Below are 60,948 nucleotides of genomic sequence, written 5' to 3'. Positions count from 1 at the left end.
CCAGGTATAGTTAAATGCTCATATCAGCCAGGACAATAAAAAATTTGTATCTGGTGTGACTATGAAAACATAAAGGCATGACAGCAGGCTGAACTAAAGCTTCAAAGAAATTAAAACACGTTTATTCTCAAAATTCAGCATAGAACTCCTTCGTTTCAGAGTTGCAGTAGTGCCTTCGCGAAATGGGCATTTGGGAAAGTGCCCCTGAAAGCATCGCAAAAGAACACCATCAATTCATTCCCCTGAATTGTAGCAATGTGGGGCCTTTCATACAGCCAGGCAGCTTCCACAGTGCTTACCAGTGCCTTTCACAGTGATCAAGGCAATGAAATTACTGGAATCAGAATGGTGATAAGGAGGTGGGCTTTTGTGCAGACACAATACTTGACGGCCAGGTGGGAAAGTACTGAAGTGCTGCCAGCTGCATTAAGCACAACAGCAAATGCCAGCTCAGTTGATAACAAATTTTGCAAGGGCATTTGAAGACAACTTCACACAGCACTGTGCATTTGCTCATCGACGCAATGCCAGAAACCATAAGGAACAGCAAGACAGGAACAGGCATGGCTGAGTTGGCAACAGTGAAAAGTGCTACACGGCAAAACAGCCGAAAACATCCTAAGATCCCCCTGTGCTATATATTCTGCCTGTAAGAGCTTAATTTTCTGACTGACATGAGAGCTGTACATTGTTAAGAGATGAAGAAGAGAATGTGAACTATCAAGTTTAAATGGCCAAGGATTATTTCGTGCACTGACCAAACACCACCAATTGCATAGCTGCTAAAAAGAGCATTTTGCTACTGTAGTTTACTTGTTTTAACACCCGCTAGGTGAGATGCCCCAGACAACTTTTTCATCACCAGCCAAACAAGGTCTCAAGGTCAGCACATGTAGGTAAAAAAAAAACAAGCAAAAGACATTTTACATATCATTATATAAAGGGTCTTGGAAAACAATGCCCTTCCAAAGTTACATGCACTGAAAAAATTCCCCGCTGTACATTACCACTGAAGGCTATGGAAAGGTGCAAAGGAAGTGCAAATACACTGTAGAGAACATCTTCAGCATGAGTTGCTGTTTTTCACGACAATGCCTACTTCGAAGCATGAAGGGCAAGAATAAAAAAACTCGTGCTCAGCAGCAGAGCAACAAATAATGCACAAGACAGTACACCGCAACTTGACATTACTTAATAAGGCACAATATTATATAAAAAAGGGCTCATATCACAGGATACAATGTCAGTCAGGTTATCCAGCTGAAGTAAGCAGAGAATAAAAATAAATGGGTGCAGTTTTCACTGGATATAAACGAATGCATGAGAATGCTTCAAAGAACTGTTCATGAACTCGGAACAGATTGAAAACACAGAGATAACAGTCCCTGATAAGTGTGTTCATTTAACAGAAATGAACACTTACAAAAAAGCTGGCTCATTCGGGTTGCTATGTCATATATATAGGGATATATCTTGTAGAGAAATCATCAGCTAAACTGCATATACTGTGGGGCAAAGGCTTCTCCGAATACTAAGTTCCGAACCTCATGTGAAACACGGCACTGCAGGAGCATTCATGCTTTGGTTGGTCTGTCCAGCGGGCTCAATATTTAAGGCTACGTGTTCCCTTGATGGAGACAGTTGGCAAGTACGTATGTGAATTTTGTACTAAGCTGCCATTGAAGCATGTATGTGTTGACGTGTTGGCAAATGCAAAGAAAAACATGCCTATCGAAACATTTTCTTGCTGAACATGCACAAGACAGTGTACTGGATGCCACTGCCATGTGACAGTGAACATGCACAATAAACAAGACAGTGTGTTAATGATAATGCAACACGCTGCAACCTCAAACAACACTAACTAGGTACCTTGCAATGTGCTGCCAAGTTTCATGACATTTTCAATTTTGTAAAACGCAATAGCAAGTTGGCCACAATCATAAATGGAGATCAGTGAAAAAGTGGATGAGTGAAACTGCAATGAGGAAGATGTGCAACAGACTGGGCAAAGGGTATTTTGCCTTTGTCGAAAAGATCAGCATCATCATTTTTTGCATTTTTCACAAAGCTGTATTCGTGTCTCACATGCTGCATACATATCGTAAAACTGTGCTCAGAATGATATCGCTTTGAAGCACTTTTGACCACTGGTTTTGTAGAAAAAAAGAGGAACAGAGCTGTAGCAATCACTTCATAAAAAGACCTCAAATATGGTAAATATCCATGCCGCAGTCTTTTGGATGTAAAAGACGACTTGCATGTACACTGAAACTTGCTTCAAGAAGTATTATGATGCAGTTCACCGATGAAAAAAGCTCAAAAGCTGAAGAAGTTTAAATTTTTGTTTCCCTGCAAAAGTGGGCCGTGTCGAACTGTACACCCGTGCTTCTAAAAACATAACACCAAGGAGGCCTAAAAGTTAAAAATATGCTGAATGGTTTGTTTCATAGCTCGGTAGTATCCAGCATGCAAAAATATGGTGCACAGGGGCAGCATTTTCCCATTTGACAGCATTTGAAGCAAGTGGGATACAAGTGTCTTACTCAAGAATATTTTCATGCTGTTCCCTCATGGTACTGAAAATGACTAATCACTTTCATGAAGATTAGGCATCTTCACTAAGAATGTGCTCTCTTGTTCCACAAGCACACAAGATGAAACAACGCTTGCTTCGCAAAGCATGCAGAGAGCGATGCCAAATGGAGGGTGCTCGATTCTGAACAAAAAGGGCAGCTCAAACACTTCAGTAATCAATTCTTGACACAACAGCAAGATTTTACTGTCAGCAGCAAACACCTTGAGAATTTTAACAAGTTTGCCGTTACTTGCTTCCAGGTAGCATGAACATGTTCTTTCTGCTTGTTGATAATGGGCGCTGTGTACAGTGAACCCCTTGGCACGAGCTCTAAGGTACTCACTTACGCATGCCTCGGAACCAATGTTTTGCCTCAACAGTATTTGGATGGGTTCTTCATAGACACAAGGTGGCAAAACTGCACCTAAGACACTAGATTTGTGCTGTTTAGAAATTTTACCTGAAATTAGCTCTTGCTGCTTTTTCAAAAATGGAGGAAGAGGTACCAGACGTTTCAAAGAATTTAGAACTCCATTCATAATGAATCTTTCTGATATTTGCCGAGGAACCCCTTTCGCCGCAGACACAAGCTTCAAGATGTCCCCGTTGCCCCCTTCAAATGGGAAGGTTGACGTGGCCCACAGTGGACCTGTCATCCTAACAGATTTCGCCAGATGTAGAAGTTGATGAACATTGAATGTTTGCGCACTTTCATCATAAAATATTTTCACTTCCTCCACAAACTGTTTCAGCAACCTTTCTGCAATAAAAGTGTCACTGCATTCAACACTTTCTCTCAGCAGCATAAAAATGCCTTCTACCAGCAATGAAAAATGCCTAATATATCTATCTGGCAGAATGTGTAGAAGGCATGGCACACTGTAGTATAGCAACCAATACTTCCATTCTGTGGCTTTCCAGAATGCCCTCTCTGAAATTGGCCTTGGCAGTCTCGAGAAGCTTATTGGTGGCCGTGCTTTCAATATACGCTGATTTAGCTCGGCAATTCTATTTCCTACATACCAAGGCTTCCCAGTTGCAGACAGCCAAAGCTCTGTCATTTGTGCAGTCACACCCTCCAGGACACAATGCATATAATCGGGAGGGAAGCCCCAGACCAAGTCCAATGTTCCTAGCTTCGTAACTGGAGATGGCCCCTTCACTCCATCGACAGAGCACTTTCGTGTAACTGCAAGGGACATGGCTGACAGCACAGTGTCGTGGGACCTTTCAACCATGGCACCGCCTTCAAACGTGTACTTTACTGTGCCTACAACAAAAACACAACAAATCATTAAAATCAAAACTCACTTCATGCCGCACAGATCAAAGCAGTAGTAAAGAACAAGTGAAAATAATTAAAAACATGAATATAACACCGGCAAAGTATAAAACATCCAACTAGCCAAGTAGGCTGTTATTCCTTACTTTTACCGCTGGCAACCAATCTGCCATGTAAAACATATGCTGTATATCTGTGTCCTTCATAAGACTGAAGGAAAGCAGGAGTCTCACCGTCAACTAAAGTTCCCTTGTTAAGACACCAAGTGCAGCCGTAGTACCCGTTGTACTGCTTTGCATTGCGCAAAGCAGCTCTGGCCGGTGAGTCCACACAGCAGCATACAATTCTGACTGCAGACTCCACAACTTGATCAGCAAAGGTCCACATCAGGCTGTCAACCTCTTGGAACCTTTCCACAAAGGTTTTCATGAAGAGATGTGCAGGTGGATGCTCCTTGCCGAACCACACTGCTCCAACCAAAATATTCTTCCATCGCAGAGGAACGGGAAGCTCCTTGAGGGCAACTTGTATTGGCCACACAGAACCTTTGCTTGACTTAAATACCGGTGCACCATCAGTATTCATCGTCAAAGTTAGGTCACTCCACTTCATTTTGTGGTCGCTGCGAACTTTCTTGTAGAGCAGGCCATCTGTGATATCGGTGAAAGCCTCTGGGCATGATGAAGCAAGCTGAAGCAGGTTGCTTCCAACTATTTTGCCCATGCGTTTCAGGAGCTGTTGCAGTTACTCGCTTCAAGTTAAGAGTGATGAAAAAGCTCCCCTTCTTCAAAACCTCTCCTAGGCTTGCAACTTCTGAAGAAATTCGGCAACGCCAGTGGCTGGTACCATTGCCATCAATTAAGAACTGGCAAGTCGCGCAGAAGGCATCAATGCTCACCATTTTTGACTGCTGAAGCCTCCACAGTTTTCGAAAACCATATTTGGTTGAAGGAAAAACCTCTTCAGCAAAGAGGCTGTTCAGAAGCTTGAGCAAGCTGTCAACTTGTGTCCATGGTAGCTTAGCTGCCACAACAAATGATAATATCAGGAGCATGGCTTGCAGTCGAGTTGTGGACTGGCCAGGAAGAGTCGTCTTTGAGTTGGCTGCGGTGAAATCAGAAAGATCATCATCTGGGTCGTCAGCTTCCGCATACACATCAGGGTCTCCCTGCTCAGCATTCTGGTTAAAAGAGGCAGCACTTCCTGCTTGTTCAGAGAGCTGAGGTAGTGGCAGCAGACATTCTCCACTCTCAGTTTGTTCGTCTGTAACCTCAGCGTCCCCTCTTGGTATCTCATTTACTGCAGCTAACTGCAAATAATAAACAAAGGAGGAATGCATTAGCTACATCAGACAGTGACGAAAGCCCGAGTTGCATGCTTTGAGAAATCTGGCCGATTAGTGGGTCAGCATCTTATCATGGCATGATGTGAGCCCAATTAATGCTGAATTGTTGCTCCATCCTCACACCGCTTGTTCTTTACCCAGATTGAGCATTTGAGACTATTCCAGCTGACGAAATGGGAATGGATGTGAGAGGGCAGCAGTTGTAATTGCGTCCACTGCACACAACTCTGCCATTCGCTGTGATAAGATGCTGACCAAGTGACCGGCTCCAGCTCTCACAGTGCTATAAAGTGAGCTTCACACACTGACATGAGAAGATTTGTCTGAACCGGTGTTCTGCTGGACAAAGAGAGAGACCTGAGAGATCCGCTATGTTGAGGGCTCAGTGTTTTTACTTTTTGTCATTCTTACTGGTATGCACAGGAATTTTCCATAAAAATTACTACGGGCTTTAAAAAGTATCAGTGCAATCCGTGCTGCTCACAGATGATGTCAGAGCAGAATTGCATGCATACTTCTCGGCATTTGTTGCATACTTAACCAAGTGTTGTCAGTAATCAGAGCTTTATTTCCTCGGATGTCTTTTATGCCATCGCCTAGGATGGTGAGAAATGACAGGTGGTGGCTAATGTACGACACGTAAACTCATGTTTGCCACATCTACATATAGTATGCCGATGTAGTCGACACCTCTCACACATTTATAGTGTTCAGTTGGAGTTCATGTTTGACTGCATTTATGTTGATGAACTGTTCTATACGCAGCATTTTTCATTGGCGCCTGTGCTCAAGTCCCCAAATGATGGCGGCTACATCCAATTTGGCTGCTATTTTGCTGTATTTCAGCCTGGCTATGTTACAAAAGGCCCTCACAACGCAATATTTCGATCCACATTTCACCTCACCAGTCTCCTTCTGCTTCTGTTTCTTGTTCCTCTTAATTCCATGTGCGGAGTGCTTTTTTTCCTGATCATTGTACACCCGCGCTGCCTTGCTCTTCTGCCACAATCTTTGATGCGACAAACTTTTTGCCATGGTTTCATTCATCACATTCATCATTTCCGTTTCCTAGCCCTGTTTCTCATTTCTGCATGCTGCGTTCTGCTATCAGCCGTCTGCATCCATCACAGACAATATTTTGGACGTTGATAGGCCATGTAAGCAATGTAAGCTCCGCCTTTTCAGGAACTCTCTTGAGATGCTTACCGCGCAGGCAAGAGCATGACCACTGCCTGCGGTGGGTGTAAGGACGCTAGGTTCTCGCGATTCCGCAAAAAAAAAAAAAAAAAAATCTGACTTTAGCTTTCTCCCCCCCCCCCCCTTTCACAAAGAAAAAAAGTGTGAGTGGTGGGGGGGGGGGGCAAGTTGAAATACAGAATAAACGAATAGGTCCAAGTTATTCAAAAGGCAACGCTTCAAAGGAGCGCGGCACAGTCTAGCGAAGCAAATCTCCATTACGGTAATGCATGCACAACGCACAGCAGCAGCCGCGCCGTCGTGATCCGTGCCGCCGGTGCTCGGCGTTTCGAGCTGTCCAGCTCCAGCACCCGTTTGCCCTTCTTTGCTGTCCCTACTTCACTCAACTTCTGCAGTGCCTTTTATTTCGCAGCGACCCGTACCTCTTTTCCGCATCCACACCCACAAATATGCACTTGCTCGCCCCGCGTTTTGCTTCAAAAATTCATTGAAAAGCGGGCTTCTCCTCACGGCTCGCAAGCCTAATGGCAAAGATCGCTTTTGCAACATTGCACAGCTCGGAAAAAAAAAACACTTGCGGATTCTTTATGAGTTCATGGAATGTAAAACTTTTCGCCGCAGAAAGTGAATGGGCCCTAGCATATGACGTAAACAAGTCGGTGAATTACCTGCGGTGCTTGAGACGTTGCAGCGGTCTCCTTTTGCAGCCGGCTCCATGTCGTCTGCCGCGGAATTTTCAGTGATAGCGCATTTGGCTCCAAATAGGCGCGGTAGCGTTTTTTGGGAGGCATGTTGGAGCACCTGCTTTGCACGCTTGTAACAGGCTTGTACAAGTAGATGAGGCGTTGGCTTGTATAAGGTGCAAGAACGACACTGAAGACAGATGGAACGTACAACCAAGGAGGCGACTACAGACTGCGCGGGAAATTCCGCGCGCCCGCCTCTCCTTTCCTTTTTTTTATAGCTTCAATGCGTGCCCGCCTCTCCCAGCAAGGCAAATGCTACAATCTAGCCAAAAAGAAAGTGGCGCTTACAAAGTTAACTACTACATTTGCAACATATACAGATAACTCAATCTGTTTCAGAGCAACGGGCTAAAGCAGTCTCATTAGCATGCAATTTTTTGTTTGACAAGACTGCAGCGCCACACACACCATTACGTTGTCCAAACATCATGTAGATAGTTTGTTCCAACCGTTCCAACATCCTTTTTGTTCTATACTGCGCGACATTGGTGACTTGCTCCCGAGTGTGCATCAGTGAAATGGTGTTTTACATATACGTTAAGTTTCTGCTTGACAACGTGAAAAGAGTCACTTCATCGGTTCTTGTGGAAAATTTCCACCCAAAGAGCACGGAAGATTTTACGGCGGGAAATATCTATCAGGTCTATTGGGAGGGGGACGACAAAACAAAGGGCGGATACTACGACGCGGAAATCCTACAGATGACAGGTAAGAACACTTTTATTACTGTCTGAGTACTTTTGTAATTTCTACTTTGCGGCTGCTGTAGCTACCCGTGTATTTCCAGTGCCTTTAATGTACAAGGCGTTGATTGATATTGAAACATAATTCAGCCTCTATGTATGTACCGCTGTGAGCACGCTTAACACAGACGCTCGAGCGATTGTCTTTCACTGACGTTAGTGCCGCTGGGCGTCGGCCGCTGCGTCTGAGACAAAATTAAAGTGGAAGCAGGGCACGAGCTGTCTCCAACGTCCGCAAACATACCGTGCAGTATGGCCTTGGACTCTGCGCCCAGCGCTCAGAGGCTGTAATATCAGTGCAGGACGCGCAAGCGAGCGTTCCTCCAAGCAACCACAGATATCCGTCGGACGTACGAGCTAGATCCAAACGTCCTTTGCCGAGATCGGACGTCCATCGGACGTACGAGCACAATCCGATTTCGGATATCCGTATTCATACATCCGCCGGACGTACAGACAGTATCCGCTTTTGTCTATCCGCATTAGAGACAAGGTGTACGTCCGAGGGATGTACGGTGGAGTATATTCTCCGGATATGAGTATAGAGTTTTTTTATAATTGTTCACACAGAAAAGTCGCGCCGTTCGAGTATGTATACTGTAGAGTTCGCTTTTTTAACCTAGAAAATTTTATTCGCGAAGGAAATATTGTCAGTTTTATTGGCTAGTGTGCGAGAAATTGCGTTAATATCTGCATATCTGCTTTGGAGAAATTATTTCCATGAGCTACACGGTTTGACTTGAGGACTTTTGTAAATTCGCGCATTTTCGTAGTCATATACTTGCAGTGCAAGGGCCACTGCTGAACTAAATTTATTTAAGGGTAGGAGCGAGTGCTACACAAATTTACAGTAAATCAATTACTAATTTACATCTAGAAAACATTTAAAAATCAGTAGCGACATCGTGTCCACCGTGGTAGCCACCCTAGCCGTGGTAAAACGCGATTGAAACCACTTGTAAATTCAAAACTCCCGTTTAACTCCGCTATCATCATCATAAATGCAGCTTGTAGTCAGCCCAATCCAATCCATCAGCCACAGAGTGCAGCGGCGTAATGGCGGCGTTGCTGGCTTGGTGCGAAGTGTGGTGCCCCTTTTGAGCTCTGTTACTAGAATGTGTGGCTTTTTTTAGTCTGCGGACGAAAGTGGTGTGTAACTTGAACAATTCGAAGGATGCGGCAAGTGCCTGAAGCCCTCCTGGAACGCTGGAATATCGTGCTACACCGACTTCGGATGAAAGAAGGCCTAGTGTGATTGCCTACGGCATGTCCTAGGGATGTAAGTGCAGTACACTGCTTGGTAATTACTTTTATGACAGTGGAGCAGGATCTGTAACATTCTCTCGCGGGAGAGTTGGAGTTATGTTATGGCTATACTGTGGTGTGGGCTACGGTTGGGTTGAGACTTGTTGAGAATGGGTTGAGAACACCAATAACAAAGTTGGCAAGCATTTTTGAATTTATCATGGTCTACTGAGATTTGGCGTGGACTTGATTATTAACCTTTTTCTTTTCATTTTTCCAGAAAGCTGTTCGCTTCTGCTTCATCATGGAAGTAGGAAGAGGGATGTGCGCTCGAAGTTTTACGTCTTATTGAGGAGTTACACACTTCACAGTAACTCAGTCCTGTGCTGATGTACAGTCACAATAAAATATTCTCGCTGTACTTTCAGTTGCTTTTTCATTTTATTGCCCCGCGGACACGAAGAAAGTATGCATGTGCCATATATGCAAACATCCGAGAAAGATCCGGGAACGGACGTCCGAAATCGATGTTCGTCCGGAACATCCGAAACGGAAGGCCAACGGCCGGCCGATGGATAGCTGTGGTTGCTTTGTTAAGCGTGCTGACGGCGGTACAGCACTCGAATTTGCTTGTCAGGGCTATAGAAATGTGTTCTTGAGCTTTTCTGCCTTTCGTAACGCGCACCGCTGTTGTGCAGTTCTCGCGTTCAACTTGCAGGTTTGCGAATTCCGTCCTGTTTGCAGCATGTTGCATGTTGATGGATGTAACGAAATTAATCTGGCAGTGTCCGGTAGATGGTAGAGACGCCCAGCTGAAATTACCCGGCACCTCCATCAACTGGGCCCCGTGAATACGTTTTTTTTCTCACTGGCGCCCCTCCAGGCATTCTTCAGTTGTAGTAATGAACTGTCTTATGTACAAGTGATGAGTGGCTGGTCTTCCCAGGGTGAACCCGTTGCTTTTTTTTTTGGGGGGGGGGGGGTGTATCACTTGGGACTAGTTCGGAAGCATAAAATTTATACTTCACTGCTCTTGGTTACAGCTCAGTTGATGACCATGTCCTAGATACATGTATTGAATATTAAACTGTGAAGACCTCTGTAGCCGAGAAAGCTGCCAAATGTGACAGAGGTTCTCACGCCATACTAGGTAGGAAGTGTCGATTCTGCATTGTTTCTTGAAAACTTGACATGAATGCGAAATTCTAGAGGCCACCGTGTACTGTGCGGTCAGTGCACATTAAAGAACCCTAGGAGGTCGAAATTTCTGAAGCCGTTCACTGCGGTATCCCTCATAGCCTGAGTTCCTTTGGGACGTTGAACCCCCATAAACAAAAAAGCCTGGGGCTGCAGTTTCATATTGCAATGTTTGTTACTGCTGCTGAACAGTGGCGAAAATGATTCATTCTTAAAAAAAGGACTGACTACTCAATTGAGCAGCCAGTCTCTGATGAGTGTTGGGGGAATTCTGGCTGATGGCCAGATAGGCACTGTCATTAAATAATTTAGAATAGAAGCTGCTGCAAAAGGCTTGGTGCAGGAAACATTATCTTGCATTTTATCATTACAATCAATGTATGGAAAATTGTGCGAACATACTCCTAAAAGAGATTTCTTCCCAGAATACAAAGAAGAAATGGACCAACATATTTCTGGTCAACGACATCGTGACGCAGTCGCGCGCCCCGCAAAACGCCCAAGAGACCTGGCACGTGATAAAGTATGTATGCGCAATTGAATCCCGAACCTTGTAATGAAATGTGATGTTTAATAGGTTTTCAGTAACGTTGTGTCACATGCAAGCATTTCTGCAGTTTGCGTCCAAAGAAATTTAATTTTTTTTATAATGTTAAAGACAATATGGGTGAATATGTGTTTTGACACTGTGTTAACTACTGCAGGTTCGAAACATCAAAAAGTTGCGGATGCTCGCGCAGCAGGCCGCAACGGACGACCTTAGCACGGAGACAGCAGCAGAGAAAGAGGTGCAGAAGCTGAGAAAAGAAAATGAGGAGCTGCGCCAGCCGAACATCAAGCTGCAGCACCAGCTCTTGCGCTTCCTCTCAGCTGATGGTACACTCCTTATAAGGAGTTTTTTTTCCTGCATTTCCTGCTGGTCAAGCTTATTGATTAAATGTTTTCAGGTCACATAACCTGGAAAAATTTTTGGGTGGTTTAAGAAGGAAGTGTGTGTGTGTGTTGGGGTGGGAGGGAGGGAATAGCTTACGGCGCATATTGAAATCTGCGGACTGAAGAGCAACTTGCTCTCACTTTGAAGGATTTAACCTAGCCATGACTGCCGACAAATCTTTTTCTGTTACTCTTTTACACTCTTCCCTTGCTTTAAAACACCATACCAATAATTGTTGTACCTGCTTCGGTGGCTGAGTGGTCAGGGCACTTGGCTGCTTAGCCAGGACACCCGTGTTCAATCCTGGCCGTGGTGGCGGCGTTTTGAAGGAGGCAGAACACAAAAAGGGTCCGTGTACTCTGCAACGTCTGCATATTAAAAACCCCATGTGGTCAAAGTTATTTCGAAGCCCTCCACTGCGGTGTCCCTCATAGCCTGTGTGTCGCTTCGGGACATGGATTAATTGTAAATTGTGGCTAAGCCATAAATCACAATTTTTTATTTGTTCACAAAGTCAACACGCTAGTAGTTCACTCAGTCATGTTGGCTTGTTGAATAAGACCAAGCTTTCCATTAATGTCAGATCTTAAAATTCATTACTTCAGGTGTTAGAAAAAAAAATTATAAATACCTGACAAAGCCATATCTAAACATGCAGTTTCTTGTGGGACACGAACTGACAGATTTTTTGGCACAGCAGTGAGCCATGCCGCAAAAAATCCCAAGCTATGGGAAGGAATAACGGGGGATAAGGTTGTAGTGGAGCTTATTTTGGAGGCACTTTTCGCACAGATGCATGGCTGATTATGTTAGAATCAGTGTAACATCTACCACAAAACTGCGTCTAAACTTGAGTCGGGCATGAATCTGCAGTCGAATTGTCAACCAGTTCATGCATGAGCGTGTATGAGGGCTGTTTGTGGAGTGCGAGGCGTTTACCATGGGAACAGGCACACAATATTATAAACATACGGGACATGTGCCTCGCGGCCCGCTCCTAACAAAGACTCAAGACTCGTCCTCTGTGGCTTCAACATTTCTCTTTGAAGCACTGAGGCGACCAACTTGCAATGCATTCTTGCAAAGAGCAGTAAACACAGGAGAGGACGCTGTAGCCAGGCAAGGGTTGTACTGCTCCACTCCGCACCGCTGAGGAGCGTTCTTTCAGTGTTGTAGTTTAGAGGCCTTGCACTGGATAAAGCGGGAGTGCTCCACATTGTACTCTTGAGGGTAGCTTAAGTATTGTCTGTTTTCTGCCTCAATACATAAAAAAATTAAGCTGTGCTCAAATTTCGCATTACAAAAAACCATGATCGTTGCTGAAGTTATTTTCATTGGCCTACATCTGTGCCACTCTTTGCAGCACTGTCTGCTGCGTCTGCACCTTCCGCGGCCGTGGTGGCTGCATCTGCCAGTGCTGCACCTGCCCGTGCTGCTTTTGCCTCTGCTGCACCTGCCCGTGCTGCATTTGCCTCTGCTGCATCTGCGCCTGCGGCGTCTGCTTCTGTTCCACCTGCGACATTGGCACCTGCGGCATTGGCACCTGCGGCATTGGCACCTGCGGCACCGGCACCTGCGGCATCAGCAGCTTCGTCACTGATGGCTGCTACATCGGCAGCTGCTACCTGGGCGCCTGCAATAGATGCCCCTTTGGCTGAGGTGTTCCCAGCTCCCTCCTCTCCACCTGCAGCCACCTCTGAGCCCCCACCGAGCCCCATTCCTGGAGCCCTGGTTCATGTGGAGTTCACAGAGGGTGGTTTGGGCAGCCAGGAGGAAGGCCCCACCAGGGAAGGCACACAAGTGTGCACAGTAGCAGAGGATGGGAGGGTATGGTTAAAGATACAGCTTAATAATATTTAATATTAGTAGTAACGTTACCACTTAGTTGTTTCACATAATAGCGAAGGCGAGACAATGAAACTCTTGTGTCTTGTGCCACAGGCACTGGCAAGGTGGCAGAAGCAGAGTACATTCACAAGCAAGAAACTTGCCGGGCAATTACTATTCAGGCAGCTTCATTCCTTCAGTGACAGCCATAACATTAAAGGTACCCTGACCACGTTCAGAGATTACAAACAAACAAGTACTCTGGATAAACTGGGCCACTAGTGGCAACATCTGTACATCGTTTTTTGGTGTTTTCTAGCTGATAAAAGCTCACATTTTGAATGAGAGTGGTCTGTGAGAATATAACGGGATGCATGCCAACTCAAATTTATATTGTGTGTTCCTCTAAATGATAGTGTAGGAATGCAACAAAAAACACACCTGTACTTCCATCTTTTCATGGCTTGCAGTGTATGTGTGCGTCCTTTGATAGTACTGCACTTTTCAGTTGCTGGAACCAAAACAGAAGGCAGCGAAATTTCTTGATTGTGATAGCTATATCTCCAATATTAATTGGTCAACACAGAAAATTTTTGTGGGAGGGCATTTTTTTAAACAGGCCGGAAACCATTGAAGTCAAACAAAAATCCAACCAGATGGTGGTCAGGTGCACTCGGGTGCGACGAGAGCAGTGTGGAATGAAGCACAACTCTTGGTTCGGAATATTCGAGCTGAACAATAGACTTGCATGGGACCTGGGTATTGATTTAGGCAAGATGTGCGGTATATAGCTGGTTTTCTGCCAGTGTGAACGCTTCGACAGCTAGTGAGAGGACACATTCTGAAAATACTTGGGGCTGTGAATTCCTCAGGTTTGTTATTGGAAATCAGTGGCAGAGGCATTTGTGTTGCAGTGGACGTAACATGGCCAATTTTGATAACTGTAATTTCTTGGAAGTGCCTACCTTTTTCTTGTTTTGTTGTTTTATTACTTGGCCAGGGGCCGCAATATTGTCATGAGCTGAGGGCAGATACGAAAGTGACGTAACATTTTTTTTTGTGCTGCATTAACTGCTATATTCCAACCCACACTGAACACAGATTGCCTTGAAGCAGCTGTTTTTATGGGCTGTATGGCTGTGTGTGTTTTTTCACATTATGAAGTGGTGTTGAAAGTAGTTTGGTTTGATTTTATGCAGGTTCACCTGGCCAATGGGGTACATCTCACCAAAGAGGTCTATGACCAATTGCTCACAGTGCCAAAGGACTCACACTTCGTGAAGCGAGCCGCGACTGCCATTTGGTCGACGGAAGTGCTCGCCAAGCGGAGTGTGACGGGCACACTGTCCAACCGCTTCGTGGCCCAAGGCGGAGAGAAGCCGCCTCAACAGCCCCTCACCCCCCACAAAGTTGATGCACTGAAAGGTGAATGCGGTCATCTTGCTCTCTGTTCTGTGATTTAACTGCAGTTTAACTCTCACATTTATTAGTAAGCAGACTAAATTTTTCACTCAATGTGCTCTGTGTCCGCAAAAATTGATAGCTGTTGGTGTTACACATTCTGTGTGATTGATATTGTGCTTCCACCTTCAGCCATAAAATTAAATATTTAAGTGTTTTTAAAAGAAAATACCTAATGCCTGAAAGGTTTATTGTTCACAGTGGGAAAGCAATTGAGGAATTTTGATAGCAGATAATTTGACAGCTAGTGGAAGAAAGGACCATATGTTGTGGCATCATCACAACATCCCCACTGGATTGTGACAAAACTGCCCATCATGGCAGGTAGCAGTTAAATTAATGATTGGTTGTGAGAGGTGGCTGTTAAATAAAGAAAACTGTGAGCCGCAGAGCTTAAATGTCCCCTCAAATTTTTTGGGGTTTGTTTACAGCTGCATTCTAATGTACCGCACCTAAATTAACTAGTGCGGAGATCCAAATGTGCGTCATTCTAACACTCATGGTGCATTTTCTTTTCTACGCAGTGTTTTTCACGCACAACGCATCAAGAAAGGGCTATGGAGAGGAGGACATCGTGAAGGCCTCAAAGAACATTCGGATGTGGCTCTCACAAAAAGCCTGTGAGCTGCGGCGACAGAGGCCTCCAAAATAAACATCTTGCGTAAGCATAGAAAATTGCACGTTTTTTTATCCGAGAAGTGGCATGGGCTTTTTTCCTATGCAACTTTCTCCATATAATGCACCATTACGTCTCACCATACATACCGAATGCAGCAGGGCATATGCCAGGCTCGTGATACGAGCCTGTATGCCTGCATGCATGGAAACGTCGTCTGGTGTCACGGCCTGGTGGATTTTTATGCCCATAAACATCAACCCGGAAACACCAGCCCGGAGACACCAAACCGTATTTTCTGGTGTTAACACCAGGCACATCCTGGTGGGTTTCTCAGCCCGGAAACACCAGCCCGGAAACACCAGCCCGGGAATACCAGAACCGTGTCTGAATTTCCACTCTGGTGTTAACACCACATACGGCCTGGTGGAATTTTCGATTGGGGTTTGCGGCACCTGTGGTGTTTGCTCCAGGGCCTCAGCGTTATGTGGTGCTAATAAAAAGCTATTGCTTGTTGTTATTTCACATTTTTGCAAATAACACTTTTTAACTTTACAAAGTGGTTGAGCTTGCCCAAAATTTCCTTCTGTGCTCATTAAAACTTCTTGTATCGAAACTGCAGTGCTAAACTACTCTACTAATAGCGGAAAAAAATGCATGCATTTCAATGAAAGTAAGAAACAAACAAAAACGTTCATTCCAAACAGGTTTGTGGAGAAAAGAACATATGTGCTCTTTGAAGAAGTGTGGATGTTAGCCGACCATTTTCTCGACGGCATGCCTGCAGATCCTCCCGAAGGCGTTTGATTTCCTTAACTTTTTTTTATAGAGTCTTTGAGGGGCTGTACAGTTGTCAGTTCCTATAAATTGAAAAAAAAACACAAATCATTTACTAAAACAAAATGTTATACACTCCAAAATTTTTACATCAGTGGGTCAGTGTGTGCACATTTCTATATGCAAAATAAGGCACACACACTTCCAAACTTCATTCTTACCTTCATGCTCTCTAATTATCTCTTCGTGAAGGGTAGTGGAAGCCATTGCTTTCTTTTTCTTCACGTCTTTTGGTAGTGGCAAGCACTGCAAATTCAGGGAAGGTAGCATTATTCATTAGTAATCAAATAGAAATAACTCCTTAAAAGAATTTCTGGTTTTTATTAATATGACGAGCTGTTTAATAAAGAAAGACCACAAGCCTAGGCGCACAACGCCATATTGTGCAAGTGACATCAACAGCCGGGGGTTAGCTATCATTGGTTTCCCACGCCAAATTCTTTCAGATGTCACGCAACTACCATGGCCGTGGCCACTCAGCGCGTGCCGGCAGCCGACAGAGGTACGAGAGGGTCCGAGTGGGTAGGGCCGGTGAAAGAGCACCGAAGGAAAGGTGCAAAGAAGTGGACCTTCAAATGTTTGCGGCACATGTATATGTATATGTTATATGCATCACAGTTGTCCTTAAACGCATGAAAAAAAAAATTTCTGGAGGATATTTGTGAAGCAGTGTCCTTTAATATCCCAGACACGACACAATTTTCTTCCGACCTCCATATATTATTTATTCTTTTTCGATAGAAAATAACGGCTTGTGGAAGGGTTAATGCACTGCAGTAATGTGGAATTGCGGCTGCCTTCATATTCATGCACACTTTTGATTGCGCTTTCATTTGCACAAAGAATAGAATTAAGAGCTTTATTTCAACTTTTGCTGCTACTGCATGTCGAGTGTGCAAGAGGCCTATGCCATCACGCTAGCCCGAACAGAGGAAACGGTACTTCTGTCACTCCCAACTGCACATCCTCACAGGCTATGAGGTGCAGGCATGTGATACTCACAGGTTCTCCCCCCCCCCCCCCCTTTTTTTTTTGAGGGATCCAAAGCTTGTTGCACCCAAAGAGCAGTATGTGTTGCTGGTGAAGCAAACTCAATAGCCAGGCAGAAATGTTTCAAGCTTTGTGCGCTTTTGACTACTGTCAGACAGATGTCTTACTATAGGTTGTTACGACAGCACATGCTCCAGCTTGGGTTATCTAGGTCAATTGGCATCCGCTCATAAAATGTAAAACATTATCTGACCCTCTGAAAAGCACCGTTAGTGCCAACTACATTTCACTCTAATTGCCTGCTCGGAGTTCATTATCGGTGTTTCCCTAGTACTTGAAATTTTGCTTTATTGTCCCTTTACTTCTACATAGCTATTGTACTTCATTAAGAGATATGGATTCACGCTGATGCTAGCCAATGGGTGTACAATGCAATGTGGCTCAAAAGCGACAGCGTTGAGAGGTGACGTGTTTCCTTGTAATGTGCAGTGCACTTTGCGAGAAAAAGCGCTCTGGTGTAATTTCAAACCGAGCGAAATGTTTTGCATTCATAGCTGGAACTAAAACTTATGGGTTTCCTGGGAAAAGGGACATGTAGAGAATACTTGCCATTTTTTTGGATGGTCCAGCTTGGCAGTCCTCTACGTTAATTAGGCGAGAGAAGGGCTCCCTCAGGGTTTTTGCTTTCTGTCGCAGCCCCTCTACTTCATCTGAAATGAATGAAAAGCCTTTAACAGCTCTGTGCAGGTGTGTGCCTGTGCAGAAATGCCGACGGATTCCGGTCTGAATGCAGGCAACACGGTGCATTCTGCTAAACGATGGCCTTATGTAGGCATAGAGCCATAATAAAAATAAACGTGGTCATTTCAGGGCAACCTTACCCTACTCGGAAAAGCGCCTTGCTGCAATGCACTCTGGCAGGGTTACCAAAATAAATTGATCTAATTAGTTGGCTTCAGCCTTGTATCTCGCTGCCACTCTTGTGGGTCAGTGAGAGCGCGTCGTCAGAAAAAATAATTACTGGTTTGGTCGGCCAGCCGGATCGAGAGCGATCAGCTTCAATATTTCAATGTTTACTTTGTCGCAGACAAAACTGCTTTTGTGTTAGCACTGCCGCGAGCACAAAACAGGGAGACGAATAAGGCCATGCTGCTCAATGCCATGTGATGCTGCTTTTTCGTTTCGGCGTTTGATATCAGAAGCTACATTTGAAGTAGTGACCAGAGTAACACTGGCAAGGCGCTAACACGCCACGCGCTAGCACTCAAATGACTGATATGTGTTCACACGACCATGTAGTCAAGAATGCACTCTTACGAGATCAGATTCAAGTGCTCACGAGTTCTAAATAACCACAGTAAAACCACTAGCGCAAAAAACATAGCGATCACTACAGGCTGCACTGGAGAAATGCGACAGCATATGCTCCTCATAATTTTTTTTGAAAGTCACTGCGTCATATGACATTCACGACGTCATCAACTTTACTTTATAATGACATATTACACCAATCACTAATTTCTTACTCAATAACATTGCACTCTATACCCACTGAAGCTCGGTGCGCGACATCACAAATGGTACCACCTACGATGGACACATTTTGCCGACAGACGACCTTGAACTGGGCTATATAATGCTTACGCATTAATAAATACGGCAACACAACCTGTACGAAAAAAGACGTACGTACCTGCGAGAGCAATGACGAAGGCCGGATAGTAACCCTCGACCTCTCCATCTTCGTTGCGCCAAAACGCCGGCAGCTTTTGCCCGGGGTTGAAGTCCTCCTCGTGTTTGGGCAAAATCCCCTTATAAGTTTTGCAGGCAAAATTGCCTTGAACTTGTCAAGGTATTTAACATACGCGAACATGACGCACGACGAAAAGCGGAATCGGCATTGGCGGTAGCGCTGTAGCAACAAGTCGGCGGTTAGGCCAGTTTTGCCACACCTTTGCCTGTAAACGACTACTAATGCTCGTTTTTTTCACTGGTGATGATAGTGGTTTTGCTATTGTTTCTGAACGGGCGGTGATGTATCCAAGTCGGGAGTTGCGTTGACGAAAAGTAATATATATATATATATATATATATATATATATATATATATATATATATATATATATATATATATATAGAAGCTGGCCCTTTAACCGTCTTTAGTCAGTAAGGACCTGTATCACATTCTCATTGCCTTGCTGCAGTCGAGCCTGCGGGGACACGGCGTTGGCGCCCTGCGCGGAGCGCGGATCCGAAGCCAATTAAGCGCCCGTGGGAAGGCGCAGGCACGCATTCTGCAGTGGGTGGCTCTTTCCGCGCTTTCTCTTCGCCGAGCAGCGAAGAAAGCTCTCACGTTACAAAATACACCATTATTACTGCATTACACTGAAGCTTTAAGATGTAAAGAAATCGCGCGTTATGTGCAAATGAGAAGTATTTCATGGTAAAATGCGCGTTGGTCATATCAGCTGTACCAGGTGGCGATACTTTGCAATTATGGAACAGACGTAATTTGCATGCTCACAGGGTAATCATCAAACTGCCTTTGTTACGAATGCCGGTATCGATGGCCTGGCCTGCTCCAGACTAACCTCGCTTACAAGCACAACGAAATCATGCAATGAATTAAGGCAATAAGCGAGGTAAGAACAATAACCCCGGCAGTTTATCGGGGGTCTGCTATCACGTTCAGCCCCCATGGACATACTAGCCCCTTTCAGTATAGCTATCACATGTACATATATACGATTCTCGGGGCATCGAACGTGATAGAGCGGCTATCATAGAAGAATTGCTTAAATAGCACAAAGAAAGACCTCTATAGCTACACTCAGTGGTTTACTGTGCTCGCTGAAGAAGCGATCTGTCCATGATCCTCGACGTCCGAATCCAAAACAACTCAACGCGAGTCGAGCAAGCGCAGTAGCAGACGACTCCGTCGGATGCCGCGCGCACTCCTCGGTTGCTGCGGAGGCGCGCGGCTGCGGACGTCTGTCACATCGCGAGACGCGAGGCATTTACTTCTGCACGTGAAAATGAGATGAGGCGCGATCTTTGGACAGAATCACGCTTTTCATCGAGGCCAATTATTCGGTCTCAGCAAAAGTTAGTATATGCCGACCGGCCGGCATGCAAAAAGTGACAATTTTTCTTCTTTTTCAAGATGTGTAGCACCAGCGATCTCTGAGAAAAAAAAAAGGAGTAGTTCTCGGCCGACTCCAGCAAAGAAACTTGAGCAGAAGATAGGAAACGAGATCGCTTGGCTTCAAGGGCACTAAAAACGCGAATTTTCGATTATTTGTACATCCCGCGCTTCAAAAGTGTTCTTTTCTTCGCATGTGTCTCTTAGAACTCTGTATACAGATTTTACTAGTATATCATCAAAGCAGCAATAATATTAGCGCAAACAGGGGAGATTAGACATGCTGATCCTGCATGCATCATACGTGATCAATTAGCGCGAGCAGCTTCCGTTATTTCAGAGCCTTAATTTAAAACCAGAGCGAACAGCGAGGTTTTTGCGCATCGAAAATCCTGAGTAATTGCGTATATTGCTTGCGTTTCTGAGGTACGGTCTACATTAGACAATGCCTGGACCGCCTTCAAGAAAACGGCGCAAGAAGTATTTGGAGCATGGTGAAGCCTTCGACGCACCGGCCTCGACATTTTGCAATCGCCAAAAGGACCACGATACCGCCATCGCCTGTCCTTCGAGAGCCGGCGCCCTAAGACCCCAGCAAAGTGTGAGTAGGTTTCAGCCGGGCGCTTCGTCTGTAGCATGCACCCGCCCACTCTACAATGACGCAACTGCCAACGAGGCGATCTAAAGCAACCGTAGTCATGGTGGTGCGGCGCCCGACACAACGACCGACGAGGAGCCTTCAAGCGACCGCACTGATCATCATATTGATAGAGCGGGGTCCGAGTATGACATATTCAGCGATTCAGCAGGAATCAGCGACAGCTGCTTTCACGACGACATTCCGAGTGCCGACGAACGTGACACATCTGGGAGCGAAGATTACACGCCCTCCTTCATCTCTCAGTTCAGTAACGGAACGTTGCCACACTCTCAGGTTACGAAGGCTGGCGCTATAGCAGCAGTCATGTCATTTGCCATTTCTTATGGGCTAACATGGGCTATATTGGGAGATTTAACAAAAATGATAAATGTCCTTTTCGGAGAGATGTCCTGCCTCCAAGCGCATACACTTTCCGGAAGTTGTGGCGCAAGGAAACCCAGGTTGTGGTGCACTACCACTATGTTTGCGAAACATGCATTGGTGAAACGAAAGTACAAGGAAAATCAGCTGGCTGCCCCAACTGCAAACATACAGAACCCCTTAAAGCTCTCAAAGACAGGGGGTCATTTTTTGTTCTTTTTTATTTACAAAAGAAGCTGCAGTTTCTTATTGAAAACACTAAGGAGGAAATGCACAACTTGCTCAAGCTTCAAGGGCCTGCACTGCACATTTCAGATGTAACCAGTGCTGAATGCCATGCAAGAATGCAGAAGGCTAGAAGTCTTGGCAGGGACGACCTCGCTCTTTCGGTGAACACGGACGGAAGTCCAGTGTGGCAGTCTTCAAAGACGTCCGTGTAGCCTCTGCAGTTTATCGTTAATGAACTGCCGCCACACCTGCGTTTCGAGCATCCGACTCTCTCTGGACTACGGTTCGGCAAAGCCATCCGAATATGCAACTTTTTCTTTCAAAATTTGTGCATGAACTTAACTGCACCAATCAAATCAGGTGGCAGTACCAGACTAGCACACACCTACCCAGACCAGTTGTGTTGTGCTGGTCGGTTGATGCGCCCGCAAGAGCGGCTGCGCAGAACATGGTTACCTTCAATGGTTACTTTGGATGCCCATGGTGCTTCATCCGAGGCGGGCGTATAGAAGGTGAGCATTTTTTTGGCTTTTAGAGAACGAGCAGTGATTTGAAGGTCGTGAGAAAAGAAAGCATTACAGAAGCAGCGTCTCTTCAAGTGCATAAATTTGCATACTTATGTCCCTTACAGACTCTTCTCCTAGGGAGCACGCGATATATCGCACAAGAGCAGCCAGAGGCTTGGACAACGAAGATGGTTGAGCTCGACATGAAATTAGCTAAAAAGCACGATTAAAATATCAATGGCTTCAAAGGGCCATCCGCACTGATGAACCTGAAAGGTAAGCTGTTTTTACCTACACGTCCTCTCCAGTCTTTGAGTGCTTTGCATTACTTTAGCTGCTACTGGTAGACTTGGATATAATAGTGATTATCACAGCTGACTGCAGGTCAGTATTGTAGCACAACACATTTCTTAATCAAGCTTATGTCCATTTCACAGCTAGTGCCATGAACATTTACTTATGTTCTCATGATACAGACCAACAAAGTACTACTTCTAAGTGGAGAGCAGAGAATTGGTAGTGACTTATTACTGGTCGCTGCCACCACTGAGCTGTCAGACTGGTTCGCATATTGTGCACTATTGCTTCCAAGCTGTATTACGGACTGCAAAGCTGTGCCTTTTTCATGCTCACCTGATACGTAACATGTTTAATGGGTGAAAAATTTGAGATGAAGCTGTGTAGCCCTACATCATTATGTTGCTTGGTACTTCATCTGTTTTGTCATACAGAAGCACTGAAAGGGTGTTGATGTTATTGAATAGTAGCAGACACACAGCTCAATAAATATATGTGCAGGACGTTTGCTGTCTTGTCAAAGATCAATGCCACTGAAGCTTCCAAACAGCTACATTTAGAACCATGCCTTGTCAACCATACCTCTTCGTTCCGAGCATTAACAGTGCCAGAGTTGTGACCAGATGCCTATGCACCTCTACATTCCACTGCACATTTTGCACTGATGGAACTTCTTGATTCAAAGTCTTAAAATCGACGTTGGTGTTACGTTACTCGGGTTCCCACTGTATGTGTGCCTTTGCAGCATTATCCACTAGTTGTGTTCAACTGGGTTTAGGTAAATGTATTGTGCAATTTCATCCTATCAGGGCCCCTTCTGCAGTAGCAGAATTAGAAGCGCGACTCTTGATCATGAAGCCTCCGCACTGTGTCACACGGTTGCCACGACCACTCAGAGAGCGAGGCCACTGGAAGGCATCTGAATGGAGGCAGTGGCTGCTATTCTATGCCCTCCCCTGTCTTGATGGCATCCTTCCTGCTGACTACTGGAAACACCTATTAAAACTGTCAGAAGGTGTTCACATACTTTTACAACAGGAGCTCACCCCATCTGCAATTGACAAAGCTGGTAATGCATTACTTCAGTTATTGCAGTGCACTTCATACATACCAAGTCTGTCAACAATAATGTAACCTGCAGGTTTCGAGCAGTTTGTACAGCTGTGAGTTTGTGGAAAGTATATATGAATACAAAATTAACAACTGTAATGAAAAAACTTTTGTGAAAGTCATTTTCATGAAGTGACCTTAATTAAAGTGTGTGAAGCGTACGAACTCGCAACCATACAGATATTGTGAAAGTAAAACCCTTGATTTTCTACACTTCTTTCACTCTTCTTCACGTGCTTGTTCATATTTTATTTTACCTTTATAGTACAAACTTATTTTGTCATTTTGCTCCTTTAATATGCTCTTTTAATAACGTGCAATTTCTCTACAGTATTAAAAATTTCACTCTAAGTGAGTGAAAAAGTGCTTCATATAGGGAAGTTAAAATCTGTTTTCAACAAAGGAATTGCAGAAAAAGTCAAAGGAACTGCCTTGATGGAGTTGCTTTTTGGCTTGGTATTTCACCTAACCATCATTATTGTTTTTATTTTCGCAGTTGCTTCTAGAAAGCTTTGTTGTGCAGAGCAGGAGCCCGTATGGTGTTGCCTTCCTGACGTTTAACGTGCAAGCCGTACTTAACCTGGCTAATTGCGCCCGTGCCCTAGGACCACTTTGGGCACACTCAGCCTTCGTTTTTGAAGGAGGCAATGGAAAGATAGTTCGCCAGGTTTGAGCGGCAAATGGTATTCCCAAGCAAATTGTAGAAAGGATGGTTATGAACCAGCAACTACAAAAATTGATTGAGAGCAGCCAGCTCCCTGCACATAAAAAACAGCTGTGTAGAAAAATGGTTGGCAGAATGCAGAATGTGCAGAATGCTAGGCACGTAGAGAACTTGTGCCTCTTGGGAAGGGGCAGGAGCGTTGCTTTGAGCTCAGAGGAGCAAGATGCTCTGTACCGTCCCTGCGTAATCACAGCATCAGAAGCTGCTGAGTATGAGCGCTTCATTCAGGCAAGGCAGCTGTTCCATAACACAGCATACAACAGGCCATCACGGTCTGACACCACTTTCATTAGGACACTCAGCGCGAGCTAAAAAACTCGTTGAAAGAATTCTTTTCTTGAACGTAGCTAACACTTGCATTCTTTTATGCAGGCCAATAATAATGGCCGATGTGGTTGCAGAACCACCCCACATAAAAGAGTGCTTTATATCTTTTGAGAGAGCACTTCATGTGGTGCTTCCAGCAGAAGTGGCTGACTGCTGCTTGTTCATAGAGTTTCCTGAGGAGGAAAAAAACCTTTATTTGTGATCTTCTTAACACAATTGAGAGGGACTGAATCAAATGAGCATGGTCTATGTCCTACTAAAGATACCCAAACTGGTTTGAACATCTAAAGCTGCATTAAGTTGATTGGCTTATGGGGTTTAACATCCCAAAGCAACTCACACTATGAGGAACACTTTAGACGAATTTGAGAATTTTGGACCACTTGTATTTCATTAACGCGCAATGGCTTCACACACTAGCCGAGCCTCTAGCATTTTACGTTCATCGAAATGCAACCACTATGGCCAGGGTCAACCCATGCCGTTCTGGTCAGGAGCCGAGCATCATAACCATTGAGCCACGGCAGTGGCACAGCTACTTTAAGCAGCGGTAAAATAGGTTATTCTATGTACACAAAGTCAAGGCTCCCAGCGTATCTAGCTGCCGCTGCCTATGCTACACAAGAGGAGACTAGACTGTTGAGCTTTGTTTTTTTTTCTTTGAGATTGTATTCAGGCAGGATTTCAGGATTACGCATTATGATTGCAAATGATGAAAGGGAGCAGCAGCTCTTACTGGGAGTTTAAAAAGCATGGAAGAAAATTCATGCTGGAAATATTTGTACAAGTGAACTGTATTGCATTGACATCCCAACATGGGGCCATTCTTTGGAGCACAATGAAAGTAGCACCGCTGTGGAAACTAGATTGCAAGAGACACTTAGGAAATGTTAGTTCCCCATTTCTGCATCCTTCATTTATACCATGCAGCACTTGTATTTGTATCTGTGAGAGAAACTGAAAATATAGTGTGCAAGCTAAATGTACATAGGTCCTTTTCTTCATAGGATTGCTGAATGTCTGTATTACTGAAATCAGTGTCACAAACTGCATTTTTTGTGTGTACTGAGTAAATTTGAATCCAAGTCTTCATATTTAAGCATGCAGAAAACTACAATGAGATGAGTGATCAGGGCACTGCTTTTTGACATCTACAACCAGGTGCATCAAACTCTGAGTACTATTCTTTCATGCCTCGAGCCATAGTTCTTTTAGATGAACAGCTTAAACATCTGATCTGAACAAGAGGATCGTGAAAGAGTCATGTTTAATAGGTGTACGTTCAAATGCAAAAAAAAAACATAATCCATCAGTGTTATGAAAATAACGGTGTTGCCGAGCCGCGCATAGTGTGGCCCAGAGCTGTGTGTACATCCTTGCGCCAGCGATCGCCGCACGGACGCCAACTCGCAGCTGATGCCGCGGCCGTACAAGGGCGCGCTTAAGCGCCGTTTTAAAATCTTGCAATACATGCCGGGCGCAAGTCTGGGAGCTAGTTATAGGTTCGTACTTCCCACTTTTCATAGCTACGTGCTCGTTTTCTCGTCGCGGCACTACCATCATTTGATAACATGACCGCGCAGGCCTATCGCTAATCGCTCGAATGCCGCTTTGGAGTGCAATGCCATGTCTATGTAGTTCTTGAAAACGTAACGAAAATCTCGCAGACGCGGCTAGTCTGCCGTTATATCTGTAATTATTACAGCTAATGCCCATGCTGTACATATTTACAACAAATGCATACCGCCAATGTCGCCATTAATAACGCTGAACAGAAATATAATTCAGCAGAGTAATAATTTGGGCCTGTTGGTAGTTCATGATGAGGAAGTTAGAGCGCAAAAAAACACAAAGACAAAGTGGAGACGTGGACGGGACAAGCGCTAACTTTCTACAACTGCTTTATTGAAGTCCGGGAAGGGAACCTGCGCTAAACCTCTTGTGTCCCAAAGCAGTTGTTGAAAGTTAGCGCTTGTCCCGTCCACGTCTCCACTTTGTCTTTGTTTTTTTGCGCTCTAACTTCCTCATCAGCTGAACAGAAACGTCGCCAGTTATATACTTCAAAGTATTCACAATTGTCTACCATAGTTCGAACGTCAATTCTGTCGAAATTGTGCCATATCAGAGCTTAATCAATGTTCCTGCAACAGCATGATGACCTATCCAAGAGCTGAACACCATGCACCAGCTTACATTACACCATAAGTTCTCTCTTCGTCAATATGCGTGCCACTACGCACCGTAACACTCCGACTGCCACTTTGGGTTCCACCTAGGAGACAATGTTTTGCACCTTTGCGACCGTGCTTTACACCATGTGCTGCACCATTATCCACCTTTGCCACCATATTTTCCACTGTTGCGACCATATTTTCCACCTTGGCCACCATATTTTGTACTATCTCCGCCAACTTTCGAAAATCCCACAAATGGTGGTATTTTCGATAGGGACTTCCAGCCTCTCGCTGCCAGTTGTGAACTGCTGTTTCTTTGCGAGACTTTTGAACATTACTTTGGTTTTCTGCATGTTAATTCATAGACCCATCATTCTTTCCTTCCTTTCTAACTCAATGATCATGCTTTGCATTTCACCTTCTGAGTTGCTTGGCAAGGTAATGTCACAAGATAATCGCAGATTACTAAGGTTACTCTTATACTACACTGTTATCTCTTATCCTACACTTATCCTAGACTGAGATTACTCTCATCCTACACTGTTCCCAAATCAGGCCTCGAAATTCCTTCTGTAAGCAGCCGGTGGATACGAGTGGTGCACGTTTAAACACATGCAGTTTGTCTTTCACGCAGATTTTGCTTTCCGAAAATGCCTGGCCAGGAAAAAGCTGGAAGAGTTTGCATAGTCGGACGGCGGATGGATCGTTTAGACTTTGAGTTGATAAACTGTGCACGAGCGATAGCATATGCATGAGACGCTGCTTTTGGCACTCTCAGACAGCGCTCCCTGTCGGAGAAACGTAGAGCGATAGTACAAAAAGCATGTAAATCATCCCGACCCTTCCTAAGGAGGCACTGCTCAACCTATGCTTTCCTTCATCATCATCATCAGCCTGACTACACCAACTGCAGGGCAAAGGCCTCTCCCATGTCTCTCCAATTAACCCTGTCCTTTGTCAGCTGCCGCCACTGTATCTCCGCAAACTTCTTAATCTCATCTGTCCAACTAACTTTCTGCCGTCCCCTGCTACGTTTGCTTTCTCTTGGAATCCACTCCGTTACCCTTAAGGACCAGCGATTATCCTGCCTTCGCATTACATGCCCTGCCCAAGCCCATTTTTTCCTCTTGATTTCAACTAAGATGTCATTAACCCGAGTTTGTTCCCTCACCCACTCCGCCCTCTCCGGATCTCTTAACGTTACATCTCATATTTTCCTTTCCATAGCTCGCTGCGTTGTTCTTAACTTAAGCTGAACCCTCTTTGTTAGCCTCCACGTTTCTGCCCCATAGGTGAGTACCGGTAGGATACAGCTGTTGTATACTTTTCTCTTCAGCGATATTGGTAAGCTGCCATTCATGATCTGAGAGAACCTGCCATATGCGCTCTACCCCATTCTTATTCTTCTAGTTATTTCCCTCTCATGATCCGGATCTGCGGTCACTACCTGCCCTAAGTAGACATATTCTCTTACTACTTCCAGCACCTCGCTATCAATTGCGAACTGCTGTTCCCTTGCTAGGCTGTCGAACATTTCTTTGGTTTTCTGCATGTGAATTCTATTGATCATGCTTTGCAGTTCTTGTCCTGAGTGGCTTAGCAAGGCAATGTCATCAGCGAATCGCAAATTAATAAGATATTTTTCATTAACTCTTATCCCCAACTGTTCCCATTCCAGCCCCCGAAATTCCTCCTGCAAGCAGTCAGTGAAGAGCATTGATGAGATCATGTCCCCTTCCTGGCACCTTTCCGTATTGGAATTTTATTGCTGACTTTATTGAGAACTATAGTAGCTGTGCAATCGTTACAAATATCTTCCAGTATTTTCACATAACACTCTTCGACACCCTGATTCCGCGATGCCTGCATGACAGCTGAGGTTGCCACTGAGTCGAACGCTTTCTCATAATCAGTGAAGGCTATACGAGGTCTGTTATAAAAGTATCCGACGTTTGGCCGAAGAAAAAAAAACTGGCATAACTGGAGCGTTGGAAACCTAATCACCTTCAAAGTAGTTAGAAAAGTATCCGACCTTTGGCCGAAGAAAAAAAACTGGCATAACTGGAGCGTTGGAAACCTAATCACCTTCAAAGTAGTCTGTTTAGAACCCAACGTACTTCTCCCAGCTGTGCTGCGATTGTTGGAAGTATTCAGAAAAGGCCCTTTTCAGAATAGAGTTTAGCTCGGCTGTCGTTGCAGCCATAATGTGATCTCTTGTCTGAAATCGCGCTCCTTTCAATGGTCTCTTGATTTTGGGAAACACGAGAAGCCGCAGGGGGCCATATCAGGAGAGCAAGGAGTCTGTTGAACTACAGGAGTCCTGTTTTTCGCGAAAAAGCCCAAATCAAGTGCGAGGAACGTGCAGGAGCAATGTCGTTATGAATACGCCAGTGTCCTGTTGACCTCAAACCCGGTCTCTTGCACCACACAGCACAATGTAGGCGACGAAGGACATCCCTGTAGTACTCTTTGGTCATTGTTTCACCCTGTAGAGTGCGTTCTCGTGGTGTGCCACACAGAAGCAGTCAAAGAAAGCAGTCAACATCACTTTGACATTGCTGCGGTCTTGGCGGGCCTTCTTTGGTCTTGGCGACGTGGAATGCTTCCACTACGACGACTGGGATTTGGTTTCCGGGTCGTACCCGTACACCCAAGGCGCGTCACCAGTGAATATGGTGCTGATGAAGTCGGGATCACTGTTTGTGGAATTCAGCATGTTCTGTGAGACTTCAACACGAAGCTGCTTAAGCTGCTCTTGGTCCACCGTGAGCAGCTTCGGCATGAATTTCACCGCAACTCTCTCCATGGCGAAATCTTCGGTGATAATGGAATGTGCAGAAAAATTGCTGATGTCCATCTCTTCCGCAATTTCTCGGATAGTCACACGATGGTCCCGCATCACCAGAGTTCATTTCGGCAATGACCTGGTCATTTCGGCATGTTGATGGCCGGCCGGAGCGTGGCTCGCTCTCCACCGATGTGCGGCCGTCTTTAAACCAATTGTACCACTGCTTAATCTGTGTGCTGCTCTTAGCATCTTCACTGACAATTCCGAACGGTTTCCACTTGGCTCTCGTCCAGTTTCTGGCAAAATTTGATGCAGTAACGCTGCTCCAGTCGTTCCGCCATTTTCTTTGGAATAAAAAACCGACGAGAGCACTGCGCACTGCCTCACTCAAACGCTGCGTCCAAGCGACTGACGCTATCGGCAGGCGGGAAAATATTCGCGCATGCGCACGAAGGTTCAAGGTCGGCTTATGCAAGCGGGCTTGTTTCATATCGATCATGTGTTCGCAAAAAAAAATAAAGTCGGATACTTTTCTAACAGGCCTCATATATAGTGGTTGGTTATATTCTGCGCATTTCTCTATCACCTGATTGATAGTGTGAATCAGGTCTATTGTCGAGTATCCTTTAGCGTGCCTGATCATTTCGTTAACTGAAGTCCAAGGTTGTCCTGACTCTATTAGCGATTACCTTAGTAAATACCTTGTAGGCAACGGACAATAAGCTGATCGGTCTGCAATTGTTCTAGACCTTGACGTCTCCTTTCTTATGAATTAAGATAATGTTAGCGTTCTTCCCAACTTCTCGTACTCTCGAGGTCACAAGGCATTGCGCATACAGGGTGGCTAGTTTCTGTAGCACAATCCCGCCTCCGTCCTTCAACAAATATGCTGTTACCCGATCCTCACCAGCTGCTTTCTGTCTTTGCGTTGCTCCTAAGGCTTTCTTGACTTCCTCCTTCGTTAATGGCGGGGTGTCCCATTGCTGTGCTCGACTGTCTCCCTCGGTAATTTGGTGATTAGATTCGCTACTCTATAGATTTGTGTAGAACTCTTCGGCTAATTCAACCATCTTATCCATATTGCTTGATATTGCCCTGTTTCTCTTTTAGCGCATACATCTGGTTTTTACCTATGCCCAGTTTTCTCCTCACTGATTTTAGGCTACCTCCGTTCCTTGAAGCGTGCTAGATTTTCTCCATGTTAAACTTTTTTATGTCGGCTACCTTGCGCTTATTTATTAACTTGGATAGCTCTGCTCATTCTATCTTGTCTGTGGAGTTAGACGTCCTCATGGTTTGGCGTTTCTTACATATCTTTAGTCTCCTGAGATAGCTTGCTGGTATCCTGTCGAACCATCCTACCACCTACTTCTGCGGCGCACTCTGTAACGATAGCTGTAAGATTATCATTCATTGTTTCAACACTATAGTCGTCTTCTTCAGTTAAAGCGGAAAATCTGTTCTACAGCGGCATTCTGAATTCCTTTACCTTCCCTCTTAATGCTAACTCGTTAATAGCCTTTCGCTTCACCAGTTTCCTCCGTTCCGTCGTCTAATCTAAGCTAATATGAGACCTTACCATTCTTTGGTCGCTACAACCGACCTGACCGAGGACCTCCACATCCTCTACAATGCCAGGTTGAGCACACAGTATGAAGTCTATTTCATTTTTAGTCTCACTATTGGGGCTCTTCCAAGTCCACTTCTTGTTTTCTCGTTTGCAGAAGAAGGTATTCATAATCCTAAATTATTTCTAGCTGCGAACTCTACTAATAACTCTCCCCTACGGTTCCTAGAACCTATGCCATAGCCACCTACCGCCTTGTCTCCAGCCTGCTTTTTACCTACCTTTGCATTAAAGTCGCCCATCAGTGCAGTATACTGTGATTTTACTTTGGTCATTGCCGATTCCACATCCTCAAAGAAGCTTTCAACTATTTGGTCATCATGGCTTGATGTAGGCGCGTAGGCCTGCACCACCTTCAGCTTGTACCTATTATTAAGCCTAATTACGATAGCTGCCACTCTCTCGTTAATACTGTAAAACTCCTCGATGTTGCCAGCTATCTCCTGATTTATGAAGAATCCCACACCTAGTTCTCGCCTATCTGCTAATCCACGATAGCACAGTACATGCCCACACTTTAGTACTGTATACGCGTCATCTGTCCTCCTAACCTCACTAAGCCCTATGACATCCCATTTAATACCTGCTAATTCCTCCAACAGCACTGCTAAGCTAGCTTCACTTGATAAGGTTCTTGCGTTAAACGTTGCCAGGTTCAGTTTCCAATGGTGGCCTGTCCGGAGCCAGAGATTCTTAGCACCCTCCGCTGCGTCACAGATCTGACCGCCGCCTTGGTCAGTTGCTCCGCAGCCGCTGGGGACTGAGGGCCGAGGGTTAATGCTTTCCATACCACTCACTAATATATATATAGCATTTTTCCTAAGCACCCCGGACTCCACTGCTCTCTACAAGATAGTAACTTCGACAGCCAAACTTCCAGAAAAACACGGCTGCACACAGATATAATCCCAATAAGTGCGCCAATTATGGATCTGCGCTGGCATAAATTAGGCCTCAATTGGCACCAACATTAGTGCTCCTTTATGTCGGTCCTATGTCGGTCAATTCGGCGAATTCACTCTTTTTTCAATCATTTCTCGCCGTTAAGGTGAGGATTGGACAGAAGAACAGCCAGTCTCAATGCCAACAATAGCCACAACGTCATTGCTGTGATATGTTATCAGTTCAAGCATGTGCCTATGACGTAGGACCGTCTCGGCACATGCTATAAAAGCAGAGGCGTCGTGGAATAAAACATATTCGTTCCTGCCCTCGTTCGTGCGTCGTGTCTTCTCTCGGCCACGATAGAACAACTGGCGACGAGGACGGGATGATGCCACGATTCTGAAGCAAGCACCGGCGCAGCGCTGCAGCGGAACGGACGGCCGGCCCACGATAAGAAGGCAAGCGTTTCAAAATGGCACTCCCTGTAGCTTCGCAACGTTTCGGAAGCATGCCAGAGTTTAACCCAAGAAACGACTATATCAAGTCGTATTTCGAGAGGTTTGAGAATTTTGTGGCACTTAACGACGTTCCGGAAACAAAGAAGTTGAGCTTGTTCTTGAACGTAGTAGGCAGTACAGTGTACGGGGAGCTCAAGAAAATTCTAGTCCCTGACAGTCGTACTGACAAGACCTTCGCAGACATAAAGAAGGTACTTGAACAACACTTCAGTTCCGAGTACTCAGTAATAGCCGAACGTTGCAAGTTAAACAAACGCACGCAGCAGGAAGGAGAATGCGTCAAGGAATTCATGACGGAGCTTAAACATCTGGCACGTTATTGTGAGTTCAAGGCGTTTCTGAATGATGCTTTGAGGTATCGCCTGGTGGCAGGATTGCGCGACCAAGAGACTCAGAGGATATTGTTCGCAACGGAAGACTTAACCTTTGAAAAAACTTGCAAGATTGCGCTCGAAAAAGAACTTGCTGCGAAGCAAACAAAGGAGCTGCATTGCCAGGCAGAATGCTCGGCCGACGTAAATGTGGTTCGAGGAAAAGTGGAAACGAAAGCCAGGCTGTCAGGAAGAGGAAAAGAAAAGGTGCAAAATCGGATAGTTTGTTATCGCTGTGGGAAATGGCACGATTCAGACAAGTGCTGGTATCGCAACGCGAAGTGCCGCACATGTGCAAAGACGGGCACCTACAAACGATGTGCCAACAGAGAAAATGTCGTCCGGTGAACTACGCTGAAGCGACGGACGAATAATCTGATGATTCTCAAGCATTTCACGTCGTGCTATGCACGAATGATAAGAAGCGAGGCTACAAGGTTTCCGTGCAGATTGAAGGGAAGACCATTCCTATGCTTTTGGATACGGGCGCAGCTGTCACGTTGATGCCTGAAAGAGTTTTCAAGCAATGGTTTCCGCAGATTAAATGCAAGCCAACCAAAGCAGTTTTAAAAACGTATACATGTGAGCCTGTAAAGCTGCGAGGAAAGGCGACCATGACCGTTGAGCATAACGGCTGCAAGGCTGAACTTCCACTGCATATAGTAGAGGACCAGGGCAAGGCTATGCCTACACTTCTAGGCCGGGATTGGCTTGAAAAGTTGCAACTTGACTGGAAAACCGTCAGTGCTGTCACAGAGAACACTGATGTCGATTCTCTGCGAAAGACATTTCCAGAAGTTTTCCGTACAACACCAGGAATAGTCCGCCATTTCGAAGCCAAAATAGCCATAGACCAGAATTGTACGCCTGTGTTCTGCAAATCTCGGTCTATGCCGTTCGCTACTAAAGAGGCAGTCAGCGAAGAACTTGGTAAGCTGGAAAGTCAAGGCATTTTAAGAAAGGTCGCCAGCAGCAAGTGGGCTACGCCCATCGTACCGGTTCCGAAGCGTGGAGGTGGAATCAGAATTTGCGGAGACTACAAAGTCACAATCAATCCAGTACTCAAGACTTATTGTTGCCCGCTTCCGCTTCCTGAGGATTTGTAATCAATGCTAGCCGGTGGTAAGGTATTTTGTGTGCTGGACTTGTCCTCTGCGTACCAGCAAGTGCCTCTCAGTGAAGATTCCAAGCCACTGCTCACGATAAACACACATCAGGGGTTGTACGAATTCCAAAGGCTCCCATTTGGAATTGCGAGCGCACCAGCTTTATTTCAGGCCATGATGGATAAAGTACTAGAAGGAATTCCTAACGTCGGGTGCTATATAGACGACGTCATCATCACCGGCAACAGAACAGAAGATTGCTACACAACTGCCACAAAAGTTCTGAAAAGACAGCGAACACAACATAACGCTCAAAGGGGAAAAATGCAAGTTTTTTCGTGATTCAGTTGTCTACCTAGGGCACAAGGTTTCGAAGGAGGGCATCTATCCCACCGCTGAAAAGATAAAAGCAGTACGAGACGCCCCGGAGCCCAGCAACATCACAGAACTCAGGGCCTACTTGCGTCTTCTAAACTTTTATGGCAAGTTTTTGCCGAATTTGGCAACTGTGGTAGCTCCTCTTTATCAGCTTCTTCAAAAAAACCACAAGTGGAAATGGGCGAAACAGTGCAAGAAGGCATTCGAAGCAACTAAGGGAATGATTTTGAACAGTGAAGTGTTAGCCTTCTATGACGTCACAAAGCCACTCGGACTTAGTTGCGATTCTTCCGCATACGGCTTGGGAGCTGTGATTTTTCATGAAATGCCAGACGGAACGGAACGGCCTATCGCATTCGCGTCTCGTACTTCAACAAGCAGCGAACGGAACTATGCTCAAGGGGAGAAAGAAGCCCTCGCGCTCATATTCGGCTTGCGACGGTTTCATCGTTATCTGTATGGGCGCAAGTTCAACCTATACACCGACCATCAGCCGCTTATCGGACTTCTTGGGCGTGATAAACCACTGCCATCTTTAGCAGCTGCACAGATGCAGAGATGGGCACCGACGCTAACAGCATATCAGTACGATCTCAAGTTCAGGAACGGCAAGAAAATGGAAGTCGCTGATATACTGTCACGGTTACCGCTGCCGACAGCCTCAGGCAACGACGAGCCGGAGTGTTTGGCTGTTTTTGACGCAACCCCGCTGACAGCTAAAGAAGTCGCTCGAGAAACGAAGCGAGACCCCCTTCTAACACGCGTTTTAAGCTACGTTCTTTTCGGATGGCCAGAGCATTACTCTGAAGAGCTGCGACCGTTTTTCACACGGAAAGATGAACTGTCTGCTGAACAAGGATGCGTAACTTGGAGCAATCGAGTGATTGTGCCGAAAACCCTGCAGGAACATGTGCTCTCTCTGCTGCACGAAGGACATCCAGGGATCACACGTATGAAGATGTTGGCACGGGCATACGTGTGGTGGCCTTTCCTCGACAAAGACACAGAAGAAACCGTTCGGAATTGCCAAGTTTGTCAAAGCACTCGGCCAGCAAAGTCGGCCGGGCCTCTGCAACCATGGAGGTATCCAACAAAAGTTTGGGAAAGGATTCACTCTGACTACGCTGTAAAAGACGGCGTCAATCTGCTAGTAGTAGTCGACGCATATTCTAAATGGATTGAAGTGTTCGGCATGACATCGACAACTACCGCTAGAACATTGGAAAAACTGGACACACTCTTCGCGGCCTACAGCTACCCCGAAGAAGTAGTTACCGACAACGGCCCGCAATTCAGTTCGGATGAATTTGAAGAGTTCATGAGGCACAGGGGTATCAAACACACGAGGACACATCCGTATCATGCAGCTTCAAATGGAGCCGCAGAGAGACTCGTAAGAACCACGAAGGAAGCGCTCCTAAAACAGGTTCTGCACGATAAAAATGAGAGAGTAAAGAATACAGTACAAGACCGCCTGAATAAATTTCTTTTTTGTTATCGAAACACCCCACATTCGATGACTTTGCGGACGCCTGCTGAAGTTTTCCTCAAGCGTCTGCCCCGAATTACTTTGTCTCTTCTCAAACCAAGTTTTGCAGGGGACATGGCGGAGCGTCAGAGACGGGACACGGAACAACGTAACGACAGAAGAGGATGCGCTGAATCCTTCTCCGTGGGCGATGCAGTCTACGTGAAAACTACACGTGGTGAGCCTGTATCGTGGCTTGAAGGTACTGTTGAACAAGTTGTCAGCCCAGTCACGTACATGATTAGGGTTCAAGGCCGACTACAGTTCACTCACGTTGATCACCTGCGGACCAGAAAGACCAGCGTATGGACTGAAGACGCCAATCATACGACAGCACTAACCGGTCAGGAGAAAGATGGGGCGAATGGTCTAGGAGGTTCAGAAGAGCCGCGATGGGTTTCCGAAGATTTGTCTTCTCAAGAAGTCTTTTCCAGGTCCCCGGATCGGACAATCGAAGTGCAGAGCCAACCTTCTCCAAGAAGAGATCCAGCTCGGGTGACCTCTTCAGAGCCAAGGGTGTCCGCCGACCAACAGACCCCTCGGGCCCTGCTACCAAGACCACCACAGGACCCACAAGCGGTGGCAGGAGGAGGGCGTCCAGAGCGCGGCGAGACCAGATCTAACGGCACAGCACATGAGGAGCCTACCCCTACAGGAAACCAGTCATCAGCAGTAGCATTGCGACGAAGCACCCGTGCGCGAAACCCTCCCGAGAGATACACTACAGAAGACTTCAGGAAGAAGAGATAGTAGTAATTAAAATGACTTTTGTTTCACTAAGAAGGGAAGAATGTGATATGTTATCAGTTCAAGCACGTGCCTATGACGTAGGACCGTCTCGGCACATGCTATAAAAGCAGAGGCGTCGTGGAATAAAACACATTCGTTCCTGCCCTCGTTCGTGCGTCGTGTCTTCTCTCGGCCACGATAGAACAATTGCCAACGCATGGTCCAATATGCGCTATAGTGTCTTGTCAGTTATTACCATAGCATGGCTGCGTAAAGGTACTTAGAACATGGCAAGCTATTTTCTTTTCTTACAACACAGGTGGAGAACTATAGGTGTCATTTGTGTTTAGTATACCGTGGGACCTATTGAAGCAAAATGTGTAATTTGTTTGAACTCTCATGAATCTTTAGAGAAAAGTTGCAAGCAGTTTTTTGTCAAACTCATTTTCACTTGCGAACAATTAGGCGATTTAAATAGTCTTTTTCCACGTAGTTTATTCAAACACATTTACTCTCAAGTGTACTGCTGTTCTGATGATTCAGAATGGGCAACGCAGCTTGGCAAGTTGATGTGGCAAGACTAAGTAATTCATAAAGTGCTTCTTCGACAATTGCTCCTGTCCATTGATGAGTCATATCGGAACTACTTATGAGACTTCTATTGGAAGAGAAGTGTTGCACTGTCTGGGAACAAATTCTCACCCAGTTTTTACACGGTGACCATGCAATAAGTCGAGGCTGCAGAAAGATTCATGATAGGATCATCAGCATAAGCATCACAAACGCAGGAAAAAGGCCAAAATTATTAAATAACACTGATTTTTCCGACGCAGCCGGTGGAGGACAATGCTCGCAAAAACTTTACAGAGTAATTTGCAAATGATGCTTAAGAACTACCATCAGAAGAATTGCAAAATGTGTAACCGAATTTTTCAAATGTGTTTTCCGGCGATTCGCCGATTTGTAATCTTAATGAGCCGTGTAACCCCCCAGAAATCCACACATTAAAGTCGCAAAACGAAATATCGTCATGTATTTTTACTAATCGCTGCATTTTACTGCACGATATATTATATGCCCGTCTCCAATTTACAAGTTATCTTTGCTGCCTTTCTATTTCAGCAAAGTTGTGATAGGCGATTGCATCTCATTTTTTCTCTATGAAATAAATTATTCCTCTCAAAGGAGGCTTGCTCAGTTTTCCGAATTACGCTGATCGCAGCAGACTGAGGGAAGCTTTGTTTTAAAAAAACGCAAAGAGTTCATCTACATTGGTTCACATGCATCTCACGTGGGAGACCAAAAACTAAATAAAAAAACGAGAAAATTGGAGAGTACAGTTAAGCTCGGTAACAAGGGTATGACAAAATAGAGCAGTTAGTTAAGCTTTCCGATCTGAGCAGTCTGACACTTTTGAACGCGTTTAAAATTTTTTAATTGTTTCAATTCATTACTCAATAAATTACACAATCGAAACGTTCGGAATTAGTACCATCAAGCTGTGGCGTTTCATGCTGAGCATTTCGACACTTTTATATCCTTCTTCTATATTTTTCATATTAAACTAATCAATTTATTCTAAAGATTTTATTAACCTCTCATAGCCTATCCCACACCAACCAATCATAATCACTGGAACCACAATATGATACGATTTTTTTACGCAGTCACCGATTATAGGCACCGGTTAGAATCCCTGCCTGCAGCTAGTTTCTATATTAGCTAATAAGTTTATTCTGCACGAAACGCTGGACCCTACGACACCAACCCGAACATTCTGCGCGAACATTTGGCATGATATGTTTTTTTTTACGCAGCCCCCGGTACCTTCCGACTCATGGTGCCGACTAGGCCGTAGGCTTTTCCAGCGGTATACGCTGTCGTGTAAAACACTGCTTTCACAGTCCATGACTTCTTAGGCTGGTGACAACTGGGGCCAAAATTTCCTTAACCAGGAAGTCAGCAAGCTAAAGAGAAACGTTATCAAAATGTTCTGTAGTTTGTAATTCCAGTTCCAGAGCAGGCATTTCTCGTTACCGCATTGCACAAACGCCAGACTAGGAAGGTCTCCATGAGGGTAACCTATGCCGGGCCACATAGCATTCAACCCCACTGATTGAAAAGGTGGTCAACATTGGGGGACGTCATTGATCAACAGACAAGAGCAATGTTCTCAACATCCTGGCAGGTTGCCTTTGGGCATGATGTCAAGTCCGACATTTCGCAATGAGAGTTGGCAAACAGAAGTCATCTCTGCTATTGGTCTCTTTTTCTTTTCTTGCCAGAGAGCAATATTTCAGCGTGGAGTGAAAGTAGCAAACACAGGCGGATCCGTATCCATTTCCGAAGGCTGTGAAAAAGAAGCTAGCACTCACATAGGGGATCTTGCAGGCCAGGCTACTCATATCAGCTAGAGCTAGCGTAGCGCATAAGCTTTGGTTTTTTGCTTGCACAGCGTACGAACGGCGTCACCTCGAGCGTGCATGCTATGCAGACGCGTCGGTTGAGCGGCTATTCCCGGCCAGCCCTGCAGCCACAGGCCACACTCGTTGAGAGTCCAAGCTGCGGCACGAGAGTGCATCGCGATGCGCAAGAGCGAGTATGTGGGAGACGAGGAGGCGACGACGGGTTGGAGTGGCTGTCTTTTTTGGAGCTTTTGCAGGAGCAAAGAAAGAGCAGCTGAAAAATCGCCGCAGTAAAATCCAGAGAATGTGGATCAGCCACACCGTGCATAGCTGGATGCTGCGATGGGAACATAGGCTGGAGAAGGGGAGTAGGCAAAATTACAAAAAAAGTTAGGCAGGGTTTAACCATGTTCATACCAATAGTTCGACCGACAGTTCTGGCATGGCTACACACACGGTCCCGATTCCTCTCCTTCCATGGCTAATGAGGCAAGCATGTCTACGACGCGTTTATAGATGCAACATACTTCGGCGTCACGTCATGTAACCTGGCAGTAGCCCCACCTCGACGAAATATATTTAAGGTAAATACCAAATGTCAAGGTCCTCATAATCGACATGACGCACTATGGTGTATCTTTGGTAGACATGGCACACCACAGGGTTTAAACTTGGTTGGTTGGTTGGTTGGTTTATGGGGTATAACGTCCCAAAGCGACTAAGGCTATGAGAGACGCCGTAGTGGAGGGCTCCGGAAATTTCGACCAGCTGGGGTTCTTTAACGTGCACTGACATCGCACAGTACACGGGCCTCGAATTTCTCCTCCAAAGAAATGCAGCCGCCGCGACCGGGATCGAGCCCGCGTCTTTCGGGCCAGCAGCCGAGCACCATAGCCACTGAGCCACCGCGGCGGCGGTTTAAACTTGATTAAACATAATATAGTGCGATGGCATTCCCAAATCGTCCCGGTAAAGTTTTGGCAATAGCCAGTGGAAAACTTGACATCGCTCGGACATCGCTCGGCCAAGCGGGAAACATTTTTCGAAATTACCTGAGCCGAATTGAGAGGCCGCCATATTACCTGTCATGTCAATCATTATTCAATGGTGATTTTGGTTCAAATCCGCCAAGATCAAATTTGAGGTTGAGCTGGGACAAATTAATGGACATGCTCCGGTGAAAATTTGGAGGTGGCTGTGGTGTCGTGCATGATGAACGGTGATCATCGGCCAAGGTCAATCCGTTAGCAAAACTTAAAGCTGGACTTGTTGGTTCATTTTTGTTCACAGGGCTTGACAGCGCAAAAGGGCGACACAGAGAGAGGATGCACAGGAAAGCGCTGCACTTTCAACATTATTGCCAGAAAATGCACAGAATATACGCTACAGGTGAAGATTGATTCCTTGTCAAGTGCTGGAGTCTTCCATATTTCTCAAGAAAGGTACTCTCCTTTATGTGTAACATCAATGAAACTGAACCCACACATCCTGGCCAAGCTGTTTCTGTGTGATAGGATTCTATCAGCACTCTCCCGATCACATCTTCGCATTTCTTCAAAGTAGTTTTGTCAAACAGTCGGGCCTGGCAACTTCCGTACCACGTTTTCTGCAACTATAAAGGATGCCTGTTATTAACGAACTCTTCTGCTCCCGGAGCCTATCCTTATTCCATCGGCCTCTTTGACCGCTATACGTTCCCGCAAGCGAATGTGATGCTATAGACAACTCCTTCTGTGAAGACTGCACAACACTTAGCATGATTTTTTTTTGGGCCCAGAATTTTGTTTCTATTCCTAAGACGGTTTCTAACACAAGCTCCTAAACTTGAATGGAGCTTCAACCTTTTTATTTTGTGGCTACCTCCTTCATTTTATGTGCGACAAGGGGCATGTGTCGAACCAGAACAGGTATTATCCTTTGTGCAGAATAAATGCTTTCTACCCTTCTTCCTGTTCATGCTTTTTGCAGTATTGTTTCAGCAACCGAAGACAACAGAAGCAGAAAACCCAGCCGATTTCAGTTTTTTAATGTATATCTCAAATCTAGTTTTCACCAAGTGCTATTAGTAGCAACTGAGGCGTGAATGCAGGCACAACAAAATTGTCGCTCGTTTAACTGTTTTAAAATGTTTTACTCTTTTAGAAGCAGTTTTTTCCTCTCTCGGGGACTGCAATTGTCATATCTGGTCTTCTATGATAACGATTTGTCAATCTAAAAACTGTAACCGGATGTCAGTATCAACTTCATGTGCGAAATCTAAGATTTGCGGTGCTTTCTGAAGAGTGTTAAAAATTCCCCCAAAGTGTCTGTTTTGTTGTTCGGTATTTATTGCTCTGAGCAACACAGGCTTCTCTATACGCTTGCAATGGGTGCCCTCGCATATAGGTGCCATAGTCCACGAGACGGCGGAAAACCTCGCGCATAGAGCGCTGTCTGGGAATCCTTCGAGAAACGTTGCTCAAGATGCCAAGAGACTCTTCAGATAGACAGTGCTGAATCACTTCACTTTTTTGAAGGGCTCACCCAACAAGCTATGTGTGATCAAGGGTTTCCAAAGATCCCAAAAAACTTTACTGTACCGCACGTGCACAGGCTCTGCTTGTACTGCTGCGCAGATGTAAAAGACAGACCTGGTGTCGTCTGCTTCATGTTCAACGTGTGGTGGGTGCGGTGATATAGAACATTATTTAATGTGCTGTACTGTTTACAACGTGGAAAAGTGCGTGTCGTTTGGTTCTCTCAAGAAGGCACGACTGCATCAAAGCTACCTTCAGTGCATTGTTTTCCCGCGTGGAAACCTGTTCTGTAGAAAGGAGGCTTCACGTCTTCTTTTAAAGTGCTTACTCGACACGGATCTAGTCTCCACATGGTGACAACATGAGTGATTATTATTTGTATTTGTAACTTCGATGCAGGTTTATGTGATTTATTTACTGTACGGGTCACTACGGTGGGGCAATTGCCGGCATATACCGCAAGTCTTACCTTACCTCTAGGTTACAGCATCTCAACTCAACTCAACTCAACTATGCTGTATATTTGAAATAAAACCTAAATACATCATTAATCGCATGATCTGTTTAACCCATATGTGCCTCTCATATATTTGTGGCATATTTGAATTTAGCGGTACATACAAATGGCGTATTTATTTCTTATTTTAAAGAGGAGGATTCGCTTGGCGAGTCATTGTTTTGCGGCGATCTTCGTCATGAGTTTGCCGACGTTCGGAGCTAAAAGAATATTTCGTACCTTTTCTGCCTATGAATACGTAAGTGGGCTCGAACACACCGCCCACGAATAGTCTAACAGAAAATGGACTCGTAAGCTATGGCGTGGTGTGCGACACCATTTTTAAAAAAAGGTTTCAGGGCATTACGACTGGCTGCAAGTTTTAACATGATTTCAAATACTGCGAGTTTAAAATGAGCAGCGGACGAGACTATGCAGTAACCGCTGTGTCATTTGACAGCCATTTTGTTTCGCCTATCCCACTAGCCCAGGCGATGGAGTTGAAAGATATAATCAGTTTGAAATTAATCGCGTTTTTTTTACGGGATGTGCTTGAAGATCCAGAATCCTACTGTGTTGTAAATATTAGTGGGTATATGAATGAAATGAACTGCAGGAAAAGCACAGAGCTTCTAGGGCGGCTCAGATAATGGTGGTCCATGCTTGTGTGCATTCATTTTCGCCAACTTAATTCTGTTCTTTAATATAGAGAAGTACTAAATGTCCTCAAGCAACTCTTTTCCAAAAAATCTTGCCACCGTAGCTCCGCGCCTAGAAAACGTTTAACAGGGCTTTTATTATCCAAGCTACCATTTTCCTTCTAAAAAACTAATCTCTGTGCGGGGGCAGGGTGACCACTGGCTCCTTCCCGCATCAAACACGCATCAGGCAGTGGATATTTTTGTGCCTGTGCTAATTTTATGTAACACAGCATACTAGCATCAATCACACGTCGTTTATAGAATCCTTTATAGAAATAGCGACAGCATAAACTCTCCGTGCCATTTCAGATATGACTGTGTTATCTTTGGCGCCAGGAAACGATTTTCGTCTGGTATGTTGCGGTGTCAGCTGAAAGCTAGCCTCCATTGCAGAAATTTTATTTGTTCTAGAAATTGAAATTTGGCGAGAATTGGAGCTAGAAGCTTCTCTTGTGTCTAAGACTATTAATAATCGAGCACCACTATACACCAGAAAGCAATTATTTACGAGAACACGAGCGCGGTAGACCCATATTCTGGTCCGTTCCAATTTATGTTAATTCTGACTTACAATTTTAGAATTAAGAGAAGTCTGCCTGTTGTTTTTATTATTTGACCTTATATACCTTCTTGCTTGGCTCAAGCTTTTGTAGGCGTTTCATAGAAATTGAAGGGCATTTTTTACGCTGATTTATTTTCGCAAAAGAACTATGAAAGCATTGAAAAATTTTCTAACTATATTCTAAATTCGTCTAAATTCTAAATTTTTCTAACTCTGATACCTTTTATGCAGTCCGAAAGATAAACCTTGTACAATGTTCCTGAAATAAAACAGATCATTACTGTTTAGATACGCTTCTGATGCAAGCACCGTAATAAATAAACCTAAGTCCTGGTTCTAAATATGAACCGCAGTAAAAACCGAGTAGCTCCACTCTGTATATAAGCACAGCCATATACCGAATTTCACACTGGTGCGACACCAGCAACTGAACGAATGTTGCGCTCAAGCTCCGAGGCTTTGCACACGCACGGAAACAACGTTCCTGCAGGAAATGTAAAAAATAAACGCATTTAAAATATTTTTGCCTTCATGAGTGCTCAATTATGCTTCCTTCTCGATCACTTGATGTGCTTACGTTGCAATATTTGTTAATTTCTTCTATCTCTATTCAATATGAAAGAGGACAGCTTATTACAAAGACAAACACAAGCGCAATATCAAAGCTGCATTTTTTTACAAAAGTCGACGTCGTAAATCGCAGGGCCATCGTTCGATATAATATGACAGGACATGACATGGCATGACATGATATGCTAATATAAGCAAGGACCAGCAGGGCCATTGTTGAAGGTATATGGCCTTATATTCTAAATATGAGGAAAAATAGACGACCAGAGGTGTAGAAGTGTAATGAAGCGGCGGTGCCAACACACGCGCAACAGTGGACAAGTGGAGTGATTTTCGACGGTGTAGAAAGTTGCTTTCCCAATATAGGAAAAACAGCGGAGTAAGGCCACCGTTTAAGGTGTAGTGAAGTGGCCTTCCAAAAATGGGGACACCATCGGGCAAGTAGGTCTTTTGTTAGAGGCGGACTGGAGTGGCATTGCCTATACAGGCTGGCATTGGGCCTTCATCTTTGAAACGCCTTCCTGGAATACTCGTTGGTTTCGTTTATGTCAATTCGTTTATTTCACCATATATATGGTAGGAACTCTTGGGCAAAAAGCTGCTCGAGGCAGCTTGACTGGGGACAAGAGACCGCAACAAGGCAGGCCAGCGTGGCGATACAAACACCAAGGGAGAAAAACAAATATAAAATTGAAGCTGACATGTTCATACATGAGGACACGCCATACACATCAAGTAGGTAGACAAGCAGTTAGTATTGCAGTAGTGCAGTCAGTCATCAATGAGCGTATTACATTCGATGTTTAGTGTACATTCTAGATGCAGGAGAGACATTTGTAAGTTCGATATTGTACCAATTTTAATAAGAAGTGAGACATTTTCTAATGTGGCACATAAAGGAAAACATACTGGATGTATAAGTGGAAATAATAAAAAAAGAAAAACCGGCTTACACATCTTTAATTTCAAAAGCAACAACTACATTCGACATAACAAACCAACATTTTTGAAGTGAGAAACATTCAAGGCAGTGTTTAAAACTTCGTCATAATGTGTTAAGAAATTGGCGCCTCAGCAGGTTTATCATAGGCTTAGTAGGAAATATGTACGTGTTTAGAACGGAAGGGAGATTATGTTTTATTGACTGATGTTTATAATTAGTTCGAAAGCGAAGAATGCACCAGTTGTCAATGCTTCTGGTAGAAAGAATATGTTCGTGGCGCTACAGTGATGCGGTTCCATTTGCAAAGTCTTGAGATGGGCCCTTTGAAGAACAAAACGTGCGCAAAAATTCTGAAGTCGTACAAAGACGTCACGGGGATTATTTTATAGGTTGCGAACAAGTGACCAGTGTGCAAGAGGTATGGGTGATTTCCGATGTATCGCATGATCCTTTTTTGCAGTGTAAGAATTTTATGCTTATTGGTACCTGTAGTGGTACCAATATCTTTATCTGCGTAGGCAGGAATGTTCGACAGCGTGAGAGCGCCCCGGCTGCTGTGGAAATATGTCAGCGAACAACCCCTTTTTCGAAAACTTTCGCAACAAATCTGCATGTCAACCTCTAAGATATCAGAAGTAACTGTCCATAGGGCCATATTAATTTATTCGGTGATTTTACCGGAATAACAACTAGAGTACCTTAACTGTATCAGCACCGGACTCGGTTAATTGTGAACTACCCATAGACAAACTCAAGAAGTTTGTCAACCTATACATAGCCTAGCATAATTTACTTTGTTCTCAAAGTGGCTCTCGGCAATGTAAGCTTGGTCTCCCTCACAGAGTGTATTAGCGATCCTAAGCTACTTTGTTTCACTCTAAAGATGATGTCATGCCGACGCAGTAAATCGCGCAAACACATAGCCTACAACAGGGGAAACGGCGATGCTATTAACCTTGTCGTACGAAATTTCTGCTATTCCTCTCTCCATCATTTCCTAATCTATATGTTAAGGAAAACGGGCTTCAGTTAAAAGAGAACCGAATCAATTCATGAACACGTACCGAGTGTTTCAGCGAAGAATCAAGAATTTTCAAAAGTAGTTAGTTAAAAAAAAAAGGCTTTTACGGCACAGTATTATCACCGTTGGCGGACACCAGAGGACAGGTGGATCGTCTTAAGTAGAAAGCTGGTTAACTGATTTATACTTTAACTGACTTTTTATTTTTATTTTAGCTAACAGATTTAGGCGCCTAGTTGCAATTTGAGGTTTGTAGCCTGTTGTTGGCAATAGCCATAATAGTTTTTAGAACTTCTTAAACACAATTACCCTTTGCGCGGTTGTTCGACCAAATTTCGCGTTTGCGACTAGTTACGTGCACCGGAAGGGCTGCTTTGCCTGCATGCTTTCGAAAGCGCAAGTATTTTCGCAAAATGCAGCCATTGCAGGATCGTGCTGCCGCGCATAGTATTTACGAAATCAGGTCGACTGCTTCTACATCACAAAATGAACAACCTGCATGTGTATTTCTTTCAGGATTACAAATGCAAGCAACTCCGTTTTATAAATGCGCAACGTAGAAAAGCGAACTGAACGAGTGTTTAGTGTGCACTTCAGAAGTTCAGTGCCTCAAACCACATTGCAAATTAAGAAAATTTAACAACTGGGCTCACCTTCGATGTTGAGGCCTTCGATTTCACAATATATTCTTGCCCCATTAAAAAGAAAAAGTCAACTTGTTAATTTTAGCTAAGTGTACAAGTCTTGAGCTCTGTACTTCAACACATAATGCAGGCCTTCTGTGCAATCCACTTGCACAAAGCAAACCCACGTCTCTTAGTTAATAAAATAAAAATCTGTAAGCATTACAAAACATCACCCAGCATAAGTAACCACCTCCTTTTAATTGGAAGCTTTCTTTGTTTTCCTCACATTCTTCCCTCATTGATAATCACACTGCGCAAGTTGATGCTGACTGCAGCTCTGCAGGAGAACACCTGACCGAAAAGGCTTCAAATAAACTTAGTTGCAAGCATTGGATGTTTAGTTAGGCACACAGCTACAGAACCGCGCGACATGTGTGCAGTCCTGGTTCTCTTTGATGGAGACAAAACACAAAAGGCGTCGGTGTGCTGTGCTGTGTCAGTGAACGTTAAAAATCTCCAGGTGGACAAAATGTGGTCCGAAGTCCTCCACTACAGCATCTTTCTCTATTCCTTCTTTCATCTCCTTTCCTCAGAGTGAGGTTCAGGTGCGCTTTGAGCAGCGAGACAGCTATCGTGCCATTGCATTTCATAAAATGAACAACGTCCTGTGTGGTGCCGACATCTCGTATCTTTTCCTGCACAATCAACTTCCCACTGGCTGAACAGTTTACTTCGTAAACGATATCCAATTTGGTCTACATGAGCGGCACATCTTTCAATTTAAAGCCTGATAGAACGCACTTGCTGTTTAAGCATAGTTTCATCATGTATTGCCATCGCAGACCGCTCCGGTTAGCTGCCGAGGGGCCGGTTGAGGTTTAACCGAGTGTCTGGGAACCATCTGAGCATATGCTGCTCAATGCTGATGGCAGCGGTATATGGTTGTGGCACACACCACTAGTATACCGAAACCCTCAAATGTGATTCTACACTTGATTAAAAAAGCTGCTTAATGTAAGTAAGTAAGTAAGTAAGTAAGTAAGAGTTTATTACACAGAAAAAATGTACAAAGTTCACGGTGAATGATGCATCTGGACCTTAGCCAGTGGCTAGTTTCGGATCCATTACAAACATGCTCGAAATCTAGGCAGTTGAACAAGGCTGAACATACAAAACATATAAATAATATAATGCAAAAAATAATTAATTCAACAGTAAGGGGAGGTGTATTGCTCTTATAGCATGTACTTTTTTACAGCAGGTGCAATGCTCGAGATGGACTTAATGTTGAATGGAATGACGTTCCGAACTTTAGCCCTGACAAATGCTATGCTTCTAAGTCCGTATACATTGTGTGTTGTAAGTAAATTGAGGTTATTGTTGTCAGCGTGTCTATTCTGACTTGAAGGAAGCTTCACAATGGAACAATTGTACGGTATATCCGCTTTTATAATAGAGCTCACCAAGAGCGCTGCGATGGCCGAAGGCGGATGAATGTATGCTCCGCTTTTTTGCTACAGTACACTCTACATTTTCTACTAATGGGCAAGATATAAGGCACAATAGGCTATGCACTTATATCGAGTCATGATAACAAGATAACCGAAAAGTTTTAATGACATGGATTTAGCACTGAGTACAGTAAGAAATGCTGCGTACTGTACTGACGGGTAATTCAATGCAAAGCTAGGCAAACAGACTGCCAGGGAATATGGCATAGATTCCAAGAACAACACCTGCGAGCTATGAGTAGAACTGCCGAATAAAATAGCCTACGAGCCGTGAATACCTTCTGCAAACAGCAAACCGGCACCAGAACTATGTAGTGGAGAAAGCTGGTGCGTCTTAAACTGATGAATTCAAGTTCCTGCTAGAAAGTTGTTATTCCACTTTAACCAAGGACTAATATTGATCCAAGGATCTCGTATCGAAATGATTGATAATCTCACAAATATCACTGTAGTTCCTTCACGACACGAAAGACCTCATTAAGATTGGTTTATTGGGGTTTAACGTCCCGAACAACTCAGGGTATGAGGGACGCCGTAGAGAAGGGCTCCGGAAATTTCGACCACCTGGTTAAGAAGCAGAAAGCATGAACGCCTTTAACTCCATAAATAAAACTGGCAGAGCTATCAAAGCTAATAATTAAGCAAAAGATCAGCAACAAAAAACACATTATCAGGCTCTATAAGGAAATGACGCTAAAGGTTGTTAAGAGCAAATTATGCGTTGGAATGACATTCTAAAGCACAGGAAGGACACGGACAAAGCAGGAGACTAACATAGAAATGCGCTTTTCTTAGAAAAAGTGCTAAATAGGAGCGAATGCACCCTCCTTCTTTTTGTAGGAAGGGCTCATTATTCCAGACAATGAAGCTGTTTTGAAGTAAAATTGCAGCAGTTCTAGGAATCCGGTGCAAGAAACTCCGTCTTCGTATTGGAGGGCCACGACATTGAAGCGGCCTATGCTGTCCTGAACATGCGGGAGTGAATAATACAAGTTTCTGACATCTATCGAGAAAGGTTGAAGGCTCTTTTAGCGATGGGACATAATAAAATCAAGTACATGTTCAGAGCTTTTAACCACAAAGAGTTCGTTTTATGGCTGTTGAACGTCCCAAAGCGTCTCAATCTATGAAGGATGCTGTAGTGAAGGCGACTGGAAATTTTGGCCACCTGGGATTATTTAACGTGCAGTGAGATCGCGCAGTACACGGGCCTCTGGCATTTCGTTTCTTTTTAAATTTGAGCGTCATGGCGAGGATCGAACCCACGTCTTTCGGGTCACGAGCCAAGCACCATAGTAATGAGACACCATGGTGGCTCTGTTATGAAAAAGATTGATGCTTAGCAAGCATCTTTTATTTATTTATTTATTTATTTATTTATTTATTTATTTATTTATTTTCACAATACTGCAGGCCCTTTTTTTGGGTCCGGGCAGGGAGGGCAGAAAAATACATTCACTCAATACAGCTGCATCGTAAAACACGCAATAATAAAATGGTCTACTGTAGCACATATACAATCCAAAATAGCTCACAAATGGCGTTGTCAAAATCAACAGCCGATATCACCTGTAGGGGCAGGGCGTTCCATTCGTCTGTAGTTCTCGGGGAAAAAAAAAAGAAAATTGAAAAGTGTTAGTATGCGCGAAGTATGGTGGTCAAGTGCGATAATGATGACGACGAGTTCTAAGCGTTTCTGAAAACTGCACATAGAGGGCTGGAGATGCCTAGTTTGCATGAATTAGTTGGCGAAGGAAGGATAGGCGGGATGTCTTGTGTTTGACGTGGAGTGGTTTAATATCATTTGCTGCCATTAACGAGGATGAAAATTCAATTCTATTGTACTTCTTAAATACAAAACGTACTGCGAGCCTTTGTATTTTTTCTAATTCTCTTATGTCTTTTTTTGTATGGGGGTCCAAAACGATGGTTGCATATTCGAGTTTTGGTCTTATAAGCGCATTGTAGGCTAATAGTTTCCAGTTGCTAGGTGCGTCCTTAATTTCATGGTGAAGAAAACCATGTTTACGTAAAGCTGATGATTTAATGTGGTCTGTATGGTCATCCTATTTTAGTTGCGAGTTCAATACAATACCAAGCTATTTATAACTTGGCACTTCTTTAACTGAAACGCCATTAATGCGATAGTTGAAGAAACACGGATGTTTCTTCCTTGTTATCCGCAAGAGCGCCGTCCTTTGAGTATTGATTTCCATGCCAAATTTTTCCCTCCAGGACACGACAGTAAGCAGAGCATTATCTAAATGTTCCTGGTGAGAAACGGAAGATACGGGAGTATATATCATGCAGTCATTCGCAAACAGAGCATTTGCGCGCTTCGACTATAATGCCTCACCAACCGGTCCAGAATTCGGCTGTGCTTGGTGCATTCCAGACAAACTTATGACGTGTTTTATTAGCACAAGCAGAAAGATGCCTTACATGTCGCGATTGTTTAGGTAGCTGCTCGAAGGCAGTTCTTTTTCCAGGAGATAGTTTTGCAGGTTGAATAAAAAGCAAAAACACCCAGAATAATCACAATGCGGCATATAACCTAAACAATGCTCAGTGCCAAAAAACAAACAGGGGAAGTACAAAAGATGAATGATTTTTTCCCTTTTTTTACCATCATTATTATCAGTCAAAGTATGCCACCACGAGAAAGAAAGGCTTCCGCAAATAATATTGAAATAAATTATTCTTACATTCCACACTCAACAAAGACTTGTTGGGAAACTGTAGCAGTTAAATATAAGCATAATATGCCCTTGTCTTCAACAGATTGCCAGTCAGGAGCAAAACGTCTTTAGTAGTAAGAAAAGCATGATCCAATGCAAAATTAATAAAAAAGTATATTTGAAAACGAATACTTCATATAAAAGCATTCTCATATTTTTGTGAGCATACCTCGCATTGTACTCTATCACGTTGTTTCATTACGCGCTGATAAAATGAGCTAGAAGCCTTTAAAACAATTTGGTTGTTGACCTCTAACATTCATTGCGTATCTGTTTTCCTTATTTCCCGGTTGTTACGTTTACTACTGTTTTTTTAAGTGTTCGTGTAATTTTGGTATGTACTACATTTTTATTTTAATATCCTTCGGCCTAGTAGGCGTCGCGGGGACTCAGTGGTTGTGGTGCTCGGCTGCTAACACAAAAGACGCGATTTCGAACCCGGCCATGGCGGTTGAATTTAGATGGAGGCTAAATTCTAGAGGTCTGTCTACTGTGCGGTGTCAGTGCATCTTAGAGAAGCCGAGGTGGTCGAAATTTCCCGAGCCCTTGTGGGAATCCTGGCTTTCCGCCGTCGCCTTTGCGCGGCTGTACCGGCCTCCCGCGTTGTTTCTCCTCTTTCCCTTGCTCCCGCCTCAGGAGGTGGAGAGGCGGCTGGGTGACTAATCACTGTCATTTAGCCACAGCTCCGCCCCTGCTCCCCAAGGGCCTTTGCCATTGGCGCCTTTTAGCCGGAATTCGGGACCCGCTTTGGGCGGCCGCGCGCCGCGCGACCGTCCGAGCGGGGCCCAGAGAGAGAGAGATCCCTCCGAGACAGCGTAAGGTGCGTACGCTACTGTTTGTCCGTGCCGGCCTTTGCCGTTCGGACCAGAGTGTATACTCGAGCTCGCCCGCACGTGTCCTCTGACCTGCTGCGGCTCGAGCCTGTCCAGCGGGGTCCAGCGACCTCCGACAGGCGTACCTTGCGTTGATTGCCCACTCTCTCTCGCAACCGGCCCAACGGTCGACACGAGAGAGACATCACCGCACTGCCGCGGGGACATTCTCCTGCAGCGGCGTGCTAGCGGCGCGCATTGCTCGAGTCGCTTCGTGCGCGCAGCGGAGCCTTGCTCCTCGCGCACCCCCGGGACGGGGTGACGAATGAGTGTGTGTGTACTGCTGAAGGACGACGTGAATAAACGTCTCCTTGGTGAACTTGGAGGCTTATTTCTTTGCGGCGAATCGCTCTCCTCCCTGCGGAGGTTGAGTGCGCCGCAGCGGTGTCTCAGTGGTGTGTGGTGACGGCTGATCGGGGCCCTTGGCTCGCGCGAAGCTCGAACCCGCGGTGGTTGGTGGCCTTTGTCCACTTAGAAACCCACACCCTTCACTATGGCATCTCTCATAGCCTGAGTTGCTTTGGGACGTTAAGCCCCATAAACCAAACCTGTTCTTTTAGTACTCAAAATTTGTCGCCCCCCTTACAGAATGTCATACGGGCCTGCAAGTTATTTCAAATTGCCTGCATTAGGGAAGGCCATGGGCACATATAAAGCCACAAAAGCGGTCCCGATGCATGAAATGAAGGCAATATGCTATGCGAAGTTAGAGGGGGATGCCTGCCAAATATTCCTTAATAAAAATTTTCTGCTGAAGAATCATACTCCGCCCTCATTTCACTAAAAATAAAGCTAAACAAGGCACAGTGCAAACAACTTCTAACGTCATGTGTGTGCACTCTAGATTCATACAGGACATATACGCTGTCCTGCAATCCTTCCATTGCCCACAAGTATGCCCCTGGCTCCTAAAATTCCTTTCTTACATTGATAAAAGAACTGGCTTTATGAGAAGCATACAGCCAAAGGGATCCTCTCGCCAGCCGTGTAGGGCAGCTATCACCTTTGAGAATCCCAAGCTTGCAATGGGTGAGCTTAGGAGTTCTAACACCACACACATATGGAAAGCTGGGCAGTACAGAACAAACATTCTGTATCGCCCAGAAGCAGGCACGATGAAGTGCACCCAATTTGTTTCGTGCTGTAGGCAAGGCACATCTGCCAGAAAAAATAACTGCTAGTAATCACAAGAACACTTACCACATATAAAAATTTTCATACATCAGCTTGGTCTATAAGCTGGCTACGAAGGCAATACTCCGAGCTAAAAAGAGGATAGTCAATTACATGGATTAGTAGCGGTATGCAGAATACTGCATAAAATATTGCGTAATATTGCCTAATGTGGTTATGCCCTCCAACTTTTTTAATAAGTGCCCTCTCCCTACCTCGGCGTCATGAGAGGAGTCTCTATCACACTCCCTCATGGCCACTTGCAGTCACGTTGCCTCACTAAAACTCGCAATTATGCCCACTCCCCCTAGCAACTACTCACTCACACGCACCCACACGACAGCTTGCACTCACTACCACTCACTCACATTTGCACTTATGTCCACTCGCACTCATAACTCATTCCCACTCGCACTCGCGTCACTCACACTCTCAACCACTCACTCACACTTATGACCATTTATCCTCAGAACCACTCACTTGCACTCACAACCTCTCACTCACACTCATGTCCACTGACACCCACAACAATTCTCTTACGCTGATGTCTACTCCTTCCTAGCATAGCCTGGGTCGCACAGATTAGTTGGTAACCCGCTCAGAGTTCTTTCGGTCACACTGACCAATTTTCACAATTTCGGTGCTTGAAGGCAGTGGTCACTTACCACGCAACTTCCCCGAATCAATGTCACGCACGTGTGCTTGGGCCCTTGCCGCTTAGATGATAAGTGCGGACACCATTTAATAAAAAGATTAGTACCAGAGCAGAGCTGTTCAATGCACACACCCAGGCACAGAAAAAACCTGCCCATACACTGAAGCACTCGAGGACCCACCATACACTACTTATTGCGGAGAAGCGGGCAGTCATGGTTTCAGAAGCAAGTTGCCGCTCTGCATAGATTGTCTCAACCGATATAGGAGGCGTAACAAGAGACTTCTGCCTATCTATTAGTGACAGTGAAAAATTCCATCAAAGGGTCTATACCGAAGAAATCTTGACAAAAGTATTTTGGAACGGGAACCAGTTTATGAACAAAATTTTTTCTTACAGTCTAAGATTTCACTATAGCAATAAATGTAGCTGCAGATCTCAAGTCGGCAGGTTGAATTTTTTTGTTTTAACGTTTTGCTGTCGTCACAAACGTCCCCATTGGTTCTCTACGGTAGTCTTAACTGCTCTACACTAGTGATGGAAATATTCTAAAAGAAAAATATTGCTACACAGCAGAAGATTCAGAAGGACCATTGCCTGCAATATTTCTAAAACAATTCCTTACAATCTTTCAACATTCAAAAATATTGTCGAAGAATGTTCAACATGAGTAAGCAAACAGTAACATAAGATTGCTATTCCCTGCCCACGCCAGCGGAACCATGTCATGATGTGTTATGCTGTCTCGAGTGTACTAACAAGTGAATAGTTGCTTGGCTCTACTCTCAACAACATGAAAAAAACCTAAGCGGACATCCTCGAAGCGAAACACAAGTGAAAAACTTCTCTGCCGCCTCCACCGGCTACTCACAGCCACTCACACCGAATCACATCCACTCATCACTCATGTCAGCTCACCACTCATCTCTACTCGCACTCATATCCCTCACACTCAAAACCACTCACTCGCATTCACGCTCGTGGTCACGCACATCTCTGCGTCCATGCTAGTTTAATATTATGTGCACCCCTCTATCTGTTTTCAAGCAGGCATTTCTTCCGCTAATAGTTCAAAATTGAAATGACACCTCTCATTAATATAATGTAATTGTAAACAGTGAATGTCAACATATACAGCCATACATATTGACCTTTCATTGCTGACCACAAGAGCAACAGAGCAATGTTAATACGCCCCAAAAAACGCAATGATAAAAAGAAATCTGCCTCTTAAAATTCAAGCAAAACTCAAGTAGTTAAGAAGGCGGACATGTACAAAAATTTAATCTCGCCAACAAACCAACACACTACTAAGTGAATAAACGCAATAAGAAAAGCATAAAACAAAACGAAATTTTTGGGGCATTACCAGTCAAGTTCGAATATCATAATTCATGACTGGAAATTTCAGCCCGAAAAGCCTCTCACCTCTAAGAATTCAGTATCAAATATTACAGAAGATTGCCAATAAAAACACCATGCACGTGGTTCACAACCTAGCATTCAGTAAGTACAGGGTAGGCATTTCGATGTCTTTCAGTGGTGTTGCCCGTTGCTCCCCCCCTCTTCCCCTCCCCCCCCCGACCCACTCCTGGATAAGTGTCTTTTCTGTACTGCTGTTGCGCTCCGAAACGGTGCTAAACTGTGCAAGCAATCTCACAGATTGCTAACGGTGCTAACTGTGCAACTCTGCAAGGTTAACGATTTCTCATGCAAAATCAACTTTGGACCATATGGCAGGCTGTGTTACAGACTCCGCATTAATTCCACCCCCCTGTTATCTTCAATATGTACACTAACCTCAGCAAAAATGCAGGCACCTTACTTCACATTATCTGGCTCTCACATACAACACATCGACGGACATAACGGTGGGCCTGAAGAATGGCAAATGGCTCTTCTTTCGTCTATTCCGTTTTCTCCAGGTTGCACCATGGATGCTTCTTGGGAGCTAAGCGTGGTCCCACTGGTATCACATGGAAGCCGTCTAAAATAGGACGTTTGACAACGGAGCATAATTTGAGGCTCCTGCTACCACAACATGGCAAAAAAATATCTCAGGGCATCCATTACCACTTCTTGAGATGTAACTAAACGAAGTAACAATGCTCAATCCTATCCGCACTGCAGCCTCCATAGGAGTCTGTATACAAAGCAGACATCAGCAGTGAACCTCGTTTCTGCTATGTTTTCAGAAAAAGTGGCAATCTCCTAGGCAAGCAGAAACCACCAAAAAACTTTGCTCTGAATTCGTTGAATGCAGTAAGTAAACAAATGAAGCCGTTGCTATATAAAGTTTTTTCCTTCTAATGGTAGCTCCATAAAGCAGCAAAGCACTAAATGGCTGCAATGGGACCCACCACATTGTACCGAAACATCACACTTCGAATCAAACTTTAAAGATCAAGGGAAGCGGATGCTTAAGCACGCATTTCGAGTCCTTAAAGGGATAGTGAGGCGGTTTTCTAATCAGCCAATTTTTAGGGTTTTGAAGTAGTGTCATTGCTGATCACGCCTGTGAAATTATTTTTTCGATTTTGGCTAAAACAGTGGCACAATCACCAATTAAAAACGCGATGTTTAAATCTCCCGCGCCCCGCGCGAGCGCACGAGAGGAGAACAGCGGAGAGAGAAACCTCGTCCATGTCGGCCAACGTGACGTCACGTTGAGGAGCTGGGGATACTTCGGCGCACCCGGGCGAGATTTCAGCGCGCGTTGTGCATGCGTTGTTCCTCGTACTGCGAGCGTTGTGACGTACAAAGCGTGTCAGCCGACCTTGAGAGTCAGATTCAACACGAGGTACTACTCTGCGTTCGTGTCCACGAACAACTACTCCCGCGACTGTATCGTCTTCCACTGTTTTTCGCAAGATCATAAGCTCGCAGCGCAAGCGCTCACTACTGTGACGAAGGATTCAAGCCGACCAAAGCAAGCCTACTCTGCTCGAAGCACTTCCGTAAGAGCGGCTAAATGCAAAGCTTGTCCCTAATGTGATCTCTGGAGATTTGTGTCGCGGCTGAACCATGGCGCAGTTCCTTCGATTTCCTCGCGCATGAGAGGCGTGTCCGAAGAAGCGCACTTGAAACATGCTCACTTAGCCCCTGCAGAAACCTTATAGAGGCTCAAGCATGTGTTGCTCTGCTGAGTTTAGGTGCGGCCAGGTCACCTGAGCCATGCTCAGCAAGGCTCGGTTAGTGATTTTATACTCGGTTCGACGTTGTATCGGGAATGACGCACGTGCCATGCCTTGTGCGGCGATTCATCGTGCTCGCCTAGATTAGATATGCGCCTTGGTTGCCACACCCAGTGTGGCTATAAAAGCACTGTACGTTCAGAAATAAAGTGCATTTTGTTCGCTGGCCACCTCGACTGATACATGGTGTCAGAAGTGGGATAGCTCACGTCGGGGGGCCTCCCGTTTGAGGATAAGACTGCAGCAACCGAAACACGATGGAGCAACTGCTGAAGCTTCCTGAACCACTGCTGTTGTCTGGGAATATCGCCAAGAACTGGGAATTGTTCTAGCAGAAATTAGAGCTTTTTCTGGAAGCAACTGAATCTCCAAAAGAGCCCCGAACCACGGCCGCCAAAACGGCACTGCTGCTCAGCACTGCAGGAGACGACGCATTGGAGGTATTTAACAACTACCTTTTTCTCGAGGGCGAGAACAAGCAAGATTATGCTACCGTTGTTGAGAAATTCAAGGAGTACTGCCAAGAACAACAGAATGAAGTCTATGAGCGGTACATATTCCGATCCAGAGTGCAAGGAGAGGGGAGTCATTCGAGCATTTCTTGCGGGACCTCAGAAAACAAGCTGCAATTTTTCGGGAATAGCTGATTCTTTAATCCGCGACCAAATAGTGTTTGGCACCAGTAGCCCACGACTGCGTGAAAAGCTCCTCAAAGAAAAAGACTTGACACTTGCCAAGGCTGAGCAGATTTGCAAAGCGGAGGAAGCAGCATCGCTGCAAAACGATGCCTGGGCGCAGCCCGATAAGCACGTGGCGCTAGTCATGAAGCGGTCTGGGCAGGTTCGCATAGCGGAGCATGCGGTGCAAAAAGAACCGTCGCCACAGCCCGATAAGCAAGTGATGCAAGGCAAGCAGCAATCTCGGAAATGCGCCAGATGCAATCGTTTACACGCCATACCCGGCAGATGCCCTGCGTTCGGCAAAACGTGTTTCATATGCCGAGGTGTTAACCATTTCGCAGCTTGCTGCAAAAATGGCCCGCAAATCCGAGAAGTTGGCGAGGAGCAAGACAGCTTCGACATTCTCGATATAACAGTCTCGAGCATCGACGCGAGAGCGGACTGGGTAGTACATGTGAGAGTAGCTGATCAGATGGTTAACTTCAAAGTAGACACGGGATCTCAGGCCAACTTGCTGCCCTACTCTATCTACCGACGATGCAAGACGGCAGCAGATTTGAAACCGAGCTCTTCGGTGCTTCGATCATACAGCGGTGGTGTCATTCGACATTTCGGTATGGCAAGGCTACCAGTGACCGTGAACGGCCGGTCGAAGGACGTCAACTTCTATGTCGTCAAAAAGGGCAACCAAGCTATACTCGGACTACTAGCATGCGAGTCGCTTGGTCTGGTGTCACGTGCAGTGGATGCTGTAAAAGAAGGAAGCACCGCAGCCGGCGGCAGTGAGGACGTTCTAACCGAATTCCGCCAGCTCTTTCAGGGAACCGGCTGCGTGAGTCGCCAGTATAAAATGGTCCTACGCAAGAATGCGCACGCCAGTTGTCCAGCCAGCTCGGCGGGTGCCCTTGGCGCTGAGGGAACATCTCAGGGAGGAGCTGGAACGCATGCAGCGAAGTGGCATCATTGAGAGGGTCCAGAAACTGACAGACTGGGTGAGCCCTTTGGTTATCGTGCGGAAGAAAGACGGAAAAATACGGGTTTGCATGGACCCCAAAAATATCAGCGAGTGCATACAGCGAGAGCATTATCAGATGCCAAGACGCGAGGATATAGAAGCTGAGCTGGCCGGCGCTAAGTACTTCACGCTCCTCGATGCAAGGGCGGGTTTTCATCAGGTACCTTTGGATGACTCCACAGCAACTATATGCACGTTAGGTACTCCGTTCGGGCGTTACCGGTTTTTGAGACTCCCGTTCGGAATCTCGTCAGCCCCGGAAGTTTTCCAGAAAATCCTGAGCGAAATATTTGACGGCTGTGAAGGTGTGAAAGTGTACATTGATGACATTCTAATATGGGGCTCGTCTAAGGAAGAACACGATGCGCGCCTGCGGAAAGTGCTGCAAGTGGCAGAAAAAGCAGGCTTAACTTTCAACGCTGAAAAGTGCAAGGTTGGAGTGACTGAAATTAAGTTCTTGGGTGACGTCATTAGCCACGATGGAATAAAGCCTAACCCAGCGTTGACGCAGTCGTTGAGGGAGACTCCATGCCCAACGGATAAAGCCGCGGTCCACAGAATGCTAGGAGTAGCAAATTATTTCAGCAAGTACTTGCCTAATCTCGCAGAACGTACTACGCTTCTTCGCAGCCTCATCAAAAAGGACTCTGTCTTCGAGTGGACCGAAAACCACGCTAGTGAGTGGAGGATGATCTGCGGCCTACTTAGAAGTGCCTCTCCTAGCTATTTTCAACCCAGCCAGAGAAACTAAAATCGTGGCAGATGCATCAAAGAATGGTTTGGGGGCTGCACTTTTACAGCGCCACGGTGAAAACTGGCGGCCAGTCGCTTATGCCTCGCGTGTAATGGCCAGCTCAGAACAGAGGCACTCGCAAATTGAAAAGGAAGCGTTGGGGATAACGTTCGGCTGTGAAAAATTTCACTTCGTATACGGACGTAAAACTGTTATCGAGACTGACCACCGTCCACTGCTTGGTGTTGCAGCGAAAGGAATCAGTGATATGCCACCCAGGCTTCAACGTTTTTTCTTGAGGCTAATGACTGCAGTAATTTTGAACTGCAGTATCTACCAGGAAAGAAATTCTTTCTCGCAGACTTGCTATCAAGGGCTCCAAGGACAGCGACTAACGACTACTCCGACGACGCGGAAGATGTGGAAGTCCACGCGGTTGCAGTCATGTTAACCTTGCTAAGCGCTAGAACACTGGCCCGTCTGGTTAAAGCAACGGCGGATGATCAGGACTTGCAGTCAGTGATGCGCTACATTAATGGCCAAGGTGACATTGTGAGAATGATGAAGCCATTCGCGTCCGAGCTGTCATTGATTAAAGGAATTGTATTTAAAGGCAGCAAAGTTGTAGTCCCGAAGTCAATGCGAAAGGAAGTTCTTGAACGTATTCATGAGGGACACATGGGCTTGAACAAGTGCCAAGCAAGAGCCAGGGGCCTAGTGTTCTGGCCGGGGCTGAACTCTGATATCAAAAACCTGTTGCAGAGTTGTGCGGTTTGCCGCAAATATACGTACAAACAGCAAAAAGATCCTTTTATGATGAGACCTACACCGGCCCATGCATGGCACCGCGTCGGCGTCGACATTTTTCAGTACGGAGGGAGCTCGTACCTGTCGGTTTTTGATGCCCATTCGAACTTCCCGGAAGTGGAGAAGCTGACTCGTACAACATCCAGTGCCGTAATTGCGAAGTTGACCGCCATCTTTTCAAGACACGGCATTCCAATGGAAGTCTACACGGACAATCGGCCGCAGTTTTCGTCTTATGAATTTGCTCTCTTTGCATCCAGGTACGACTTCAGCCACGTCACGTCGAGCCCCGAGTTCCCGCGATCGAATGGACTCGCTGAGAAGGGGGTTCAGATTGTGAAAAGAATCCTAAAGAAAACGGAAGAAACAAAAGAAGACTTCTGGCTCGGGTTGCTCAACCACAGATCCACTCCACTCGAAGATGGCCGCTCCCCTGGTGAACTCTTGCAGGGCAGGAGGTTTCGCACTCTGCTCCCAGACTTCAGGCAGCAGCCAAGCATACCAGTATTCAAGCGAGCCCAGGCAGACACTCGGAGGAGAACGTTACGACATCTCAATACCGGCAATGTCGTGAGAGTACAGGAAAAGACATGGAATCGCCGAGCTCAAGTTACCGGAGCAGTTGCACCGAGGTCTTATCGAGTAGTTACCGAGGACAACAGAGTGCTACGTCGCAACCGACAGCATCTGCTTCCAACTGGTGAGCTGTTCCAGCAAGAAGCCCCCGAATGTGAAGACCGGGAGAGCGAAGGAGCGTGTGAAGCACTGCAACCCACGGCACCTGCTGCAACTGAAGAGTCGCCTGTGAGCTCCTCCCAGAACATTCCCAGAACATTCCGCAGGCGCCGCCGCCCGTGACTACGACTGGGCCGACTGTGAGCTCAACGACTCCGCAGGCTCTTGCATTGCGCCGATCTACCAGAGATAGGAGACCACCGCAGCGCCCGCGGTACGACCGCAATTTCAACCAAGTACTTGGCATTTATTCTCCACAGGAGGGAAGATGTATCGGAAATGACACACATGCCATGCCTGGTGCGGCGATTCATCGTGCTCGCCTAGATTAGATATGGGCCTTGGTTGCCACACCACTTGCGGCTATAAAAGCACTGTACATTGAGCAATAAAGTGCATTTTGTTCGCTGGCCACCTCGACTGATACAGACGTGTCCAAGCAAGCAAGCAAGCAAAGCAAAGCACAATAAAGCAAAGCAATCAAGCAAGCATCGAAGCTCTTCATAAGCGGCATCTCGTTTAATCGTAGCTAAGCGAT

The 60,948-nt window shown here is 45.2% G+C and overlaps 1 pseudogene; it reads left to right on the top strand.

Annotated features, from left to right (window-relative positions):
• The first annotated feature begins 12,866 nt into the window (after nucleotides 1-12,866).
• Nucleotides 12,867-27,214, top strand: LOC149338224 (uncharacterized; annotated as a pseudogene).
• The last annotated feature ends 33,734 nt before the right edge of the window (nucleotides 27,215-60,948 follow it).

The sequence above is a fragment of the Amblyomma mixtum genome, chromosome 6, assembly GCF_055824585.1.
Source record: "Amblyomma mixtum isolate Tamu chromosome 6, ASM5582458v1, whole genome shotgun sequence".
NCBI classification, from domain to species: Eukaryota; Metazoa; Arthropoda; class Arachnida; order Ixodida; family Ixodidae; genus Amblyomma; species Amblyomma mixtum.
Note: the sequence above shows the minus strand (reverse complement) of the source record. Positions and strands in the feature narration are given on the sequence as shown.